At 37.1% G+C, this 63,778-nt stretch overlaps 1 long non-coding RNA gene and 2 pseudogenes across 1 annotated transcript in view; all 3 read right to left on the bottom strand.

The window, feature by feature from the left end:
* Window positions 1-3,252: 3,252 nt before the first annotated feature.
* Window positions 3,253-25,510, bottom strand: LOC121237013 (annotated as a pseudogene).
* Window positions 25,511-30,658: 5,148 nt separating this feature from the next.
* LOC121237273 lies at window positions 30,659-34,787 on the bottom strand (annotated as a pseudogene).
* A 15,677-nt stretch (window positions 34,788-50,464) lies between these two features.
* Window positions 50,465-63,778, bottom strand: part of LOC121248565 — an 18,240-nt gene continuing 4,926 nt past the window's right edge. The window contains exon 3 of the long non-coding RNA XR_005937479.1: window positions 50,465-50,600. This is a non-coding gene — a long non-coding RNA (uncharacterized LOC121248565). The remainder of the gene's footprint in view (window positions 50,601-63,778) is intronic.

Below are 63,778 nucleotides of genomic sequence, written 5' to 3'. Positions count from 1 at the left end.
AGTCCCTGCCGCCGCTGCATGTTTTTCGTTTGTTTTGTTGTTTGTTTATCGTCTGTTTTACATATAGGGTGCTTATATATATATTTATATATATATGTGTGTATATTTATAAGTAAAGTTTTAGCTTGGGCACTTACTAGTTTTAACCTAATATATATTAGGAAAGTTCACGGTTTGAGTTTCGGCTGAGAAGAAATTTTTGTGTGTTGAGTTTATATTTAATTAGGATTTTGTTTTAAGTTTTAATAAATATTATATTGTATTTTGATAATATTGTTAGTTAAAGTAAGTAAATCTATCTTTCATAAGAGGTGAGTTTTTCATGAATTATTTTAGGAAAAGTTTAGTAATCAATGTATTCTTTTTATTTATAAAATATTGTTGGTATTTTAGATATTTTGAATATTAATTTTTATTGAGTTCTATAAGTATCATAATACTTTTTCGATAAATTTTCTTCTCCAATACGATTTCGATTATGAATATTGTTGGTCTTAGAAAATGTTGGTATTTTAGGTATTATGAGAATTTTAGGTTTTGAGGTTCTTAAAATAGGTTCTTTTAGCATTTATAAGTTTTAATATCGAAATACGTGGTTGATTGGAAATTTATGGAAGTTACGTGATTATTTTATAGGTGACGATTATATTTGTTTGGTATTTTTGAGGAAAGTTCTGAAAAGCTAAGAAGTCCAGGTAAGCAGGGTTCCTATACTAGACTTTGCATTAAAATAAAATGAACTAAGGTCCTTCTTCGAAAATGTGCATGTTTGGTTATGAAAAGAAATCTAAAAACAACCTCAGATATTTGTTCTGCATTACTCATAAGATTCTGTTTAAGAAGAAAATATTTTCTGTCATGACTGGTGTAGACATAAGCTTATTTCTGATATTCTGTTTCTGAATTTTGAAAAAGAGAGCGAATATGAAATTTTGTGTATAAAGTATGTTTTGTGATCTGATTCTGTTCTGTTTTGTATTCTGTTATGATGTGGCATCTGAAAAACCTTTGGCATGACTTCTGACTTCGATTCTGACTCTGATATGATGATTCTGATTCTGTTTTGCTCTGATATGTGGCCCTGTCACAGGATATAATAGTGACCTCTGGCCTTGTCACGGGATATAATAGTGACCTCTGACCCTGTCACGGGAGATAATAGTGACCTCTAGCCTGCCACGGGATATAATAGTGGTTTTCTGTTCTGAGTGTAATCGCTTTGGTAACACGGTGATTTATATTCTGCTTGGCTTTCCGCAGGATGCACAACCTTACCACGGGGGTTAAACATGGTCTCTGTTCTGATATGATATGATAAGACGAAGTTGTTCAGTCATGTTGTGCCAAAGGAGTCTTTGAACATGAAAATTTGGTTTCTGAATATGAAATATTTGAGAAGTCGCTCTGATTTTCTGATAAAACGTATTTGTTTGAGATTTGCATATTGATACTGAAATGTTTTGTTTCTGCATTCCGAACTCTGTGAAAATGCTCATGTTTACACACTAGTGTATGTCCTCTGCTTACTGAGTTGTTGATAACTCACCCCTTATCTCCATTCATTTTTCAGATGATTTTTGAATAGACCTGCTAAGGATCAGGATTATGGAGTATCGGTGAGATGATTTTTAAGCATAGTGGATTACTCATAGAAGATTTTTTAGAAGTGGCGGATTTTATTAAGAGACTTTGTAGTATTCTGATGACGTTATATTTTTGAGTCTATAAATTTGTTGATTATCAGGTTATATGAGTTAACTCTCTGAATCCTCGGGGACGGGGCGTTACATGTTATGGAAATGATTATGAAACCTTAATGCTTTTTTCCTTATAATGTTTCCAATTATTTGAGGCTGACTTACGATCCTGAAAAGCCGTAGAAATTCCTATTGCATTTATCCAATCGACTGTATAACGGGTACCTTGTTTTTAGTATCTACTGAGCAGTCCTATCGATATGTTATCTGCGGTTAGGCTCTTAGAATTGAGGCTATAAAAAGAATTATAAATAATGTCTAAATGGTCAAGGTCATATTGTATTGGAAGTTAGGCCATTTTTTGAAGGAGCATAATCGTTTAGTTCAAATGCAATGTGATCTTAAATGTGGTGGATTGTATATTGTACTATCTGAGTGGAAGTCGATCCACTTGCTCCTGCTTGACGTCAATTGCTGTGATGACTTTTTTCTAATGTTGGTGGTAAACACATTTCCAAATAAATATCAAATAACAATATGTTTGAATGGATTAGAATCTGCTATGCAAAAGTATGTGCTAAGAGGGAGGAAAGGTCAACATGCGACCAAAGAGAAAAACAATTCTAAGATGCAAAAAGAAAATATTAAAATGGGAGGATTGGCTTGAAATTTTAGGATGTCTGATCTATGCTTTATTCCGAGCAGTGCCCATGAATGTTCCAGACAGCCGAGTAGCCCAACTCTTTACATTCGAGAAAAGACTTGCTAGTCAAGGGTACGTCCTCACTTAAGGAAAGTTCCGCCATATACCGATGGAAGGCCTGTTCGAATCCAGAATAGGATGTTGTTAATAGTACTTAAAATAGCAGATGCATAATAGGATGCTTTCAATATTATCTAAATAACTAAAAACACGTAGACTCCATAAATTAGAGGGAGGGACACTCCCTTTCCCCTAACCTAACTAAATCCCAAAAAAGTTATCTGTACATCATCTCAAAGCAAGAAGTTCAGAGGGACTTGTGGCAACATTTTCACTTTGCTCATAACTTACCTCAAATCACAATAAAAAATAGATAAAAATTGAAGCTGAAAATAAAAAATACCGAAGCTAACGATTCAGAGGAGAGCTTGAGATGAAAGGCAGAATTAGAAAAATCATATCACAAACTAAATCTCCTTTAGTATTTTCTCCATGAATCTCATTTACACGCAAAGAAAATGCAAGAAAGTCCCATTTTCATTCACCAAGTAAATTAAGACCATCTGTACATTAGAACATATTAGTCAGCATCTTAGATTAGATGAAATTCCTAGACCCAAAGTCATTAGTCTCACCCTTTTCAGTGCTTCAAGAAAGATATTGGAAAGGTCATGATCTTTTTTCTTTAGAACAGTGATCAGATGCTTAACAATTTCTGCCACACCCATTCCATGCATAACGAAATGAGATATAATTCAGGACCGAGATACTCCTGCATTAATAATTGACAGCTCGGGATCACACAGATATCGTACATGCTGAGAAAAATTGTCAACAGGCCCACTTGACAAATAAAAATTTCAAAAAGATGAAATTCAGTGTTTCCATAAAATTAACGATGTACTTTTGACCCATACATGAAATGCCATTGATTGTTCAAATCTCAGGAAAAATGCAAAAGACTCTCACCTACATTGTTTTTAGATCTATTCCTTATAAAAAAATAAAATGAAACCCATCCAAAAAGATCTATTTGAATGTATTGTATCAATAAACAATCCCACAAAAATATGTAAAAACGAGTGACAGCATAGCCTTTCAATCTTGATGTGATCTATCATAGTTATTCCAATCATAGCTACCATACTACTAGCAAAAAGAGGAAGCAAAAATGTTATGTCACCTGAAATGTTGAGCTGTTGTTCACAAAGTTTCCAGAACTTTTGAAGAATAGAAGCCTCAGGACAATATCCTAGTCTTTCCAGCTTCGTAGAAGAGTAATTTGTCTTTCTAAACAAAAACCATGCTTCGGGAATTATAGTACAAACCTTGGGCACAACATACATTTAATCAGACCAAAATTGGGGCTTGCCAAAAAATCCCTTATAATTTTTTTTTTTTTTTATATATATATATAGGTAAAAGTAAATTTTATTGAAATAAGGATAAATATTTTAACTGAGCTGTTGTTTGACATTGATAAAATCAAAGCAACAAAATGCTCACCCTGCAACCTAGCTGATTTCCATTTTTACCCACTTTCTCCCCTTCAGCGAAGGTGTTGAGAAAGTACTGAAGTTGCTCAAAAAAGATAGTGCGTTTAGATAGTAGAGAAGACAAAGATGCTTCAGAGACAGTTTCGCTATTTACAATAGAGTGCAGACACCACGCCAAATGCAAATACATGTTCAGAAGAAGAAAACTGACAACCTGAGCCAGCATGAGCAGCAAATGATTATATATAAATGTAATAAAGTGAGTAAGAGAAACAAATGTCTGATTCTTACGCAAGCTAAGACTTGACACACCTCATCTTCCATATTTCTAAACCTAGTGAGAACCATGACAATATCGTCATATAAGCTCTCAATAGGCACGACCCTTGACAATTGAATTTCATGCAACCTTTTCAAATTTACAAGAAGTGAATATTCATCGTCACCATCCTGCAGGGCTGAAACATTTCACATTTTACCCACCACAAATCAAGGAAAAAAAGAATGATTATTGCTGAAGCATACCACTGCTTCTTTGATTGCAGCTTTAAGACGTTTAGCAATAAGTTCATCCTCCAGTTCCTTTAATTTATTATGAGCAAAATCCTGCAGCTCCCCTTGACTCTCGGTGGAGCAAAAGCTAATAGCCCTCACACAAGATCTCAGTGCCTCCATCTCACCATGCTTAAGAAATGCCTCTTTCATAAACTGAAGGACATTTTTAAAATTCTGAAAGATAAAGCCTGTAAGCTTTTGCTTTGAATTTTAAGTTGTACAAATATCAAACAAACCGACAGGCACAAGAAATTCTGTGGGCCACCTGCTCCTGTCTCTTTAAGGAATAAAGCTCAAGATTCATTTGTAAAATAATCTCAACTAGTGATGGCATTTTTGCTTTGTCTGCAACGAATTTGCGTAAGAGCAATGGATAGTTCTTCATCATGGCAACAGTAATTTCTCGTCCGTTGTTTTCAAATATTTCCTGACAATTGGAATAGCAGTAATTCAGAACGGTGTCCTAATAATATAAGGTGTCCATGATAAACTGCATAAACTGAATTTCCAAAAAAAAAAAAAAACCAGTTTATTTAGTTCAATTTTTACTGACGTGGAACTTCACCCAGGAAGACCCAAATCCGCTTGCCATAATCGTGTATCAAAACCAATTTACTTTCTTAATAACACCTGATTATACAAAAAATGGATATTTTGATACAAAACATGCTGGATTCTACTATAGTGCACAAAACATATTTAGAGCTGGCAATATGAAAAGGGTATATAAAGGTATTTGAGCAAAACAGGGACAAAATGCATGAGGAATTACACACTTTTTGAGCTTTAGGGTAATATTGCTTCCGATTATCAGTAGCAGGGACAATCCTCTCTCCAACAGCCTTTTTGACAGATGCACAAAGAAGTCGAACCAAGTTTGTTGCATCCTCATCAGTAAGCTCAATCAATGGATTCTCATCCAAGAGAATGGAGATAATACACTTCCAATCCTGCAAGTGAAAAATCAACTACCATTATAAAGTGACCCAAAAAATTCAAGAGAAAGTTAATACTATTAGAACATTTCATTATAAATCTAATCTAATTTATTATTTACTGCACCACAACAGTATCTTCTCTAAGTTCCACTTCAGAAATTTATTGAATAGAAATGCCAACATAGAAAGTAACGCCCAGCTTAAAGGTGACCCAACCCCAACTGTCACAAGTTTAACACGCTGACCAAAACCATAACCCTCTGAGAATAAAAGTTGACCAACCCAAGTGGCTCTGCATCCCAGTTGGACAAGTTGGTTCAGCTATAACTTCCAGCAGATCCTACATACATTGTGATCCCTAATGCTTCAAATATAATGTACAAATTAAATTTGAAATTACTCAACCAGGTATACATGAAAAACCAATATAAAGTTGTTTGGAAAATAATATAAAGTTACAGCATAAAAGAGAATTTTGTTTACGAAAAAAACCAAAGCAGAAGAAAATATAAATGAAATCCATTAGAGCTACTTCAAATTTGGGACGTAAAACTGCATTAATTCAATGTCATCCTTGTTGCATGGTATGCTCAAAAAAAGAAGCTTGGTTCTAAACTTGCAATGAATTTTTAATGCAACTGAAGTTTGGGATCAAAGTACAGCCATGCCAAAATAGAAATATCAATGCCTACCCAACTGCATGTCAAGTAAAGTCAGCAAATCCTGACCCAGTCAGGTTCGCAAATCACACTCTCCTACCCAGCCCACCCATAGCCTACAATGTGAGTCATAAAAACATACCTTCATAGGCTTCATATACTCCCAAACATCATCAATGACGTAAATGCTTAAAATTGGATCTGTTGAAAATTCTCTCAGAATTTGCAGCATTCTGCCAAGATGGACCTCTGAAGAACTGCTATCATCGCCTAGAATGAAAATAGTAGTCATCATAATGATAGTTGATAGAATCATAGCATACACATGAAACTAGAGAATCAAGGAAGACTAAAACCTTTTAAATCAGACTGGGAAGTACTAAACTTTTGAGCAATCAGATGATCATAAACTAATGCTCCTATGGCATGCCTGATTTCTGGTGGATCATCAATCAGTAAATCATTTTTTTTTATAAGTAAAATAAGAATTTATTAAAAACACCAACTGTCAATTACAAAGATAGAAAAGCCCTAATTATGTAGGGACATTAGAAACTAAAAAGTCATGAAGGTCCATGCCATTAAAATCCACAGCAATGGCCCAAGAACAAAGAGTCCTAAAAAATAACAGTTTTAGCTCCGCCATGGATTTCTCTTTGTCTTCAAAAGTCCTCCCATTGCGCTCCTGCCATAAACACCACATAATACAGATAGGGATCATCTTCCAAACCGCTCTAATCTGTCTCACACCTCTAATTGAGGTCCAGTAAGCCAATACATCCAACACATTTTCCGGCATAACCCATGCTAAGTCCATTCTTTTAAACACCTTATCCCACAGATTCCTGGCTATCTCACAGTGTAGAAGTAAATGATTCACCGACTCACCCCTGCTTTTACACATACAACATCAATCGGCAATGATTATCCTCATTTTTCTCAGATTATCCGTGATGAGAATCTTGCCCAAAGACGCTGTCCACACAAAAAAAGAAGCTTTGGGAGGAGCCTTATGACGCCAAAGCCTTCTCCATAGAAACTGTATCTCAGGAACTTTTGAGAGAACCTTATAGAAGGAAGGAACAGTGAACATGCCCTTCCCTGCAGGACTCCACCTCAAATCATCTTCATGCTGGATATTTGGATGGCAAGAGTACAAGAGACTATAAAAATCTACAAAACTCCCCATCTCCCAATTCTGTGCTGCTCGGTGGAAATTGATGTTCCAGTTAATGCTCCTACCTGAGACTTCCATAACCTCCGCTACTGTGACACCCTTGGCCCTTGCAATCAAGAAAAGAGTAGGAAACAGATCTTGTAGAACACTGTTACTACACCAAGCATCCTTCCAAAATCTGATCTTGAAATCTGTCCCCAATTGCAATCTAGTGTGTCGATGGAAATCCTCTCATCCTCTTCTAATATGTTTCCATAGCCCCATTCTAGAGGCCCCTCTAACTTCTCTGGTACACTATCCCTCTCCTAAATCACCATATTTGTTCTCTATCACAGTCTTCCATAAAGCATCTAGTTCTTTGGTATATCGCCACAACCATTTGCCAAGTAATGCCCGATTGAACAACCTCAAGTTTCTAATACCCAAACCACCATTAGAGATAGGACGGCACACCATCTGCCACTTGACTAAATAGAATTTAAACTCATCTCCTAGACCCCCCCCACAGAAAGTCTCTCTGTAGCTTCTCAAGTCGACCTGCCACACTTGTCGTAAAAGGGAATAATGATAGAAAGTAGGTGGGTAGGTTAGAAAGTGTACTTTTGATTAACGTGGTCCAGCCTCCTTTCCACAAGTACATTCTCTTCCACCCTGCCCTTCTCTCTACTTTTTAAATTACTGTATCCCAAATCGAGCGTGTCCTCAATGCTATACCCGGTGGTAATCCCAGATAAGTCATAGGAAGAGACGCTATCTTACAACCCAGTGTGCTAGCCAACTCCCTTATATTTTGAACTTCTCCAATCGGCATCATCTCGGATTTATCATAATTCACTTTTAAACCAGACACAGCTTCAAAACAAAGCAACAGTGCCTTCACAGCCCTCAACTGGCCTTGATCAGCCTCGCACATAATAAGCGTATAGTCTACAAACAGCAAATGAGAAATAGTAGTAATACCCCTACTTGGCAAACCAATCTGGAAGCCACTAACAAATCCATTAGTCACTAAAGCCGAGATCATCCTACTTAGTGCCTCCATGACAATAACGAAAAGTAAAGGAGATAACAGATCCCCTTGTCTCAAACCACGAGAGCTCAGGAAGAAACCCTCTAGACTGCCATTGATCAAAACAGAGAAACGTACCGTGGAAATACACCAACTGATCCATAACCTCCACCTTTCTCCAAACCCACACCTACCCAGTAAATATAGAAGGAAATCCCAATTAACATGATCATATGCCTTTTCCATATCTAGCTTACACATAATCCCTGGGTTGCCAGCCTTCATTCTACTATCCAAACATTCATTGGCAATAAGAGCCACATCAAGGATCTGTCTACCCTTAACAAAAGCATTTTGAGGCTTAGTAACGATCTTCCCCAATACCCCACTTAATCAATTGGCAAGCACTTTTGCAATGATCTTATACACACCATTCACTAAACTGATGGGCCAAAAATCTGAAATCTCAATGGCCCCTACCTTTTTAGGGATTAATGCAAGAAAAGTAGTGTTGAGACTTTTTTCAAATTTTCCTACCAAGAAAAACTCCTAAAACACCTTCAAGAGATCTTCTTTAATAACCTCCCAACATTCTTGGAAAAAATCCATAGCGAAACTATCCGGACCAGGGGCCTTATCTTTTGCCATCTTCCTTACTACATCATAGACCTCTTCCTCTTCGAAAGCCCTCTCCATCCTAGCAACATCTCCTGGCTCAATAGTGTCAAAAACCAATCCATCCAAAGTAGGCCTCCACCACTTGCTCAGAGAGAAGCTTTTCAAAGAACTCAATCACATGGTCTTGAATAACCTCTTCTTCTCTGCATTCAATCCCCTCAATTTTCAGCACTTCAATGTTATTATTTCTTCTATACGAGTTTGCAATTCTATGGAAAAATTTCGTGCTCCGATCCCCTTTCTTTAACCAAAGAGCTCTTGATTTTTTGCGCCAGGACATTTCTCCCTGCAATATTATCCTCTCAAGATCTGCGACCAGCAAAGACTTCTGTTCTTGCTCCTCCTCAGTAAGTGCCCTCCCTACTTGCAGTCTTTCTAAATCCTGTATTTCCATCCACTTAGTATTTTTGTTCTCCTCTACATTACCGAAAGACTGTTTATTCCACTCCTTTAAGTCTCTTTTTAAGACTTTCAGTTTATTCGCAAAAATGAAACTGGGTGTACCTTCGAAGTGATATGAAGTCCATCATTGTTTAACTCTTTCCACAAAACCTTCTGACTTCAACCACATATTCTCGAACTTAAAATACCTTCTACCGCTACGAAGACCTCCACAATCAAGCAAAATAGGCCAATGATCCGAGGTTAGGCGTCCCAAACGTTTTTGCCTTACATCTGGAAAATGGCTCTCCCACTCGGGGGAAATTAAGAAACGATCCAAACAGGACCAAGTTTGATTATTTGACCATGTAGCTGGACCCCCAGCAAGCGGAAGGTCTATCAAGTTCAAGTCGAAGATACACTCTGAAAACTCCAAACTTGCTGGCCTCAATCTTTTACCTCCGATGATTTCACTCTAGAAACGAACCACATTAAAATCCCCCCCAATACACCAAGGGAGCTCCCACCAGCTATATACCCCTGCAAGCTCATCCTGCAATAATCTTCTATCGGCGTCTAGGTTAGGCCCATACACACCTGCAAATGCCCACAAGAAACCATCTGACACACATTTAAAAGAACATGCTACAATATGTCTCCCTATATAATCCTCCACTTTCTCCACCACCCACCTATCCCACATCACCACAACTCCTCCCGATGCCCCTGAAGAGGCCAAGTATACCCAGTCTACATAAAAATTACTCCATAAACTCCGAACAGTCTTTCTACTGATCATCTTCAGCTTCGTCTCTTGTAGACATACTATGTCTGCTTTCCACTCACGAAGTAGATTCCGAATCCGAAGACGCTTCGCTACATCGTTTAGATCCCGGACATTCCAAGATTCAAGTTAGTAAATCATAGAGAGGACCGAAGTCATCATCTGGTATAAGTTGATGTCTGCAACAGATAGCAGCCAATTCTCAGTGCATAAGTTTTGCATAAACAGTCACCAAGGGGAAAAAATGATTTATTGTTTATTGTTAACATTGAATTTTTCAAAAGGTTGATCGACAACTATCACCATAGTAGTTGTTTTACAAGTCCTATGGCACAAACAGCCACATAAACATCAATATCATCAGCAAGCTCAATCATCCGATTAGAAAATCTTTCAGTGAATAGACTAAGAGTCGGCACATTATCATTCGCCTCATAAAGATTTTGCAATGCAGGGACAGAAGCTTTTCTCACCCCAGCATTCTTCAGATTAAAGCAGATAAAAATGAGCAAAATAAGATTTCTCTAGCATACCAGGAGAATCAAATATTATATTGAAATTAATTTACCACTTTTAACTTACTTTATCATTCAGTGTCCAACCTAGATACTTTAAGTACAAATCTTGCAAGAACAGTGAAGGGTATGACAAAATCCATGCCCCAAGTGACTGTATGCATGATGTTCGAATGTTTGGGTCAATGTCTCTGTAACGATGGACAAATAACCTTGAAAAAGAAAGACAAACAAGTTAGGAAGACTTTAATAATACCTGCATTACTGCAGATAAATACATTTCATTGATTCCGATCCTACCCAGTGAATATTTTGCGCATCATCTCCTCTAACACTGTTATGTTTTCATGAGTCATTGAGAACCTTTTATTTAGAGACTCCACACGAGGCCCCTCAGTCCGTTTCTTCTTTTCAGCATCCAACTGTCTGCGAGTAGTTTCACGTGGTGAACCAAGCATTTTAGCCCCAGTTATGAAGGATGTGACAAGTTGGAGACCCATCAAAGAAGCAACTTGACGGTAGACTCTTGGAGGAGTGCTGCATGGAAATAAAAGCCAGGGAAACACTAGAATAAGCTACTTGAAAATTTTAGCATTTAAAATAAAACCATAAAATCACTGCGAACTTACCAAGATAGTGCGATTATATAGTCCATGCTCTTGTCAAACAAAACCTGATCAAATAATGGCTCATGTTGACTCTCACGAATCAAATTGTCTCAGAATAATTCAAGATTGTCTTTACAGTTCTTATACTCCTTCCTTTTCGAATTTTGATAATCTTCAACTTCTCCCTAAGATTCCAGAGCAGTCAAGCTAAAACTATGGGCAAAAGATCTTGATGCATGAATCTTAATCACTTGATTATCACATCGGATTCTAGTAAAAAAAATCTTCGAAGATATAAATAAATGAAAGCGTATAAAAAGGAAACAAGAAATAGCAATAATACGGTAAGGTTAGGATACCCTTCTAGCAAGATTGACAAGAGCAACCACAACATTATCGACATTTGTCTCATCCAAGTACTCTCCCTTGTTATAGTACTTAGCTCCACATGCCTGAAAAAGTACAAATTTTACGAGTTACAAGACCAAAATATGTTAGTCAAGTCAATAAGGTTTAATGCTCTAATTAATTAGAGACATGTCCTAATTAATTAGAAAATTCCAACGCACTTCTCTGTTTTAAATTTCTCTGAAAATATTATTTTAGACTCTGAGTCATATAGCATTTACAAATTCTATCACTTCAATATTTCTCTTCTTGATCGCTTAAAGAAAGCTTCCAGATACCTCAAACAGCATCATCAGGAGTTCAATTGTAACGCCTCGTTCCCGCACAGGTCGGAGAGTTACTTCCTATCACTTACTCTCACATTTCAATAATATAATTATAGACTCCAAATTCTCAATATCATAAATAAATTTCGATTCAAACTAATTTCCTCAATATAACCAATTTTCCAAAATGTCAAGTCATCATAACACAATAAACTTTCTTAATAAAAATCATCAATACTCAACGGAAACTTTTTATACTTAATCCACTACTCTTAAATCATCTCACCCAAAGCTTCAAAATCTTGATCCCCAGCTGAAATCTCCAAAATCATCTGAAAAATATTGTGGAGATAAGGGGTGAGTTATCAACAACTCAGCAAGCAGAGAGCATATACTAGCATGTAAACATGAGCAGTTATAAAGTTCGGTATGCAGAACAAAACATTTACTTTTGGAATGCAGAAACAACATATTTATTTTCAGAACGCATAAACAAAACTTGGTACAAAATATCAGAGCGAGATTTTCAGAAAAACAAACTTGTTCCCAAAAAAGAAAATCCTTTGGCATATCCAAACTGAAACATTATATTCATATCATCTCATAGCATCACATCGGGACAAATACCATGTTTAACCCTCGTGGTAGGGTTCTAAACCACCATTATACCCGTGGCTGGGCCGTATACCATGTTTCACCCCCGTGGTAGGGTTATAAACCACCATTATACCCGTGACTAGGCTGTATCTATGTTTCACCCCCGTGGCTGGGCCGTATACCATGTTTTACTCCCCTGGTAGGGTTAGAAACCACCATTATACCCGTGGCTGGGCCTTAACAGAAACAGAGCGGAACATCATCGGAATCAAATCACATTCAGATACAGAATCAGAACTTCATGCCAAGGTTTTCATATGACACATCATATCAAAACAAAATTCTAAATAGCTTCAGATCATTTCACATGTTCGAAATAAACAAAATCCAAAACATCTTCATTATTCATAGCAAAAACTTTTAGATTTTCATATTCGCTCTTCTTGCATAATTCAGAAACAGAATGCATAAAATTAGCTCATGTCTACACCAGTCATGACAAAAGAATACTTTCTCTTATATAGAATTTATGTACATGCAAAACAAATATCTGAGGTCGTTTTCAGATTTCTTTTCAAAAACAAACATGTACATTTTCAAAGTCAACCTCATTTCATTTCTTTTATGTAAATCTAGTATATGAACCCCGCTTACTTGGACTTCTTAGCTTTTTCGGAATTTTTCTCAAAATGTAGAACAATAATTAATCGTCACTTGTAAATAATCACGTAATTCTCGTAAATTTCCAATTAATCTCATATTTCGGTATTTAATCCTAGGCTTCTAAAATAACCTATTTACTCCTTCAATAACTAACAAATCCTCATAACCTTAAAATATTCTCATTCTCTAAATTTCTTTGATAATACTCAACATTTAAGGTAAGTACTAGTCAAATTTTTTTTAAAATAATAATAAACAAATAGCTTTAATCATAATTTAAATGTTTAAAATAAAATTACACAGTTACTAAAATAATTTGCTACCAATATTACAATTTGAAAATCCTATGTATTTTCTGTAAAAATTTCTTATACTACCCTCATAAACAATGTAAAAACAGATTTAATATAAACAAAAATTTCAAATTGAAACCATCTAATAATAAGGGCAAAACTGTAATTCCATATCTAAATAATATGCAAAAATGTTTACGTAGACTTAAAACGTTTCATGGGATTCAGTGCAACAGTCGGCGAGGACAGGGGCGCGAGGTACTCACCAAGATGGGAGGAGCTGCCTGCGACGGTGCAGGGCGCGATGAGAGTTGGTGAACTCGGCGACTATGCACTGGACGAGAGAGAGAGAGAGAGATGTAAAAAGATAAGCGCACACAGCGAGAGAGAAACAAAAATAAAATGGAGAAGCAGTGCAAGCGTTCGGCAAAAGCTCACCGTGAGCGACAAGGCGAAACTGAGGCGGCTCGAGGCTGACGGCAAGGTGACAATTGGCAGATTCTGTGGCTAGCCCGATAATTTTCCCGTCGTACGGTGGTGACCAACCGGATTTGTGGTGATGCTCTGTTTTCGAGAGGAGAAACAGGGGCTCTCTTATTTTTTGGTGATGGCTAGCGGTGGTTCCGTGTGGGTTCACCGCGGCTTATGGAGGTATAGACCAGGTTCATCGGGAAGGCGGCTGCGATGGCTTCATGAGGCATGCAACGCGGTGCACGTTACACGGAGTAGGAAGGCAGAGGCTTCCTGTTAGGTTGGCATGGTGTTTTCCGAATGGGTGAGGACAGGCTGCGGTGATGCTGGGACGACGTGGGTCGTGGCTTGTGGAGGTTGGTTTAGTGCGGCAGCTGGGTGAGCCGCGACTGGTTGGGACGAGACCGAGCTAGGGGGTGGTGCACTGTTTGCAAAGAGGTGGAATTGCTGGGCTACGGTTTCGCGAGGGAGGGCAGCGGCGTGAGCTTTCTTCATATATATATATATATATAAATAGGTGATTGATCATGAAAAGAAAACCCTAGAGATAAACCATAAAGGACGGGGTGCATGAGAGACGTGCACGCGGAAACTGAGTCGTGCATGTGTATGCATTTGTGGACGAGAGGAAGACCCAGGGGAAAAAGAAAATGGACGAAAAGAATAAAACGTGCGGAAGTTAACGTGTGAAAAAAATAATAAAATAAAATAGAATAAACTAAAACAAAATAAATAAATAAATAAATAATTGAGCTTAATTGGGTCCGGGTGTTACATCAACCATTGCAGGTTTTGGATCCTTTTCATATTGCTCAACCCAAAGCTTTACCACTTGAGGAATAAGTTTGCCATTACCTTTGATGACCTCTGCATAAAAAACCGCCAAAATCAACTCAACTTGTCAATATGCATAACCTGGGTCCCAAACAAGAAAAGATTACTGCTCACTAAACATATAATGGACACTAATAGAATAATCAGCAACTTAAATAAATTCTAGAAAGAATATGATAGCAATACATACGAGAGGTGAATCTATGGAGACAACTGTAATGCCCCGGTCCCGCACGGGTCGGAGAGTTACTTTCTAACACTTAAACTCACATTTCAACAATATAAAAATAGACTCCAAATTTCCAATATCATATAGAAAATTCGATTCAATCTAATTTTCTTAATATAACCAATTTTCTAAAATGCCAAGTCATCATAACATAATTTCTTAATAAAAATCAACAATACTCATAAAAAACTTCATAGGCTTAAACCACTATACTTAAATCATCTCACCCAATACCTCATAATCTTGATCATCAGCTGAACCATCAAAATATCTGAAAAATATTGTCGAGATAAGGGGTGAGTTATTAACAACTCAGTAAGCAGAGAGCATATACTAGCATGTAAACATGAGCATTTATAAAGTTCGGTATGCAGAACAAGACATTTACTTTCAGAATGTAGAAACAACATATTTTCTTTCAGAATGTATAAACAAAAATTGTTACAAAATATCAAAGCGAAATTTTCAGAAAAACAAACTTGTTTCCAGAAAGAAAATCTTTTGACATATCCAAACTGAAACATTATATTCATACCATTTCATAGCATCACATCGGGACAAATACAATGTTTAACCCCCGTGGTAGGGTTATAACTACCATTATACCCGTGACTGGGCTGTATTCCATGTTTCACCCTCATGGTAGGGTTATAAACCACCATTATACCCGTGGCAGGACAATATATCATGTTTCACTCCCATGGTAGGGTTATAAACCACCATTATACCCGTGGCTGAGTCGTATACCATGTTTCACCTCCGTGGTAGGGTTATAAATCACCATTATACTCGTGGCTAGAAACAGAACGAAACATCATTTGAATCAGATCACATTCAGATACAGAATCAGAACTTCATGCCAAAGTTTTCAGATGACACATCATATCAAAACAAAATACTGAATAGCTTCAGATCATTACACATGTTCGAAATAAACAGAATCCAAAACATCTTTATCTATTCATAGCAAAAACTTTTAGATTTTCATATTCGCTCTTTTTGCATGATCAGAAACAGAATGCACAAAATTAGCTCATGTCTACACCAGTCATGACAAAAAATACTTTCTCTTATATAGAATTTATGCATAAGCAAAATAAATATTTGAGGCCGTTTTCAGAGTTCTTTTAAAAAAACAAACATGCTTATTTTCAAAGTCAACCTCATTTCATTTCTTTTATGCAAAACTAGTATATGAATCCCGCTTACCTGGACTTTTTAACTTTTTAGAAATTCTCCACAACAGTACTGAACAATTGTCAATCAACAGCTATAAAAATTCATGTAATTTCAATAAATCTTCTTTGAACAGATAATTTCATATTAGACCTAAAGTACCTATTTTAATTCCTCCAAAACCTAAAATTTCTCGAAATTCTAAAACACCACCACTTCCTAAATTCCTCAATATCCACATAACTATTAAACCAGAATTTCTAAAATTGCATAATAATATTAATGATAAATACAATTATGCCATAAAATACATTTCTAGTTTAAAGACTCATTAAAACAAAACTGATTAAAGTAGGAGAGCAAATATTTCATTTAATAAAAATAGACTAATTAGTTTCTCTTTAAAGAGTTCATAATAAAAAATCTTGCACTACTATGTACTTCAAAAAAATATATATTAATACTAGTAATATATTTCAAATATTTATTTAATCTGTATTTAAAAATAAAACTCACACAAAGGGAGTTTAACATATAAAAACTAAAACATGATAAACTTATAATTACTCTGTTAAAAGCATCAGTGTACTGATTTACTACTATAAATCCATACGTCTACGTCCAATGAAAAATATAACATGCACGTAATGTAAAACTCATGATTTCAAACCGAAGATACATACTCAACTCATTAAAATATAAATCCATTAACCTAAACATCGGAAATTATATATCTGGAAACATGACAAAAATGGTAATGGTACATCTCATCTATTAGGTTAATCGAGACACAAAAATATTTAATTTTTAAGTAACTACCACAAAACAGAGGACCAAGTGCAGCAGCAGTACTTACCCAAGGAAAACTAAGAGGCAGAGGTACCATGGGGGAAAGAGGTCGCGGCGGAGTTGGGTTGCAGTGGAAGGTGGCTATCCCGACAGCCGGCACTGAGAGAAAGAGAGCGAGATGAGCGAGAGACAAGAACGGTGAGAGAGAGAGAGAGAGAGAAACCAGAGAGATGAAACACGGTGAGAAGGATACCGTGCGAGATACTCACCGAGGCAGCAAGAGACTGCGACAAGATGGTTGGTGCAAAGTCGTGGGAAAACGTCTCATGGCTGAGCCACGCTGAACGGGTGGCAAGTAGCTAGCAACTTGCATTGCTGGTGGCGGAGGTGCAGAGCACAAAACTTGCTCTGTTTTCTAGCTTAAAAACAGAGGCTTCCGAGTTATGGGTGTTGTAACTCCTTGATGTGTAAGACATGCAGCGGTGGAGTTTTCTTTCGGTGGTTTTCGGCTGTTTGCGCAGCGGTGGTGCAAGATGGCAGCAGTGAGGAGGATGTTAAGGTGGTTTACAGTGGAAAAGAGGGTTACGAGAGGTGGAGTGGAACACGACCCTGTGGTGGGGCTGGGTGCCATTGGTGGTGTTAGGAGGTGTAGTGGCCTGCTGCAGATCCGAGCACTGGAGGCGGGCTGAAGACTGTAGGTGGCCGTGCGTGGTCCAGGGGAAAGAAACTGGAAGGCCTGGGAGGATACTGCCGAGCATGGTTGGGTCCCTTGGAGGGCTCGTTGGTGGTTGTTGCTGGTGTGGATTTACGGAGGTAAGGGGTGGACGCACAGTGCATGGGTTTCTCTCGATCTCTATATATGTGTGTAGTGATCGACCTGTGGTTTGGGTTGGCATGGAGGGGGGAGGTTGCAGTACAAAACAACATGATCTGCCAGTGGGGAGGTCGTGCGACGTGGGTGGTTGTGAAACTGAAACCCAAGGTTTGATGAGGGACGGAAAAAAAAATACTTGCATGGTTTTTTTTTTTTTTAAAAAAAGAAGGCAACAGGTTACGAAATTTAATGCGAACGAAACTCTAAAATGTAAGCCTAGTGGTTGAAAATGGATACGATCGTGGGCTTGAATTTTAGGGCTTGGGTATTACAACAACTCTGAAAGTTGAAGCCCACATCAGTTAAAACAAGACGAGGTAGGATCGTTATGGTATATAGTTTTGATACAACGCAATAAATAGTTTAATGCATGGAGAACAATCAGAGTAAAGTTGTTCTACCATCACGATAGGTTTCAAATGTGCAATGATCAACAAAGAGAAGCCTCTGGGGATTTTATGATTTGCATGTACCGAAATCGTTTTAGCACAATTAATAACATTATAATCCTGTAGAATCATGCTTCTAATTAGAAGTTCTTCCCTGTACTTGTCATAAACTATAAGGACCACGGTGGTGCCACTTGGCCCAAGGGTCATTGGCGTACTTATCGTAAACTTACTACATCTAAAGAGAATCTTGTGTTGCCAGGCACAGGCATGTGGGTCCAAGTCCTAAGAGCGGTCACTTCATGCAAAAATAAAGCCTGAAAGGTAAGATTGAACCAAAACCCCCTACCCAGATAACCCGCTTAACTGGGACTCAATAACTGATGACCCTAATAACGAAGAACCACAGTACTTGCGGAAAATACATCCAAGCTACTCCTCTTCAATGATCTTCTGCAGTCATGGACGCATCCCTTCGTGAACCAACACAGCCGCAATAGCGCTATAATTGGTAAAAAAACCATTGGCAGGATAAGTTATTTTCAACATAGCAGTAATGAAGACCAGTGCTAGCATAGCAATTCAACTTATTTCCCACTGACGGTCACACGTAGTCGTAAGAAGTAAATTTAATTGTACACTGGAAGAGTAGGGAAAAAAACGTACACTGGAAGCTCCCATTGAAGAGCGGCCAAAAAAAAAAATTGTAATAACTGAAGATATTGATTCTATATAAACGTTTGCAATCTACCGATAAAAAAAAAAAATATAAACGTTTGCAACCCTAACGGCACATCTTTTGAAGCATTATCCATGTATCAAAGCTATGAGTATAAAAATTTCTGTATACTCTCAAAATTGTAAATTATGTCCAAGTATTACATGTAAGAGTATTGGTATTGGATTAGTCAAATGTCTTTTCATCTTTAAATTTAACAAATATCATCCATATTTACTCCACATTGAATTAGCTAAATTATTTTCATCCAAACTATAAGCTACAGTAAATCCATTCTTCTTTTTAAATATAAAAAGAACTATAGCAAGTCTAAAAGTATTTTTTTAGATTATTATATTATAGATATGAGATTTTTATTCATATGAGATTTTACAATCTATATACATATGAGATTATTATATTATAGATTGTTAGATTGTGAAAATAAAAATGAATATGATTTGTTGGAGGTTATTGAAGATTATGAAAATAAAATAAAAATTAATTAAACAATATAAATAATAAAAAATAATAATATTTTATTATTATAGAGTGTGTGATGACTAATCTAATGTAGACTTCAAGTTTTGAATGATTAGCTAAAGGTGAAAAAGCTACATATTAGTCAAAATTTGAAAAATAGGATGGTCAATCCAATGCTAATGCTTTAAGGGACAAAGAAAGAGAATAAAGGGGACTGATATGCAGAGAGGATTACGCATGGAAGTTCCTGAATGAAGCAAATCACACTCTGTAATTGTGTGAAGGAGGATGTACAGTACTGCTGCTATATACACGGATTTCCTAATAGAATGAGATTCTTCCTAATGGACTAATACAGCTCATCTAGAAGGAATTACAAAGAATAAAAATAATGACAGTAAAATGAAAAAATACAAGTGAAATAAACAATAAATTAAACAAATACAAGTGATTTATCCTTTATCCAAATGGACTAAGGCATCTGGGCGACTTGCAGAAGCTGGAGTGGCAGCTTGACCATGGGCTTTGCTATCTTGAGGCTGGGCTTGTGTAGATGGATTTTGGGCTTCACGTTCATTGTCTAATAGCCCCCCGCAAGATGGAGAGTAGAGATTTACTACTCCCATCTTGGAGAGGTGCAGCAGTAGTAGATGGGCAGGCAATGCTTTGGTGAAGATGTCTGCCAATTGAGATTGTGAGGGAATATGAGAGGTGATGATACTACCTTCTTGAATTTTATCTCGGACAAGGTGGCAATCCAACTCGATGTGCTTGGTTCTTTCGTGAAACACTGGATTGGCGGCAATGTGTAAGGCCGCTTGATTGTCACAATAGAGCATGGCACCTTGTGGATGTGGAACCTGCAAGTCAGTAAGTAAGAATCTGATCCTAGTGAGTTCAAAGCATGTGGATGCCATGGAATGATACTCAGCTTCAGCAGAGGAGCGAGAGACCACTGTTTGTTTCTTGGACTTCCAAGAAACAAGGCATTTTCCAAGAACAATACAATAACCTGTGACGGAGCGACGTGTGTCGGGGCATGATGCCCAATCTGAATCACAATAGGCACTTAGCTGTAACTGAGATGTGGAGGGCAGTAAAATTCCCTGACCAGGTGCTGTCTTGAGATATCTAAGAAGCTTGTGAGTTGTGGCCATATGTAAAGATGTGGGGTGGTCCATAAAAGTGCTTAAAAGCTGGACAGTGTAGCTGATATCGGGTCTTGTGATTGTGAGATACAATAGTCATCCAACTAGTCTTCTATTAGGGCTGGGATCTGAAAGGGGCTGCCCCGTAGCCTTACTCAACTTGAAATTTTGTTCAAAGGGCAGCTTAAGAGGCTTGCATCCAAGGGAACCAGAATCTGAAAGTATGTCTAATGCATACTTTCTTTGACATTAATGTATTCTTTTAGAGGATCTTGCAACCTCTAAACCAAGAAAATAACGCAAACAACCAAGGTTTTTTTTTTATCTTGAAATGAGTGTGCAAAAAAATTTTGAGAGAAGAAATTGACTGTGAACAGTTACTAGCCACAATAATGTCGTCAACATACACTAATAAAGCAGTGAAAGAAGTGCCATCTGCTTTAGTGAAGAGACTATAGTCAGCTCGAGATTGCTTGAACCCAAAAGCAATGAGAGAAGAAGAAAACTTGGAGTGCCATTGTCTTGAAGCTTGTTTAAGGCCATAGAGGCTCTTAACTTATTTGCACACTTGGTGAGGTTCTCCTTCAGTGTAACCTAGGGGTTTTCTCATGTAAATTTTCTCGTCTAAATCATCAAGTAGAAAGGCGATATGTACATCAAATTGATGTAAGGACCAGCCTTGTATTGCTGCCACAAATAAGAGGACCCAAACAGTTACTAATTTAGCAACCGGAGAGAAGATTTCTGTGTAGTCTATGCCTTCTTGTTGCGTAAACCCTTTAGCAACAAGTCTAGCTTTTAGCCTCTCAATGGACCCATTAGAGTTGAATTTTATTTTGTAGACATATTTGCAATCAATGAATTGTTTTCTAGGAGGTAAATAAGTGAGAAACCAAGTGTGGTTTTGTTCTAAGGCATTTAATTCAGTTGCCATAGCTTGGCACCAACCAGGATGTTTCATGGCTTACTTATAGGTGGCTGGTTCAGATGTAGTGGAAATAGATGCTGAAAAAGCACTAAAAGATGGAGTAAATTTCTGATAAGATAGATAGTGAGCAAGAGGATGAGAGGTACCCGTGAGTTTGGTGCAAGACTTGGACAAAGATTGAGCTGATTTGTGAAGGGAGGCATGCTTGTAGTGAAATTCTTGCAAATATTGAGGTGCTCTCCTGAGTCTAGTGGATCGGCGAGGTGGTGGGGTAGGAGGAGAACCATAAATTGGAGGAATAGGTGAGGGGGGTTCTGGTTGGGAGGGTAAATCAGATTGGGAAGTGGGTGAGAGGGGGGGCATCTGAATGTGCATGTAAGGGATGGTCAAGAAAAGGAGTGGAAGCTGGAAAATCTAGAGTTTGGTAAAGATTTAGTAAAGACCGGATTTGGAGGATTAGTGAAGGAAGAAGAGAGTGAGGGAATTGAATGAAAGGGAAAGATTGATTCATGAAACGCAACGTCCCTAGAAATGAAGGTAGTTCTTGTTTCAAGATCAGGGAGTTTGTATCCCTTAATACCAAAGGGATACCCAAGAAAAATACATATGCGACCACGAGGATCAAACTTTTTCCTACCTTAAGAGAGGGTAGAAGCAAAGCATAGTGAGCAAAAAATTTTCAGATGAGCATAAGTTGGTTTAGAATTGAATAAAAGCTCATATGGTGTTTTATTTTGAACAAGTGGGGTTGGGGCCCTATTTATTAAATAGGTGGCTGTTAAAACACAGTCATTCCAATATTCAATTGGAAGACCAGCTTGAAATTTTAAAGCTCGAACCACGTTTAACAAGTGTTGATGTTGTCTTTCTACAATCCCATTTTGTTAGGGGGGTGGCAACACAACTTTTCTGATGAATGATGCCCTTGTTGTTGAAATATTCAGTCATTTAAATTCCCTCCCATTGTCACTTCTTAAAATTTTGATTTTAAGATTGAATTGAGTCTTAATAAGATTGTAGAAAGATTCTATGCATTTTCTAGTTTCAGATTTACTATGAAGAAGGTAAAACCATGTACTTCTAGTAAAGTCATCCATTATTGTCAAAAAATATTTGGACCCATCATATGTAGTTGTTGAGCAAGGGCCCCATAAATCGTAATGTATTATTTCAAAAGGAGAAGATGTCACATGTTGACTAGTAGAAAATGGTAGTCGATGTAACTTAGCCATTAGACAAATGTAACAAGGCTTAGTATTAATGGAAGAGATATGGTTCTTTACAATAGGATCATTGATCAAACTAAGATAAGGAAAAGATAGATGACCTAGGCGACAATGCCAAAGGTCAGTGACACCAACATTGTTCAAAACAGCTGAAACAGTGAGAGGAGGTGTTGAAAACTGTGAAAGTGTTGTGGCTAGACTTGAAGGAGAAATTTCAGTTTGTAGCAAGTGGTAAAGGCCATCCCTCACTTCACCCTTCCCAATCGTTTTCCAAGAGAGAAGGTCCTGAATAAAGCACAAATTAGAAAAGAAAATGAGACAGCGAGTGAAGTAGCAAGTTTCTTAGCTGAGAGGAGATTAAAGGTGAAGGATGGAACACATAAAACATCGGTGAGGCAAATGGAAGCTGTGAGCTGAACAGTACCGATGTGTGAGACAGGTACTTCAGTTCCGTTTGGTAGTTTTACAGTGTGAGAGATAAGTGAGGTGGTAGAAGTGAACAAGGAGGGGCAATAGACCATGTGGTCTATTGAGCCCGTGTCTATGATCCAAGGAAATGTGCTGGATTGTAATGGATGATGTGTGTGTGTGGATAATGAAGGAGATATACCAGCAAAGTTGGAATGAGGTGAAGGCAACTTGGACTGAATCTGATTAGCGGAGTGCTGAGCAGCAATGGAAAACTCCCTTGGCTGAAGCAAGGCCATTAGTTGCTGAAATTGTGCCTTAGTTAACCTATTTTGTCATCACTGGTCTCCTCAAGTTGTGATAGATAAGAAATGGAGGATTGGGCAGCTAAAACCGTGGGGTTAGAAGTTTTGTTGAAAAATTTGTGACCTGGGGGATAACCGTGCAATTTGTAGCATTTATCTACTACATGTCCAGATAAATGGAAATGAGTACAAAGAGGGCCCTCGACATTACTAGCCTTAAAACATGTATCAAAGGTATGACTAGTAATCTTGCAGTGAGTGCAAAATGGTCTGTCTCTCTTTTGGTGAGAGCGTGTTTGTGGTGAAAATTTCTGAGGGGAAAAGGGTTTCTTGATGGCAAGAGCCATTGAGTCAGGGGATGGGGCGTGATGGGTAAGCTTATGTTGGCGCTCTTGTTGTTGGATCAATGAAAAAACCTTAGTGACAGGAGGTATGGGATCTAACAACATTATCTGGTCTCCTACATTAGAGTAAGTATCATTCAAACCCATCAAAAACTGAAAAACACGGTCACGTTGATAATGATCCAAGAGAGTAGACATGGTACCACAGTTGCACACGGGAATGGGGTCATAAATTGAGAGTTCATCCCATAAAGTTTTGAGCTTACCATAATAAATACTTACAAAGTCGTGTTCTTGGAGGAGATTGGCAAGGTTGTGCTTGAGTTGAAAGATACGTGGTCCATTATGGTGGGAGAAACGGTCTTGGAGGTCGAGCCATATGTCCCGTGCATCATCAACGAAGACCACGCTAGATTTGATAGAGGCACTGATGGAGTTTTGAAGCCAAGAAGCCACCATGTCGTTGCAGCGCTCCCAAGGTTCAAGCAAGGGGTCATTTGGGTCAGATGGGCGTGGGATATCACCCGTGACAAAGCCTACTTTGTTTTTGGCCCGTAGAGCGGGCGCATAGCGCACGACCAGGTGAGGTAGTTATCAGCGGTGAGTGGGTCAGTGACGAGAAGCACGGCTGGGTTATTGCCATTGTCTAGGCGGAAGGGATTGCCGGGGTCACTCAAGTTCAAGAAACGAGTCATGGGTGTGGCACGGAAGGTGTTTGTATTTAGGTTTGTGTGGATTTCGGAGGTAGAATCAGAGGAGGCTTCAGTTGGGTCTTCCATGGAAATATTCTCTCAGGCTACTGATACCATGTAAGGAACAAAGAAGGAGAATAAATGGGACTGATATGCAGAGAGGATTACGCATGGAAGTTCCTGAATGAAGCAAATCGTGCTCTGTAATTGTGATTCTTCCTAATGGACTAATACAGCTCATCTAGAAGGAATTACAAAGAATAAAAATAATAATAGTAAAATGAAAAAATACAAGTGATTTATCCTTTATCCAAATGGACTAAGGCATCTGGGCGACTTGCAGAAGCTGGAGTGGCAACTTGACCATGGGCTTTGCTATCTTGAAGCTGGCTTGTGTAGATGGATTTTGGGCTTCACGTTCATTGTCTAATATTACCAATTAAGCTCTGGTCGGTGGCTTTGAAAGCCAAGGCCGAAGTTCCATCGGAGGCATGATTACGCTTAGTCTTAGGAGGAGCGTCCTCAAAATCATCTTCGGGAGAACTCTCTCTGTCCACCTGGTCACTTGCTTCGCTGGCCTGGTCACGGTTCTCGGCACCAGTACCATTTGCTTTATTGGGTCGGTTCTCAGTAGTTTGAGCCTGAGCCCTAGTCCTTTTCTGCTTACTTGAAAAACAATTAGATCAAATTGCATAATGAGAGAGAGAGAGAGAGAGAAATTTAAATGAAACTCACGAAGCAGCGAGTAGAGGTTTCGGATGGTGGAGCAGGGTCCTCCTCCATGACTTTTTCAAGTGTTTTTGGCCAGAAGATTAACCCTAGAAATCTACACACACGCATGCACGCACGAAGAGGTTGGGGTTGAGGGACGAGGGTGAAATTTAGCAGAAAGAGACAGAGAGGAATGGGGAAATCTCCCGCCAAAGGAAAAGCTAGGGATCCATGGCCAGATTTTAACTAAAGAAATGCTTCTCCTCTCCGTTGTTGGGTCGCAATTCAATATTCGTAATTTTAATATTCATTTTAACGACTTTCCTTTTTTTTTTCATTTCACTCCTCTCTCTCTCTCTCTCTCTCTCTCTCTCTCAGAGTGAGTAGAATTATTAATATATTTTTTCTAAAATAATTATTATTAAAATATTATTTTTTTAATATTATTTTTATTTTAAATTTTAAAAAAAATTAAATTATTTATTTTATTTTATGTAAAAATTTAGAAAAATTGTAATAATTAAATGAAACGAGATATAAGAGTGTGCAATCGAGCCCCATTTTTTCTAATCCGGTCCAAAAACCAGAAATACGAGCGCTTTTAGTTACAAAACGACGTCGTTTTCGCTAAAGGAAACGAAGCCATTTTATTTGCTGATTCTGTGATTCAAACTATTCTCTAAACTCTGATTGAAGTAGAGTTTATGTTTATAATGGCTGGTTATGTTTTCTTTATTTTATGTTTTCTAGACCTCGAGCTCTTACATATATTTTATGTTTTCTTTATTGTTTGAGCCTTGTATAATGGCTGGTCATGTGTTTCTCTTGGTTATTGTGAAGTCTTCCTCTGCATGCAAATACTACTTGGAAATATGAAAGCAAAAATGCTGGATACAAGCGGCATGCGTAACTGCTGCGCAAACGGTGCTTAGGTGGAAAATGAAACGGTTCGTTTTGGGCTTGGATGAAACGGCTCATTTTGGCTCCCAGACTCCCCTCCCGTCTTCCCCATTCTCTCTCCCTCCTTTGTCCAACATCTCCCCAAACTCCTTTTACTTCTCGTTTCTGGCATCTTGTTGGTGTTCCCCCTGTCCCAAAACAAAAGCTCTGAAAGTTGGCGTCAAAGTCAGAGGTACCCTCCAAGTTATTCTTCCCAAAATTCATCTCAGGGGAGCAACGATCTGGTGCCATCTCTAGCCCAACAAACAAATTAAGAATGAAAATTTCTCGAAATTTTTTCAAATACAAGTAAAGTTTACCATTTCCAATTCCAAACCTTTTTTTTTTTTTTAGGAAAGCCCATAAACAAAGTCCTCTTTAAGTTGCAAAACCATGACAAAAAGATCACTTTTTTCAAAGGTCCAGAAAGAACCCAGATTTTCATTTCAGAAATTAAGCTCCAGAAGAGGTATTATAAGGCATGTTTAAGGATTTAAAAAAGATCCATTTGATTGAATTTTTAACAAAAAGTGGATAAAGAAAAAAGGTTTCCAATGCTAACTAGGGCAAGTTTCATTCTTAAGCTCTGATGTAGTGCTCCTTTTTCAACCCCAAGACTGCATAGATGTCATTGCTTTGTCTTCTTCATTTTTCATTCTCCAAGAAGCCACCACACAAACACAGAGAGCTTAAAAGCACAGGCAACACGACACAAAACAAATAAAACAAAACCAAGACACTTTTTTTTTCTTGTCGACGAATTCACACAACCTACTAGCCTAGATATCAGACAAAAGCATGACCTTCTCTATATGTATCTTATAAAACCGGGACTACATCTTTGTGGGTTGGAACACGAGAACCTTGCATTTGATTTCCATGGCAAAGAAGGGGGTGGAGAGAAAGAGAAAAGAAAATTAGGAAGAGAACATCCCCCCCCCCCCAAAAAAAAAAAAACGCTGAGAGTCTGCTGAGAGTTAGAAATGGGAAAACTGAAGACGCTAAAATGAAGATGAAGGAACGAACCGTTTTGAGAAAACCCACGCAAGACGTTGAGATTGAAGACGCTCTTTTTTTTTTTAATGTACGTGGTATGGCTGACTGCCCACCGTTTGTGCGGCCCGACTAACCCTTGAAGAACTGATATGAGAGGGAGGTGGACTATCTTGCTACCAAAGGCAGACAAGACGTGAAGAGTTTGTAGAGGAAGCTTGATTCAGTACATATGTAATATGTAGTATTATGCATTGTATTAGTCTAATTAGTTGTGATGTATTATTATTTATTTTGTATAAAAAATAATAATAAGCATAAAGGCATATAAAAAAAAAGCCTTTTAAATTTGTTAAAAAGAATTAAACATGATATCCGATTTTTTTTTTTTTTTTTGAAAAAATTACTATAAAAATATTTTTAAAATGTCTTGAAAAAAAACAAAAGGTACCCGGATATCCAGATTTATATCCAAAAAAGGTAGAAAAACCCGGATATCTCGTTACAACCTGGATATCCGGGTTCACATCCGGTTACCGTCTGGATTATTTTCAGATTTATCCCGACAAGCAGATAACCACCCGGTTTTTAAAATTCGGATACGGATCCAGTTATGACCAGATATCTGGATCCGTATCCGGTTCTACACCCATAATGAGATGAGATGAATTAAGAAAAGTTGTGAAAATAAATGAAGCCGCTAAAAATTATAAAACAATTTGTACATATTTTTGCATCATTTTGCGGTTTAAGATATTTTAAATTGATTTGACCTCTAAATACTAAAATAATCTCTCCATTCAACTCCATCAAATTTATAATGAGATAACTAATAATAAAATGACATTAGACAATATATACAGTTAGCATGATAAAAATAATTAAGAATGCATTAAAAGAACATGTCACATTAATCTAAAATACAAAATAAGTTTTAGAAAATAAAACTAATTCATGTTTTAAAAGAATGCATAACAAAAATAAAAGACATGTCACGTCATCTTAATCATGTTTATCCGTACCCTCATTGGTTAATGGATGGTGCCATTCATTGCGATGAATAAGCTTTAGTATGATACATGACCTAGCTTGGAGCAATGGTATTGGCCTATGTCAGTTTCTAGTCAAATTTTTGGTTAATTTTTATTAAAGTGATTTGTATTGAAGTAGTCAAAATTCAACTCTACTTTTGAATTATAATAGAATCATTTATTTCTCCAAATTTAATCCGTTACTATTCATCTTCAAAACAATATTTTACTTCAAAAATATTTCCAAAACCAATTTGGCTAAAAGAAAGGTTGGAAAAAATTATATATGTGATTGTTGCGTGTAAGAATAGTTCACAAAATGTGTTTGTTGGATAATTAGGTTAAGGAAAAAAAAGTTAGGAAATAATAATTTTAAGTAAAAATTAAATTATTAATTAATATATGGAGTGTATTTGTAAAATATAAAAAAATTAAAAATTATTATTAAAATATATAATATTATATTATTATTTTAACTTTGGAATGGATAGTCTAATGTAGATTAATTTCTTCAATGACTTTGACTTTAGCCAAAACCTCAACTTTTAGTCAAAATTTAGACATAAAGCCCTAGACGGAGTGACTGTCAGCTGTTCTCAAAATGGAGCCTGATTTAACACCAAATAATATATTTTCTTTCTAAATATAAGGACATAAATCAGTGTAAATTAAGGGTGACAATATGTCACAAGACTCATGAATCTAACATGAACATGATACAAAATTAATACGTTTCGATTTGATATAAATGTGTTCAAGTCAAAATGGATTGACTCGTTAAGACACGATTAATAAGCGAGTCAATAATATGTTAATCAGCATAACTTGAAATCAACCTGCAATATCTCATTTAAATTTTATTTTAAAATTACAAATTTATTATTATTGAATTGTAATATTAGTATTTCTCAATATGCTTATTGTAAGAGATTTTTTCCTCCTGTCTCAGCGGGCATGAGAAGGGCAACTAAGGAAATAAGAAGCAAAGACGCAGCCCAGAACAATTAGACTCTTCGGTCTGGTCCACAGGTAGACTCACTTGGATGAAATCTCCATGAGAGAGCGTACTGCAAGGGGATGGGGACTCGCCGACCTGGCTCGAACAGTGTCCAACCCTTGAGTGCCTATCCGCATAATGGACAAAAAGTATGAGGGGACTCTCAAACCTCTGACATGGAAGACATCGACAGACCACTAAGGATGCTAGCGAGGTGAGGCAAATTGGGGAATCATGTTGTATTAATGGCACCACTACCTGATCTACACGCCACATTAATGATGTCGTCGCAGAGCCACGATACATTAAAGGATTTTAACAAAAGGAACAGTATGAAAGACACAGACTCCATGGGGGCAGACACGATCTATTCCTCCCAGACTCCTTGTATAAATAGCAACTCTCAGGTTCGAGAAACTCTCTCTGATCTCTACACTCTCACTTATTTACAAACTTCCAAGAGACTTTACTGACTTTGACATCGAAGACTCCCAGACCTCAAGGCCACCCTCTCCCAGTTGCCTTCTTCTCTATTTTCGCAAGCCCAGTTCTGAAGACCTGAGTTGCTGGAACCTGGTCCAAGGGCGTATAAAATACGACGTTAACACTTATGTTTTCATTGTTGGGATTGTAATTTTGGACCTATGCTCATATTTGTTATTTGTTGGATTTGTAATATTGGTTTTATTAAAAGTTAATATTAGAAAAATATTAATATTTTTTGTTATTAGATAATCTTATTATTTTTTAGATATTGTGGTTACTAATAAATATATATTTTAACTTTTATGTGAAATATACTAATCATGTCAAATGAGTAATGCAGATTCATTCAACTCATTTACATAAAACGGATTGAAACATGCCGTGTCGTTTTAACCACGTTTTAACCAATTTTTAATTAATTATTAAATGTATCAAAATAGGTCGCGTCGTGATCCCCGTTATTTAAGTGAATCGTGCTAGAATTTAGAAGTCTGACCCATTGAACTTAACTAATCATATTCAGACTGATCCATATAGGCAAATGTACATGACTTGACACGACCACGTACACGACTCTAAACCCAGCAAAGGCATAGGATAAATAGCAATACTCTCAACTGATGGACAAGGATAATAAATAACGAATCTCACCTCTTTCGTATCTTTGACCACCAAGATTTGGACCCGTGACCTCTCGACCCACAAACCAAAACCTCAAGGTGAAACATCAAATATTCAGAAGGATGAAAGGAACCCCAAACAGTGCAGTACTTCTGGCTGCTCGATTGCAATCACACACCTATAGGTGTCATCAAGTAACCATGTAGAACAGAAGTTAAGCCATAGAATTCATACTATAATTTCACATCTAAACATAAGATAATACATAGTTTACTTGCAGTCGGTCGTAATACCCAACACATCCAACCATAAATCTCAGCTCCTTCCACCAAACATAAATATCCGGAGGATCCAGTGCAATCATAATTCTGATACAACCTTGAACTGCCAATGCATGGATCCATTTTATAACTAAGACAGTGCACGAACATCTTTGGGCATTAATAAATGTCCATAAACATCCTAAATGAAAATGTGTGTCAGATCTCAAAGGAGACACAACTAACATTAAGAACTGGCCAAGGACTCGATTAGGAGCTGGTAACCTTCTGGAACAGCTGTCTGTCTCTGCACACACTCAGCCAGTGCGGGAACATCAGAACTGAGATCCAAAAATCAGGCCAGTAAAAGCAGTAAATGAAAATCTGATATGCGCTTCACAAAAGGGAGACTCTTTGTGCGGTCCAGATGATTCTTCAGCGCCCTCATGGTCACAGGGGTATTCCCGTTCTCAACAGGAAATGTTGATGTGAGTGGACCCTGCTTTGCAACAAAAGTGCACATTATTTCCAGAGTATAACCCTTGAAATAGAGAAGCAAGTGAACAGGGATCTTATACTAAAAAAAGAAAAAAAATGTTAAGGGCCTTGGAATTTATGTATAGCATGTTCTGCACATAATCTAGATCAGCTAACAAATATATAGTTGGATATGATTGTGTTATAATAGCAATAAGGTCCACCTAGTAAATGGCTCTCATCCACATGTACCTGTATGCCGTACATGTTCAGGTCAGCGAGTAGTTCAAAGTGTATATGGCATGATGATGGAATCTTCAAACCTCTATAAATACCTCATTGCTGAGTTCCTAGAATGATCAACATTGCAGTGAAAGCAAGAACACGCTAAAGTATCCTTTTTTTTCTTAGTAGAAAACCACGAACGTCCTAAAACATCCTACCATTGTACACCTTATTAAATATAAATGGAATTATGAACAACCAACAGAAATAATCCAGCACCAAGCTTGAGAACAAATGACGACTTAGACTTTTCAAATAAAAGGCCAAAATGAAACCAAAAGTTAAGAAAACAAATATGATTCTATTTGTGGCCAAAATTAGCAAAGATTTAAGAAAAGGCGTTTAGGTAATGATGGATGCCCAACTCCACTCATTCTATTGAGGCAATATGCAATCTGAGGTAGACAACATGCACAAGGGGGATGTGAGCAACTGAGCATCATACGTCCAAAAAAGGAACATTTTAATACTTGATGCCCAATGCTTGATGCCATAAGCGTTGAGAGCATTAAGCGTTGAGAGCATTTTAATACTTTAAAGTTTAAACCATTGGATGTCAGAGGGTTCATCTTGCCAGGGTCACAAATCATAAGGCCAGACCTATCAGTAAAATAATGACAGTACTGTTTCTTCAAAAATAGATATCTATAAAATACAAGCATTTTTTCACTTCACCTTTAATAAATAGACCGAACAACAGAACAAAGTTACTGAAGCATAAATCAGAAGAAAGACGAAGCTTCTGAAAATTCACCAAGTAGCATAGACAAGAAACTATAAGCAAAAAGGTTAACTGAATCTAATGTTTGACAAGGACCAGGTCAGAGTTTTAAAAGTCATAATGCTTTGTCAAAGTTGTAGCTGAAAAAACACAACAAAGCACACGCCCGCACGTGCATGCGCACACGCCCGCACGTGCGTGCATGCGCATGTGTGTGTATTTGAGAAGTAAGATAAGTTTTATTAATAAGGCAAGAAGCACAATCCAAGTACACAGGAAGAATACATCAGATACACCTAACTAGAGATTATGATGAACGAACACGTTAGAAGTTCCTAACACGTTGGTGAAAAAACTTGGAGAGTGGAGAATGACAGAGTTTAAAGACGAGCATCGGAGTGGATGACTAAAGGGTTTTTCTTCTGTAAAACAATAAAGATAAAACCCAGATTGGAAGAGGGGGGGGGGGGGGGGGGGGGGGGGGGGGGGGGGGGGGGGGGGGGGGGGGGGGGGAGGGTGCAGAAACTAAATTCCATTCTTGTTTCAAGAGCTCGAGAGTGGAGATCATAGATAGCCAAAAACCCAGATTATGAATAACAAACGTAGTTGTAGGCATGCTTGTTGCATGGAGGTTCTTTAAGTTGCAAAGCACATGCTATATTCACTAACAAAGGCCTAACCTAGTCTAGTAATAAGAGGTACTACAAGCCATATAATTGGCCATGGGTCAGCAATCTATCAAGTCCTCGCTATCAAAGACATCGTGTGTGAGAATCTTTCTGGCAACAGTCTTTATTCTAAATCTGAGTATGCAAGTGCACTGTCAAAAAATGGGAGCTGAAAATAAGTAGTTTCGAAATGACAAGTTTTCGCCATACTTTATTTGATTGTTTGTTTTCTCGAAAAGGGAGAGTAGAAAAAGTAACTAATCTACAAATTTTTTGTTGACAGTCAACTAATCCATAAAAAATTGCAACTAATGATCCATAACCCATACGTATCACAAAGATATATTAACCTGTAAATACATCATCAACAACAATACATTTACCCTAAGTAAGGACTATAACCTAGCTTATAGCCCCGATTACACCTTAGTGAAAATGAGGGCAACCTTAATCATTTAGTTCTTCATTCCTCAACCTCAAATTTTCTTCCGTTAAATTTTTCGTCCTTTCATTTTTGGGTAAGTGGTAAAGTTTTTTTTTACAAGTACTCCCCATGCCTCTCTTCAAAACTAAAGCGAAGTGTTTAACTTTATCATGATGCCGTAACCTCAACAAGCAACCTATCTGCCCTATCAAAGCCCTGATCGTGGTAAAGCTTACAATTGGTATACTTTCTATAAATAGCTAAAAAAAGATTTAAAAACAAATCAGTTTTTTTTTTAATTATTTTTTTTATCACATGAGACTGATAAAAACAAAACAAATCAGATGTAAAAACAAAACTTTTTTATCCTAAATAGCATCCCAATACTTATTTTGATACGTTACATGAGACTGTTAATAGTTAATGAGGGAGAAGCCCCAGTAATCTGGAAATTCATGGGAAAGTAGAAAGAGAAGACTCAACACTGTTATGAAACACTGTCCAACAATAACAATTCAATATAAACAAAGCAAACCCAATAACATGAACTGAGCACCCCTACTACGCAAGTAAAAGACAGAGCAATATAGTCATACCTGGTGATCGAAGATCTTAACCACCACCAAGAAAAAATCATATTGTAAACCTCCCTTGTATCCTTCACTCCAGCCACTACATCCTTTTTCATCTTCGACAGCTTGGGATCGGCGTCCTGGGCGTTCTCGGTCTCGAACCACCCTTCCTTGAACAACCTAATACACGTATCACTCATCTGAAACGCCTCGAAATGCACATCAACCGCACCTTCCTCATTCACCTCGAGCTTCATCACGGCCGTGACCCACTCCTTCAGCCCACTCTCGGCGTGAAACTCCGCCGCCTGAAGCACCTCTCTGTTCGACAAAGTGTAGTCCTTCTTGTCCTGACTGATCGTCTGCGTGAATATGAACCCGAAATTCGTCATTCCCAGCCCAACCGCAATCGCTTCCACAAACTTTTCCTCATCTGGGTTTCTCAGAATCGCCAAATTCTCCTCGGTACCTAGCTGTGGCGGCTCGTAGATGAAATCCACTTCAACTTTCCCTTCATCCGAGACAGTACCGTGCATGAACCAGGCACGTTTGACGGCGAAAGCCAGCGTCTCGTTGACGTAGTGCTGGAACCCGTTGGCACAGTCGCGGTCGAAGGAGACGAGCTCGCAATGCGGGTTCTCCTGGCGCGTGACCCGCATCTGCTTCGCGATGAGGTCGTCCATGGTCATCTTGCGGCCGAAGGAACCGGCGGGGTGGAAGGTTGGGACGGAAACAGTGCGCTCCCCATCGTAGGTAAGGAAAACAATGGAGCCGTGGGAGAGATTGAGCGCAGAGAGGGGTAGAAGGGTTGGACATGTCGGTGAATTTGAGAAGATCGGCGGGGGTTTTGGCCAAGAGGAGATTCTGATTGGTTGAGAGGGTCTGGTTTTGGACGGGGATTTGAAGCTGGGATTGGATTAGGGTTTTGAGTTGGGAGACTGTAATTTGTGGGCTGTCGATAGAAACTCGCTCCAAGCCGTCGCGGCTTCGGACTCTGAGCATCATATTTGAAGAACTGAACTGAGAAGAATTCAGAAACAGGAACAAAAACAACAGAATTGCTTGAAATCGCAGGCTTTCACGGTAGTTTTAGGTTGGAGTTCGATTATAAAGGATGGATGGTTCAGTTGGGGAGTGGAATACAATTATGGGATCTGCTTTCTTGAGGAAGGGGAAAGAGGAACAGAATACAGGGTTTGGTGGGCAGAATCATATGGAAACTATCCATGGGAGGAGTTTGATTAGGATCATATCGTTACTATCGTGTCTGAAACCATCTCTTATTGGACTGGGCTCTTCTCTCACAGAAAAGGCCCATTTAAAGTCTACATGTAACCAACCCACGTACGCATCAAACAAAATCAACCACGGACATTAGTATTGACCTAACCATTATTTAACTAAAATTTGATTAAGACCTAATTTGAGAAGTGAAATGAGATGAGATAAGATGAAAATTATGTAAATAATGATAAAATAGTTTGTAAATAATAGTGAGATAGTTTGAGTTGAGTATTTTTAGATTTTAGAAAATGAGAGAGAAAAAGTTGAATAAAAAATATTATAAAATTAAAATATTGTAAAAATATAGTTTTATAATATTATTTTTGTTTGGAGATTTGAAAATGTTGGAATTATTTTTTATTTTTTATTTGAAAGTTTGAAAAAGTTGTAATGATTAGTTTGAAAAAGTTGTAATAATTAGTTTGAAAATTTTGTATTTAAATTATGTTTGAGAATAAGATGAGATGAGATGAAATGAGATAGATCAGAATTTTGTATCTCATCTAAGACTCCAAACAAGCCCTAAAAAATTCTCTTTTTCTAATTTAGCTAGCCACTTTTAATAACATCAAATAACAAATTATCTAAATCTATTACTATTATATTAAAATATTGATTTTAGTATTTTCATTTATTTTAATTCTAATAATAATTAAAATATTTATTTGTTATTAAAAAAGTAAATATTAATTTTTTAACGTTTATATTATTCTAACGAATATAATTTTCTAACAATATTTTTTTTACAACAATCATATTCTTCTAACGAATATATTTTTTCAATAATCATATATTTTCAACGGTTATATTCTTTAATGAATATATTTTTTTAACAACTATTTTTATCGATAGTTGTATTCTTTCACTATAAAATTAAACACTTCCACAATAATTTTATTCACTTCAATTAATTGTTATCTGTGACACCTTTTTTTTTTTTTTTCATTTTCTCATGTATCGTTTGCTTTTTCGCAATGATGAAATCCAATGGCAAGAAGTATACTTGTAAAGAGCAGAAAAACCAGCAGAAAAGCGAGGAGATTTTTTCACGCATCAGGCTTTGTAGAATGCTAGACGTCACTACATGGCGCTTGAATACAATGTTTTGAATACCGTATCGGATGGCGTACCGATCAAGGTATTGAAATGAAATATTTTGATACTGATACCGTTTCATATACCGTTTCGGAATAGTCGATATATAAATAAATTATATATATAAATATATATAACAATTATATTCTAAAATAATAGTTTATATATTAATAAATTATATATAAATACATACATATATATAAATTATAAATAGTCTAGTCTAAATTGGGGGTCAAAAAATGAACTTGTAATTTGAAAAAATAGAAAAAAAAAATGAAGGCCGAAATTTAGACCGAAACGGCCAGTACGGCCTGTATTTAAGCCGGTATGAAATACAGGTAGTATCTGTACCGGCCTAATGGCCGGTACGATAAATATCAACCGTACCGGCCAGTACGAAACGATTTTTAAAACTTTGCTTGAATAACCAGCAGATTTTTTTATCCATTAGGCTTTCCATTTTTTTACTCATTTTTGTGCCAGTTCCACTGGCTAGATTTGGCCAGCTGAATTCACTCAAGCTAGTTTTATTGAGTTTTAGGTGTATTTTGAGTTAGTTAGCTAAATTTTGGCTAAATTTTACATATAACTAACTCACTATAAGTGTTCTAAGGGTGTGTGTGGATGTTGAAGTGAGTTGAGTTGTGATGATAAAATATTATTAGAATATTATTTTTTAATATTATTATTATTTTGAAATTTGAAAAAGTTGAATTGTTTATTATATTTTGTATTGAGATTTAAAAAAGTTGTAATGATGAGTTGAGATGAGTTGAAGTGAGTTTGGTAACCAAACGCACCCTAAGAGCACTAGTAATAGTCTCAATAAATTTTGACTAAAATTTGATTATAAAATTCACTTTTAGAAATTTAACTAGACACTTTTTAACACTACTAAATAATAGATTTAACAAATTTATCACTATTCTATTAAAATATTGATTTTGAGCTTTTTATTTATTTTTAATTCTAATTGTAATTTAAATATTTATTCATTATTAACAAATTACACATTAATTTTTTAACGTTCATATTATTCCAACAGATAAAATTTTCTAACAGTCTTTTTTTTATAACGATTATATTTTTTCAATTGATATATGGTCGTATTAAAGTTTTTAGGAACAACATGCTCTTGAAAAAAATCAACCAACTCTAACCAGAGCTTCATACTAAAAGTAATAAGAAACTGAATAGAAGAATAAGATACTGGAAAAACACCAACCCACGGGCACAAACCAACCAGAGCTTCATACGACAAGTAATAGCATGCGGGATGCGAATTTTTTTTGCCAAAATATTATTTTGGTTAGCAGCTGGGCTCAATAAAGTGAAAATATTAAAAGTTAAAATTACTATAGTTTTGTTGAGTCCACTACAGCCCATTTTTGTGTAATTTAGTTAAATTTTGACTAAGAAACTCACTTTTTCAAATTTAGTTAACCACTTTTTAACAACAATAAATAACAAACTCTCTAAATTTATCACTATTATATTAAAATATTGATTTTAAAATTTTTATTTATGTTAATTCTGATGATAATTGAAATATTTATTTGTTATTAATTTTCTAATGTTCAACGGATATAATTTTTTAACGGTCTTTTTTTACAACAATTATATTCTTCAAATGGTCATATTTTTCCAACGGTCATATTTTTCAATGAATATATTTTTTAAACAGCTAGTATTTCTCCACTATAAAATATAACATTTTCTTAATAATTTTATTCACTTTAACTCAAGTTTTTTTGTAAAATCATTTTTTTTTATTTTCTCTCAACGGATCATTCGTTTTTTAATAAAATGACACTTATCAATTTAAATTCTAACAAAGAAAAATGAAAGTGGCATTTAGATGCAGTTTTGAAGACGAGAATTTAACTCAAGTTTTTTTGTAAAATCATTTTTTTTTATTTTCTCTCAACGGATCATTCGTTTTTTAATAAAATGACACTTATCAATTTAAATTCTAACAAAGAAAAATGAAAGTGGCATTTAGATGCAGTTTTGAAGACGAGAAATGTAATCAGCTAGCACTTTCATTTATCATAATCAATCTTTTTCTTGAGTAATATGTTGGCTTTTAAACTTATAAATGATTAAAATATTTGATGATAAGTAAAAAATAATGTGAACCATTACTATTGTTCAATGTATCGGTTTGGTTATCTAAATTTAAATGAAAATGTGTTATACTAACTTGAATCAATGCATGCCTCTTGGAGATATGAGTCTTAACCGTTTGCCAACCAAATAAATGGTTGTGTCCTTTGGTGAATTAGAAACATTTTCAATGTATTCCCTAATATTTGAGAAGTTATGACTTCTCAAAAGTGTTCCTTTATTTTAGTTGTGACTTTTCACAAATACTATTTCATTTATAAGTTGTGACTTTTTATAAATAGTATTTCATTTATATGTTGTAACTTTTCACAAGTACAATTTCATTTAAATAAGTTGTCACTTTTCACAAGCGTCATTTAATTCCAGTTTTAACTTTTCACAACTATCCTTTCATTATCTATAAATAGAGAATCTTACCCACAAATTTATTCACTCCAAATTCTCTATAAGAATTAGAGAAACACTTTCTCATTCTTTTTGTCTTTCTTTCTTTGGGCTTTAGCTATTTTATATTGGATTCGAGGATCTCCTTTTGTGTGCACCGGTAAGGAGATTAATGGGAATCGACATTGTTGTATCTTGAGAGTACGTAGACTATCAAGAAACCTAGTGTAGGTTTAAATTTGGAGGCGGCGGAATCTACTCTAAAAAAAGCGTCCATCACAACGTACCTCAAAATTGGATTCTCTCTTTGTAATTTGTTCTTATTATTTTACATATTCTCTAATTTACAAAGCGTTTCAAAATATTTTCCGAGTAATGCCATACACCACACTCTCATCCTATTTTGATTATACTAAGTTGTATGTGACACATTCATCACCATTAGATGATAAAGAAGCATGTAATAAATGATCATTTATTAGATGATTATCACCATTGAATAATAATTTATTAGATGATTATTTATCATCTAATGGTGATAAATATGCCACATTTTACATAATGAGATGAAAGTAGAATAGTAGTGTGGTATATAGCATTACTCATCTCCCAAACCCCTAATCAAACCAAAGAGAGCGATGGCTTGGCCCCTCGGGGGTTTTTTTCTAGCATGACACAAAAAACTGTAATAATCTTTATGGAAAATCGTAAAATAAAAATGTAAATACAATTACCTATTAAAAAAATAAAACTGTAAATACAATTGCATTGAAGCCTAGAAGGTAATGCTAAAAAGAACAGAAAATCGAGAAAATGTTATCATCGAATAGAAGAGTTCTTCATAATTGCAATAACGGCTTCAAAAACCAAACCAAAAACATCGGGACAGTCAAGAGTCAAGAGAGTAAAAACAAAAGCAGCATAGAAAGATGAAACCAATCCATGAACGAGGAGTAGAACTTCTCACCAGAAAGCATTGACCTGAAAATACTATCTCGATAAAAACAATCCAAGTCCAGGATTCTTACTAAAAGGAGAAAGTCCCACAGAGCAAAATATGAGAGAAATCTAAAGAAAAATGTAAGGAATAACTATACACCAAAAGCAGCACCGATTCAGACATGCAAGGAGGAGTGATATATATGGATAGGTAAGGATATATACAAACCCAAAAATAAAAAATAAAAAATAAAAAACGAGTTCGGCGATGGCAGGGCTTACCGGAAGGCGTTCAGCGGTGATGATGGCAGACGTCGACTGTGATAGAAGAAAGGTGATGTCTTGAGTTCGGCTATGTTCCACCCTGGGAGACTTCGTGCTACGCAGAAGAAAGGATGTGCTTTTAGTTAATTTCAGTTTCACCAGCAGACGTTTTGTAGAGAATGAGGATTCGCGTGCGATGATTATGCCTAGCGCGAAGAATATTTTATGGCCAAAAAATAATTTGATCAGCAATTTGGGTTGGCTAGATTTAACTAGCCAAGTACTTGATAGATAAAATTACTGTAGATTTAGCTAGTTTGATGTAAATGTATTTTAAGCAAATGTATTAAATTTAGCTAAATTTTGATTATGCCTAACTCACTGCTAGTGCTCTAAGGTACTAAAGTTTGCAAATCTCTTGTAATTTTTTAAAAAAATTATATTTATCAAAACAAAAATTGAGAAGGTTTCACTTTTGTTTAGAAGATTTCCACGAACTTGCACGTGAACTTTGTTAAGGATGAAGATCCCCTGCCTTAATATAAGGCTTTTCCATTTATAGATTTCATTGGCCCGTGATTAGTGTAGTCTAATTCTTTCCATTTATTTACTTGATTCCTTTCATTCATTTGTAATCAATCTCTATATGTAATTTCCATACATAGTTGTGTAAATACAATTATCTAATTCAATAGACTCACCAACGCAAAGTTTGGTGGTCTTTCAAATATTCTCATGGTATTAGAAGACCTTACGGATTAACCATCATCGATCCTCTTTTTCAATGGCTGCTAAGTCCACTCTTCTGCCCTTCAACACCCTCATTCACATGGTTACAATAAAACTTTCCTCTTCCAACTATCTTCTGTGGAAGAGCCAGTTGCTTCCTCTCTTAGAAAGCCAAGAATTAATTGGTTATGTGGACGACACCCTTAAGCCTCCACGTCGTTTTGCCTCTGCAGATTCTCAGACACCAAACGTCAAACATGTAGCGTGGAAGAACACAGACCAACAGCTTCTAAGCCTTCTCATGTCCTCTCTCACCTAGGAGGCTATGGCTGAAATGGTAGGGTCTACACCTCTCATGACGTCTGGGTTGCCTTGGAGAACACTTTCAGCCACTGTTCCAAGGCCCGTGAACTCAAACTTAAGGATGATTTACAGTTGATGAAGCGTGGCACCAGGTCTATCTCTGAGTATGCCTGCGCCTTCAAAGCCCTTTTTGATCAACTTCACGCAATTGGTCGACCCGTCAATGGCACCGACAAGGTGCATTGGTTCCTTCTAGGACTTGGCTCGGAATTTTCGAGCTTCTCTACGGCACAAATGGCACTTACTTCCCTCCCCTATTTTGTCGACTTGGTGCCCAAGCCAGAGGGTTTTGAACTCTTCCAAAAATCACTGGAACCTGCTGCTCCCACTCCAGCGACATTTATTGCCACTAATCGCACCTCTGCGAAACCAATTCACAAGCACTCTTCTTCTCACAATCAACACAGCCGCGGTGGTGGCCATGGTAGAGGCCAAGGGCGTTCCTCCTCTGGCAGGAGACCACCACGTTGCCAAATCTGTCGCGAGGGAGGGCATTTCTCAAACCGTTGCCGGCAACGTTACGACTGCCATGGTCAAAACTCCAAAGCTCAGTTAGCCAAAGCCTTCACTTCCTCATACTCGATCTCAAGGAATGACGCCGCGAACTGGTACTTAGACACAGGGGCTTCGGCCCACATGACTCCAGCCCATTCCACCTTGGACTAGTTCACTTCATATACAGGTAAGGATTGTGTTATTGTCGGGAATGGTGTGTCCCTTTCCATCACACACACTGGTAAAACTTCATCTTGCCCTGATTTTCAATTATTAGATGTTTTGGTCATCCCTCGCATTACTAAAAATCTTTTGTCTATTAGTAAATTAACGACTGATTTCCCATTATCCCTTACATTTACTAATAATTTTTTCACCGTTCAGAATTATCAAACGGGAAAGGTAGTGGCAATCAGTAAACGTGATGGCAGCTTATATGTGCTAGAACGCGGAAATTCTGCTTTTCTTTTTGTCCTAAAAAAAAGCTCTTTCTGCTTCGTATGATCTATGGCATGCCCGCATAAGACATGTGAATCATTCTATAATTTCTTTTTTGAATAAAAAAGGACAACTCTATCTTATCTCTTTATTGCCATCGCCTGTGTTATGTGGAACATGTCAACTTGCAAAAAATCATCATTTGCTTTATTCGCGCAATGAATGTCGTACGTCTAAAGTATTAGACCTAATTCATTGCGACATATGGGGCCCCACACCTGTCAAGTCAAAGTTGGGTTTTACCTATTATGTTTTATTTATTGATGATTTTTCTCGCTTCACTTGACTTTATCCATTGAAATTGAAATTTGACTTCTATAATACTTTAATTCAATTTCAAAAATTTGTGGAAAATCAATACTCTGCACGTATCAAAATTTTTCAAAGTGATGGTGGTGCAGAATTCACTAGCAATTGCTTTCAAGCGCACCTTCGTAAATCTGGCATTCATCATCAACTCTCATCCCATACACACCTGCACAAAATGGTCGTGCCGAAAGGAAACATTGCCAGGTGACTGAAATGGGCATCGCCCTTCTTTTCCATTCTCATATGCCTACTCGTTTTTGGGTTGACACTTTTAGCATTGCGGCTTACATCATTAACCGTTTGCCCATACCGCTTCTCGGAGGTATGTCCCCCTTTGAGCTCCTTTATGGTTCCTCTCCCAATTATGAAAATTTTCATCCCTTTGGTTGTCATGTTTATCCATGTTTACATGATTATATGTCTAACAAATTTTCTCTGCGCAGTATTCCTTGCATCATCATGGGTTACAGTTCCTCTTACAAAGGATTTCGTTGTCTTGACCCCACCACCTCCAGACTTTATATTACCCACCATGCCCAATTTGATGAAAACCACTTTCCCTCTCGTCATACCTCTCAGGCTCAACCCATCTCATCCCTTCAAATTTCCAATTTCCTCGAACCTAGTCTTCCCCATAAAGAGCTACCCGTGTCTTCCCCTGCACCACTTTCTCGGCAAATTTTCCAATCCGGATGCACCTCATGTATTATTTGTACTGATCCTATGGATGAGTCTTTGCAAGTCACTCATTCGCATGCAGGTCCATCTTTGCCACTTTCTGTAGAGGACCCTTCACTGGCTCCTCATGAGCGCACTACTAAGTTCCCTATCATTGCTCGAACTCCCATTGCGGCTGCTCCATTGGGCTCTCATCCTATGCTTACATGAGCCAAAGCTGGTATTTTCAAGACTCGCCACCCAACACATCTCAGTTTTGTGGGTTCCTCTGGACTTCTTACTGCTTTCCTTACATCCATTGAACCCAAATGATTCAAATCTGCTGCTAAGAATCCTGCTTGGGTTGCTACTATGGATGAAGAAAGTCACGCCTTGCCAAAAAAGTGCACTTGGATTTTGGTTCCTCGACCTTCAAACACCAACATTGTGAGCTCTAAATGGGTGTTTCGAACCAAATATGTACCTGATGGTTCCATTGAGCGTCTCAAAGCCTGTCTTGTTGCCAAGGGCTACACACAGGTACCTAGTCTTGACTACACTGACACTTTTAGCCCTGTCATCAAGGCTACTACTGTTCGTGTTGGACTTTCTCTTGCTGTGACCAACAAATGGCCCCTTCGTCAACTTTGATGTCAAAAATGCATTTCTCGATGGCCATCTCACTGAAGATGTTTATATGGAGCAGCCCCCAGGGTACATTGATCCTCGCTTTCCTAATCATGTTTGTCAGCTGAAGAAAGCTCTATATGGTCTCAAGCAAGCTCCTCGCGCCTGATTTCAGCGCTTCAGTTCCTTTCTCATTCAACTTGGTTTTTATTGCAGTCGCGCAGACACATCACTTTTTGTCTTCCACAAGCAGAATGACATGATATATTTGCTTCTCTATGTTGATGACATCATTCTCATAGGCAACAACTCCTCTCTTCTTGACAGCTTTACTCGCAAGCTCAATTCTGACTTTGCTACTAAGGATTTGGGCTGTCTCAACTACTTCCTTGGTCTTGAAGCTACATCCACTACCGATGGTCTCTTTATCAGTCAGCTCAAATATGCACAGGATATTCTCACACGAGCTCAGTTACTTGACAGCAAACCGGTCCACACTCCCATGGTTGTTTCTCAACACCCGTCTACTAATGGTCCTCTGTTCTCGGACCCTACACTTTACAGATCTCTTGTGGGTGCTCTCCAATATCTGACAATTACATTTCCTGATATTACTCATGTTGTCAATTTAGTTAGTCAATTCCTACACTCTTCGACTGAAGATCACTTTCAAGCTGTTAAATGCATTCTTCGCTATGTTAAGGGCACACTACACTTTGGAATTACTTTTCATCCATCTGCTACTCCTGGTGCTTTAGTTGCCTACTCGGATGCAGATTAGGCCGGATGCCCTAATACTCGTCGCTCTACGTCGGGCTATTCCATTTATCTTGATGACAATTTGGTCTCTTGGAGTGCCAAGAAACAACCCACTGTCTCTCGCTCCAGTTATGAATCTGAGTACCGTGCCTTGGCCCTCACTGCTGTTGAAATTCTTTGGCTCACACACCTCCTTCGTGATCTCAAAGTTTTCCTTCCATAGCAGCCTCTTTTACTATGTGACAATAAAAGTGCAATCTTCCTGAGCTCCAATCCAGTTTCTCACATGTGAGCAAAGCATGTTGAGTTAGACTATCACTTTCTTCATGAACTTGTTGTTGTCAGCAAACTTTGCACTCAGTACGTGCCCTCTCATCTGCAAGTTGCGTACACCTTCACCAAAAGTGTGGCGAGGCCTCTCTTGAATTTTTTTGATCTAAGCTTCACATCTGATCCAATCCAATGCTCAGCTTGCGGGGGGAGGGGGGGGGGTTAAGGATGAAGATCCCCTGCCTTAATATAAGGCTTTCCCATTTATAGATTTCATTGACCCGTGATTAGTGTAGTCTAATTTTTTCCATTTATTTACTTGATTCCTTTCATTCATTTGTAATCAATCTCTATTTGTAATTTCCATACCTAGATGTGTAAATACAATTATATAATGCAATAGACTCACCAACGCAAAGTGGTGGTTTTTCAAATATTCTCAAACTTTACAAATAATTTTTCACAAAATTTAGGTTTATTTCTCTTAGGTTTGAATTTTGCAATTTAAAGTATGAAAGACAGATACATAAATTAGATCTTAAAATATTATTTTGTGTATTTAATAATGTTTTATATTTATAATCATTTTAGGGCACATTTTAATTTTTAAGTATCTATCTCTTACTTTAACCCCAAGATTAGGATAAAAATATAAAAGATCTTAATGTTGGGAAGATTTTGGATAATAAATGATATATGTGCAAACGCTTTGTAAATTCAGTACAAGAAATGAGGCATTTTCCAGTGCTTAAAATTGTCTCAAAAACCCCCTCAAATCGTTGCAATTGATTATTTCTGGTGATTTTTCAATCGCTACATGTTCGCCGCAATAAACGCGCCACTTTTGATCAATTTTAGCAAAATGCAAAAATTGTTGAAAATACTAACTATTTACGGTGATTTTTTTTTGTCACAATTGTTCCAAAAATCAAGGGAAATGACCTTTTTGTTTACCATTAAATCGTTGAAAAAAGTCAATTGTGGCGATATATCCTCACGAAAAGTATTAAAATCGTTGAAAATAGTCCTTTTTCCAGCGATTTTCAATTATCATCGCAACTATGTATTTCCAGCTAGGTAATTGTCGCCGTAAATGTGATACACACAAGCAGAGTCCCCCTTTTGTTCTTAGAACTCAGTAACTTCGAAGACAGACTCGGTCAAGAAATTACAAGAATCGGAGATAAAATCATCAAGAATAACAACAACAACAAATAGATCAACAAGAAACAATAAAGAAGTAAAGAATAAGAAATACAAACAGAGATTACGTGGTTCGGCCCTAATGGCCTACATCCACGGCAGGAACAGCCTCAGAGATCATTCTTTATTGAGCAATCTTCAAAAGCCAATGTATGTACACAAGATCAAGCTAATACTGAGCCAAATACAAGCCTCAACACAGCTTTCCTTTCTCCCTCAGTAAACCCTAGCTTCTCTCTCTCCCTCTGTGCAAAGGCTCTCATCTTTCTTTCTCAAAACGGCAAAAGAAACCAATTGCTCAAATGTAAAAACAGTCCGTAACCCTAACACGGGAAAACATGTATATATATATATATATATAAGAGATGGCTGCACGTGTCTTTGATCCAGCGGTTATTATTCGCAGAAGGCCAAAGGGTGCTCACGTGAGTAGCACATGTATTTCCTCTGCCTATCAGATAAGTGCCACTGCATATCACCAAATGTCCCAACCTTTAATAAGCTGCATATACAAATGTTAGTGTAATAAAACAGAGATGGTAAAATAGTTGACACAATATTCACAATTCTCCACCTTGACAATATTATACCCATCACTTCTATCCTACTCTCATCTTGGTTGTTCCTGCAATGTCCCTCTATTAGGGATCCTTAACAGTCTGCATGTTAATTAAGTTCAGACAGTGTCTGAACTTTGCCACTGGTAGGGATTTAGTCATCATGTCTGAGGGATTTTCCTCAGTTGGGATCTTCTCCACTTCAACTTCCTTAGACTCAATTACATCCCTTACAAAATGAAGCCTAATATCTATATGCTTAGTCCTTTCATGATATACTTGATTTTTAGCCAAATATATAGAACTCTGGTTATCACAATGTACAGTAATATTTCCTTTAAATATGCCTAATTCATGTGATATACCATTTAGCCACATGACTTCCTTTATAGCCTCTGTCAAAGCTATGTACTCAGCCTCAGTGGTTGACAAGGCCACAACAGATTGCAAGTTTGATTTTCAACTAATGGCCCCCCCATATGCAGTAAAAACATATCCTGTTAAGGATTTCCTGGTATCCACATTACCAGCATAATCAGCATCTACAAAACCCTCTAACTCACAACCCTTTTTAACATTTGATCCATATTTCAGGCCCAGATTAGTAGTTCCAGAAATATACCTTAATAACCATTTAGTTGCTTGCCAGTGTGCCTTACCAGGATTGCTCATAAACCTACTAACAACACTGATAGCATATGTAAGATCTGGTCTTGTACAGACCATTGCATACATCACACTTCCCACCATGCTAGCATAGGGAATTTGTTGCATAAATTCTATTTCTGATTCTGATTCTGATTCTGGGGTCTGACTAGTGGACAACTTGCAATGCTGACCCAAAGGTGTGCTTGCAGGTTTAACTTGGTCCATACCAAATCTTTTTAGAATTTTAGAGAAATAGTTTTTTTGAGATAGGTACAGACATCCCTCTGACCTATCTCTTATAATATCCATTCCTAAAATTCTACTAGCAGGTCCTAGTTCCTTCATGTCAAATTCAGATTTCAACATGCACTTAGTCTGTTTGATTAAAACAGGGTCTTTACAAGCCACTAACATATCATCTACATACAGTAACAGATATAATAGTGTTCCATTAACATCTTTATAGTAAACACAGCTGTCATAACAGCTTCTTTTAAAATCATTTTCAAGCATGTAACTATCAAATCTTTTATACCATTGTCTAGGAGATTGTTTTAGACCATATAAAGATTTTTTAAGTAAACAAACTTGATTAGTGTTAATGTCTTTTATAAACCCCTCAGGGGGTTGCATGTAAATAACCTCTTCTAATTCTCCATGTAAAAAAGCAATTTTTACATACAGCTGTTCTAAGTGCAAATCATGATATGCAATGTATGACAAAAGTAATCTAATGGAACTATGCTTAACCACAGGAGAGAATATCTCATTAAAATCTATTCCCTCTCTTTGAGTGAAACCTTTAGCCACTAGCCTTGTCTTGAACCTAGTACCTTCTACCCCTGGTATACCTTCCTTTCTTTTAAAGATCCACTTAGATCCCACTAGCCTAACCCCATTAGGTTTGGTAACTAGTTCCCAGGTTTTGTTTTTATTAAGAGACTCCATTTCATCATGCATAGCAAGTATCCACTTAGTGGCATCCTTGCTAGAAATAGCCTCTTTATAGGTTCTTGGTTCTTGATAAACAACCTCATCCACAACAGTCAAAGCAAAGGCTGTAAGTTCAGCTTGACCATACCTTAGAGGTGGTTTTATAACCCTTTTCTTTCTGTCTCTTACCAAAATGTAAGAGTCAGACCCTGGTTTTTCTAAGTCCTCTGAAATAGGGTCCTCAGAGTTACTGATTTGCCCAGTATTAGGTTCTGTTGAGGTGTTTGCTCTCTCCACCTCAACATGTACATTTCCTCCAGTGACACTAGGTATTTGATCTATCTCTTCCTTATGAACTCGAGCCATTTGGGATTCATTAAAGATCACATCCCTGCTGATGATACATTTATGTCTACCAGGTTCATCTAACCATAGTTTATACCCCTTAACACCCTCAGGGTATCCTACAAAAATACACTTAAGAGCTCTAGGATCTAACTTATCTGTTTTTGAGTGTGCATAAGCTGTACATCCAAAAATTCTGAGATAATCATAACTAGGTGGTTTTCCAGTCCACATTTCTTGTGGTGTTTTAAAACCTATGGCAGAAGATGGACACCTATTAATTAAGTGGACTGCTGTTGCAGCAGCTTCAGCCCAGAAAGTTTTAGGTAACCCAACATTAGATAACATACATCTCACTCTCTCTAGAATAGTCCTGTTCATCCTTTCTGCAAGACCATTCTATTGGGGAGTTTCCCAAACAGTTTTGTGTCTTAGGATCCCTTCCTTTTGACAGAAATTATTGAACTCTGTTGATAGAAACTCTAACCCATTATCAGTTCTTAGGATTTTTAGTTTCCTGTCTACCTGATTCTCAACTAAGGATTTCCAGTCCATAAAGGTTTTAAAAGTGTCACTCTTGTGTTTGAGAATGTAAATCCATACCTTCCTAGAGTAGTCATCAATGATGGAGAGGAAATAATTCCCTCCACCATGAGATGCTACTCTAGAAGGTCCCCAAAGATCATAATGTACATAATCAAGGGTCTGAGTAGTCATATGAGTTGCCCTTTTAAAACTAACCCTTTTAGCCTTTCCATAGACACAGTCTTTACAGAAAGGTAAATTTTCCAAACCAGCATCAGTCAACAAGCCTTGTTTGTGTAATTCTAAAAGTCCTCTTTGACTAAGATGCCCTAATCTCCTGTGCCAAAGCACAGATTTATTCTCAATGACACTTTGTACAGGGGATGCTTCCCCACAATGGTTTTTCCAACTAAAGTATAAAGGTCATTTTTAATTTCCCCTTTCATAATTGTGGGTGAACCTTTAGTAATTTTAAGGACCCTGCTTCAGACCTAAAAGAGTAACCTGAATTGTCAAGTGTGCCAAGAGAAATCAAATTTCTCTTTAAGTCAGGTATAAATCTGACTTCCCTCAAAAGTCTCTCCAATCCATCATGTAATTTTAGTCTTATACACCCAATTCCCATGATTTTACAGGATTTATTATTCCCTAAAATTACATGTCCACCATCTAAAACAGTAAAGGTTTCAAACCAGTCCCTATTGGGACACATGTGAAAAGAGCAGCCAGAATCTAAAATCCACTCTTTTTCAGACCCTGCCTCAGATACATTCAGTACCTCAGCACTTTCATACCCATCTAACAGCACTGCTACATCCCCCCATCTTCTTTGTTTTTGTTTCCTACATGAGTTTTTCTATCAGGACAATCTCTCTTGAAATGTCCTTCTTTGTGACATAGAAAACACTTTAATTGTTTCCCTTTAGACTTAGACCTTCCTTTCTTAAAGTCTAATTTATTTTTCTTGCCTCTCTTTTCTGGTCTTCCCCTAACAGACAAGCCCTCACCATGTTCTCGTTTGGTATCTTCTTGATTTTGTAATTCCCTAGCATGAAGCACAGACTGCACTTCATCTAGAGATAAGGTGTCTCTACCATACATCATGGTTTCCTTAAGGTTATGGTATGATGAGTCCAAAGAACTCAGCAAGAGGATTGCTTGATCCTCATCCTCCACCTTAATATCTATATTAGATAGGTCTAATATAATTTTATTAAAAGTATCCAAATGTTCCCCTGTTGGGGTTCCAGGAGTCATTTTAAGAGTATATAACCTAGTTTTCTTGCAAAGTCTGTTAGCTAGGGATTTTGTCATATATAGGTGTTCTAGTTTTAACCAGATACCAGCGGCAGATTCCTCACTTGCTACTTCCCTAAACACTTTATCTCCTAAAGACAAAATAAGTACACTGTGGGCCTTTTGGAGAATGTCCTTCTGGACTTCTCCCTTTCCTTCCACTTTCGAGGAAGAGCCCTTTTTTCCAAAGGTGAGAGCATCCTGTAAGCCCTGTTGGACTAACAGAGTTCTCATCTTTATTCTCCATAATCCAAAGTCATTAAGCCCTGTAAATTTCTCAACATCAAACTTCGTGGTCCCCATTTAACCTAAGCTCTTGATACCAATTGTGATACACACAAGCAGAGTCCCCCTTTTGTTCTTAGAACTCAGTAACTTCGAAGAAAGACTCGGTCAAGAAATTACAAGAATCGGAGATAAAATCATCAAGAATAACAACAACAATAAATAGATCAACAAGAAATAATAAAGAAGTAAAGAATAAGAAATACAAATAGAGATTACGTGGTTCGGCCCTAATGGCGGAACAGCCTCAGAGATCATTCTTTATTGAGCAATCTTCAAAAGCCAATGTATGTACACAAGATCAAGCTAATACTGAGCCAAATACAAGCCTCAACACAGCTTTCCTTTCTCCCTCAGTAAACCCTAGCTTCTCTCTCTCCCTCTGTACAAAGGCTCTCATCTTTTTTTCTCAAAACGGCAAAAGAAACCAATTGCTCAAATGTAAAAACAGTCCGTAACCCTAACACGGGAAAACATGTATATATATATATAAGAGATGGCTGCACGTGTCTTTGATCCAGCGGTTATTATTCGCAGAAGGCCAAAGGGTGCTCACGTGAGTAGCACATGTATTTCCTCTGCCTATCAGATAAGTGCCACTGCATATCACCAAATGTCCCAACCTTTAATAAGCTGCATATACAAATGTTAGTGTAATAAAACAGAGATGGTAAAATAGTTGACACAATATTCACAGTAAAAGTATATTTGTGGCGACTTACAAATTAGTTTATGCAATGAAAAAATTATTTTTGGCGAACTGTACTTGTCGGAAATGTTGTTTTAGAAAATTAAAAAAAAATGCACAAAACAGAATACATAAAAAATATAATACACATCCAAATTATATTCACTATGAAATTTCTGGATGGCCACACAAAGCTTAAGCTAATTGCAATTTAACATTTATATCAAACAATAATGTGAACTACTAAATAAAAAAAACACCTAAACAATAAAGAGAGTGAAATGGATAATAAAAAGTACCTTGATTTAATATCCATAGCACTACTTTGTCGTTGCAAGCATGCAATGTGGATATAGTAATACCCTCAATTAGAGACAGACAACTTCATACAACTCCACGGAAAAAAGTAACATTCTTACAACATTCTTGGAAGTTGTAAATGTTACCTTTAGAGAAAAGCACTGAGATCAAGCAACAACAACTTTAACTCAAAATCTAGATACCAAAGCTTTGGCTAGCATTTGCTGGTTAAGTTAAAAAAGAATTTAACTCAGAATTTTTAGTTATTATTAGTTATTATAATCATTTTTATTAAAATCACTGCAATTTTCTAACTAAGTTCATGAAACTAAAACTTGCTCTGTTCTACCCCTTAGTAAACAAAGCACCTTAGGAGATAATATGAAACAAAACCAGAAGTTGGAACAAAACTAGAAGTTGGCTGGCCAGGCCAGGCCAAGGACTATACTCACTAAGGACCATAAAGATAGTGCACAAAACCAGAAATTATGTTTGCAGCCATATACTAATGCCTTATTCAACTAAGTGAACATAATGAGGCTACCAATTTCACCAAGTCAAGCTGATTTTAAGAAGCAAATTGACCAATAGCCACAAGATCAGCATGTCAACCAAAATGTTGGTGACTTGGCTTCGATGTGGCTATTGTGACTTCTGATAGCCAAAATAGGGATTTAAAGAATGCACGATCTAGTATTTGATGGATATATTTCGCTTATTTAAAAACTTTTGTTGGTTCAGATGGTCCAACTGACAAAGTCGGGCTCACCCAGCCTGTGGCGGTTGACTTCAAATTTAAGATGAAACAATCACATGGAAGTCACTGACTTTGCAGTTCAAACTCAATAGTAATGCACCAATTTTCAGAAGAAGAATGATAATATATATTAACGCAGGTGCATCAGTATTGAAACAGATTCATGTCTGCTTCTTTGTAGGGTATCATGAAGTTGGAAATAGATATTGAATATCTTCAAATGACCACAAATTGTCTGAGTGCTGAATTGAGAGTGGTGTTAAAAAATACACAATAGTTTATTATGAAAGCCACAATGCCTGCATGTTGCAAAAAACTCCAATATTATAAAAAATCCAAGTTTAAGCTATGTAAAAAGGAACAATAAAAATTAACTTCAAACTTCCAACCCAAGTCATAGATTAGTGTATCTAGTTTAGTACACTAGTATTTAAGCAAAGTAGCATGTAGAAGGAATGAACTTGAATTGCTTTTCAGTAATTCTTCCAAGTTGTTTATGAAGTTGTCAATTCTCCCTTGCAAATAGACAGGGTTGTACTCAGAAGATTGAACAATGAAACAAAACCCAAAAACATGGTATATATGTCACTCGTGGGCTACATTGAACAATATACCCAAGCTGCTCATTTGTCATATATTCAAGTATAGTTAAAGAATTTTAAGAATGTATACAAAAACCAATATAAATCCATAAAGAAACTCATTTCCATTTGTTTAAAATTGTCTTCCCATAACAGGTAAGTCCATAGAATGGAAAAGGGAGGCATGTCAATCATATACATCATTCACACTAGCAGCACCTTAACACATTGTTGTATACTAGTATATACCATGACCCAATCAAAGAGATTCTTTAGACGAGTAGAGATATCTATGGACAAACACAACCATCAGGAACAAAAAAATGTTGGCCTTTTTTTTGCAAGTGATAAAATTCGTATTCATAAAGGAAATAGGCAAAGTCTGTGTACACAAAAAAAAAATATAGACCTTCAATGCCCCAAAAAAAAAAAAAAAAAAAAACCAAAAAGGAAGAGGATAAAAAGTAGCAATATTTTGGCTACTGCCCGCTGTTCAGCTCAGTTTTTGGATCTAGAATTCAAAAACCAAATACATAAAACTTCATCCCTCAAAACCAGAAAAGAAAAAAAATACTCCTACTTTCAACATCAAATAAAATCACCTCAGTTGATTGAAAAGTGGTTCTTCCACAATTTCATCAAAAGGTCTATCAAAGCTTTCAATTTGATCGAGTCCATCCCAACATCATGCTCAATTTGAAAATAAAGCAGCAAGGCAAAACCAAACCGAGAAGAAAGAGAGGTCACAAAGAAGTTAGAGGAGATAAAAACAAATTTGTTTTGCATCTAAGCCCCTTCTGCCCAGAAAGAAATGGGAAAAGGGGAAAAAATTATATCAATGAATTTTTTTTTTTGCACAAGTTGATGCATTGGTTTATGCCAACATAAATCAACTGAATCACCGTCACCTCCAACACTTGGCTGAAATCCCCTTTTGCTAGGGTCATCGAATGCATCTCATGTTCAATGAGAAGTGAGATATATAAGGTAATCGTTACAAACAAGATACTTTACAACAGATTAATTGAGCCAAATATCTCCATTTATTGAACTAATTATTATGTCATTCAATGTGTTTATAGCACAGATTAATCATTTTTTTAGCTACACACAAATAAGACACATGCACACACCACAGATTTCCACAAACAAATTATTAACTCATAGTGTTTTCAACTTTGTTAAATCCTTTAGTGGTGGGAACAGGCCAAGAGAGCCATTCAAGTCACTACTCCTCCTGCATATCAAACCCAAAAAAAAATCCATAAGCAAACAAAACCCTAGAGCTTCCAGTATAACACCAACATCATTCACACAAAAATTGAAGCAAAATCCTAACATCATGTTCATAACCCAGATCCATTAAAGTAGCAATCCAGTTCTAATTACCTCCATAAAAAACACCTCACAACTCTAAGCCACCAACACAGACAACAAAGACACACAATAATCTTCTTTATTACGCACTCTTGCAGCACAAAATAGAGAGAGAGAGAGAGAGAGAGAGAGAGAGAGACAGTGGAGGAGAGATGACCTACCGACGAGGACAAAGAGCATGGTGGTTGTGGTGGCGGAGCAGGACTGAGAAGGCGTAGAGATGAGAGAGAGACTAGGAGGTGCTCGGCGCCATGGAGTGGGTCTTGAGAGATGTAGCAGAGAGAGAAACAGAGAGAGGGAGGGCCTCGAGCTGTTGGGCTAGGCGTGGAGGAGAATGGGACTTCGACGGAGGATTGTCGATGGTGTCGAGGTGTGAGTGCTGGAGAACGGCGCCCCTAGCGGCAGTGATTTTCAGTGAAATCCGAGACAGAGAGAGGTGATGCCAGAATATTCGATGAAATGGAAATGTCCGACATGGGGCTGGGGAGAAGGAGGGGGTGGCCGTCAAGGTGAGGTGGCGGTGGTGTGGTGGGGTCGTTGGCAATTTACAACGGATATCAAAATTGTTGGAAATACTCATTTCTAGCGATTAAATATTCACCAGAAATAGTCTTCTACAATTTTTCATAAATTTTGTAAAAAGTCTATTTGTGGCATTTTTTATTCGCTGTTAATAAGCTTTATATCGCCATAAAAAGACCTATTTGCGGCAATTTTTGTATTCGTCGCAAATAAAATGCGCTACAGTCATAAATTTTATGCGCATTTTATTTGCGACGAATACGAAGCACCGTAAAAGGTATTTAAGTCGCCACAAATAAGTGAATAGTAAATTCAGGATCAGCATTTCCAATATATTACGTTGGATTTCAGCAGTGAAACAAAAATCGCCGCAAATAGTGCTTATATGCTACGATTTTTTTTGTGCCTATTTTTTTTGCAAAGATCTTAAAATCACTGGAAAAAGCCTGATTTCTTGTAGTGACTAGAGAATATGTAAAATAACAATAACAAATTAGAAAGAGAGAACCCAGTATTAAGGCACGCTGTGATGAAAACTTTCCTTAGAGTAAATTCCGCCACCTCCATATTTAAATGTGCACTAGACTTCTTGATAGTTTACTTCCAAGATACAACAACGTCGGTACCCGTTAATCTCCTTGTTAGTGCACACAAAAGGAGATCCTCGATCCCAATATAAAATAGCCAAAGTCAAAAGAATTAAAGACAAAAGGAGGATGAAGTGTTTCTCTAATTTTTGTAGAGAATGTGGTTCCTTATTTATAGAGAATGAAATGACACTTGTGAAAAGTCACAACTTAAATAAATAAAAGGTTATTTGTGAAAAGTCACAACTAAAATGAATGACCACTTGTGAGAAGTCACAACTTCTCAAATATTAGATAATACATTGAAAATGTTTCTAATTCACTAAAGGACACAACCTTTTGTGAAGTTGGCAAGTGGTTAAGGCTCCTATCCCCAATATGTATGCATTGGTTCAAGTCACAATGTCACTTTTTAATTTAAATGTTGACAACCCAACCGATACATTGAACAATGTCGACAATGATACATTATGTTTTTACTTAAAATTAAATATTTTAATTATTTTTACGTCTAAAAACCAACATTTAATTCATAAATTTATATTATTTCATCATACATGCTTTTTAAATATCCTACTTTTTAAAACTTTTTCAGATTAATTTGATACTTTAAATTCATTTTTTTCTACATCAGCATTATTCGTTAATAAATTAATAAAAAATATATATCACTTAAGTTAAGAAGATGTGGTATCACTGCCTTTAATTATTTTGAAAACAATGATTGGATTTAAGTATCATAAGAATTTAGAATATAATAATAATTGAAATGAGAAATAGATGAGAATGACAGAAATTCTGAATGATTTGGATATAAAGAATAGTCCATATTTTTAAGAAAATCACAAAATCATGAGATAGGATAAAGTTTTTGATAATTAAAAAATTCAAATATTCGGATAAAAGGATAATAATTTGAGTTTTAATTGATTTTGTATCTAACATGTAAAAGTTCAAAGTTTTTTCTTTAAGTCTTTGTGTTTAAGTGATGTTTAAAAAACATTATGAGAAATTTTGAAATGAGATGACATAAGATGATTATAATTTTACTCGTTTGTTTTCATAACTCTTCTTAATTCATCTCATCTAATCATTACAACTTTTTCAAATTCTCACACAAAATAAAATAAATAATTCAACTTTCAACTTCTATTTCAACTCATCTCATCTCATATGTGAAAACAAACAAAACCTTCAATCTCTAATGCCCACTACGGCCGCAAGAAGTAATTGATGATGGGCTAACGCTAATTATACCCATTTGAGAGTACTTGTGTAAAGGGCGTGTCCTATCACTGGTCGTGATTGTTAACCTACAAAATGCTAAGTGGGCAACGTGGTGCGCATGTGACACCTTCGATGCTTAAGTCAGTAATGAGTGAGAGATAATAATTCAAGAATACTAGGATCAGATCGATTGAAGGTTACCTATAGCCCCTATATATAGGTATGGAGAATATTTGATGAATATTATAAATTGATGAACTTTGCACAATGCTTAGACATTAGAAGACTAATCTCTAATGTATCATAATTATCTAATCACCACGTAATCCATATCCATCACATGAGGTTTACCCCTCCCTAATAAATAGGGCGGCTAGGGTCTTCATTAAGTTACACGACTCATTTGAGTCCTTCATGGGCGATGGGCCTTGGGCTCCCAGTTTGGGCCATATCAATATTAATTCTCATTGCATATAATTTTTTCTCGATTTTCTTTATGACTTTATTTATAATTGCTGTCATGACATACTAATAACTATTAAATAAATTTTTCTCGATTTTCTTTATGACTTTATCTTTATTGCTGTCATGAAAGCGTCCTTATATACGCATTCATTATCTTGGAAAGATATTGATAATTAACTTGTCGCTCAATTAGTATGCCCTTTTCTTGCATGCATGCATTAACAAGATCAGCGAGAATGAAGTCGTAGATTCTAACCAGGGAGATGCCCGGATTTAAAGCGTTGATTCCGCTTATGATCATGATCATAACATGGATGGATATAGCCAAATACTTCGACTAATGGCTTACTTTTTCAAATTTAGAAACATTGAGATCAAACTGATTTTACAAGTACAGAAATGAAGACAATTAATACCTCCAACTTATTTTAAGTTCCCAATATTAATGGAACATTGACAGTTAGTGCAAATTATGAACAATTAAAACGTGCATGCAAGTGCTCCACGTTCTTAGTACTGCATCATGACATCCGAGACTATAATTTAATTACCAAAACCCAAAGCAGCAGCAGCTTAAAGACCAATTCACTTTCCCACATTGCTTCCTAATCTCACCGGCGGTGCCTGTGAGGACCTTGATCGCTCCCATCCTCTTCATCGACTGTGCAAATTCTGTGAAGAAATCTGTTTGGCTAACCAACTCCTTGACAGTGTTTCGGGCTTGCTTGCTGGTCAGAAGCGCCGCGTCGGATTGGAACAGACCCTTATTCTGCAGAAGGATTGCGTAGTAGCTGCTGCCAAATTTCTGGGAGCTACCTTGGTCCATTTCCACTGTTGTTATTGCGTCTGTGGGGCTCGGGCATTTTTTCTTTAAGAACTCGGCGTAGGTTGGGTTCAAAGACGGATCTTGATCGCCTCTTCTAGTGAAGTTGTAGAGCCTGTTGGTGAAACCAATGCAGTGACCAATTCCAATGGTGTGACCACCTGTGTACATTTATTTAAACATGCTTTGCGTTAATTAATGAAACTGTAAGAAAGCACAGCGGAAAAATACCTCAAGCTCAGCTTATAAAATTGCTCCACAAATTTCTCCAGATTGATGAATCTCCAACGTTTCCTCTTAGTGGTGAAGTGTACAACATAGTATAAAACTAGAGTAACACTTAACAAATTCACAGCCTAAATATCTTATCAAGAGAGAACAAAAAAGAGTAAGAGTTTTTGTGTATTTCAGATGGTTCCAAAAACCAATTACACACGGCTGGCCTTAAAGGCCAGCCTTCAATTGCCATATTAATGGCAGTAACGCATGGCTACTGCAGTTAAGGAGGGGGTCAGCCCCACGTGGGTGCCCCTCCATCTAACATCTCCCACTCGCACAAAGTGGTCATGACCCTAGGTCTGCATCTCTCTAATGTTCTCAATCTTGTTCATACAAGTAAATAGGCCATGCGACCACCAAGCACATCTGTTGAAAGGTGGGAGTACATACACCAAATCTCTCCTAGAGAAGACCAGCATAGTAATATCCCTAAAGTGTCTGCTCATGTCCTAGACTCATTCGATCGCATCAAAATCAAGCATTTTCGAACCCTCTTGAGTTAAAAAACTTAGAACAATGCTTGACTACCTCCAAATCATTTCAATGTGTTCACAACCTTTAGCCACTACCAAGATGTGGCGTCTTTGTTTGATGTCAGCAAATACTATCGAAGATACGATATCGAAGAGTCTTCCCTTTGCACTCATATCACTCAATTTTGATCGAATTGCTTTCTCAGCAATGCTTCTTTAGACCGTATCAATCATGGCCATAGACAACATGCCAAAGTAGCAGAAATCACAACCTCCATCTCGTGACATAGTCAAAAGTAAAGGACATTTAAAAAATGAGACTCACACAGTGAGAAAGAGGGAAACATTTTACTCACTTACTCATATAGTCGTATAAACACATATAGTATGAAACACATGCTATGGTAGATTTCTCTTTCTTAAAGAGCATATATCTATATCAACACCGTACAGATCTTAGTCTAGGCACTTTTTAAGCGTCTAACCTGAGGTCCTCTATTTGCATGCCTCCAAGGCGTCAAAAAGGAACTCGCATCTGGCTAACTACAGGCTACATGGATGGTGGGTAACCCATGCATAGTCCTCTCAATGGACCTCATCTTAGCTCCCACTAAGGCGACATATGTTTGTGTGAGTGAGCCGATCTAAGCCTGTTGACATATCTTGTGTGTATTAAAAAAACAATACGATAAAGACAAGAACTGAATCATATTGCATTAATATCCTAAAGGAAATGTTACATCTCAATGTCATTTGAAACACAAATTACATTTACAGTCTGCGCAGTCCTAGATTCCTAACACGATCCTCAAAGACATCTCTTGCTATAGGCATCGTTAAGGGATCAACAACCATGTGACTCGTAGAAAGGTGTTTCAGAACCACTTCCTTTTGCGCTACCATGTCTCTGATGTAGTGGTATCTGATATCTATGCGTTTGGTTCTTCCATGATACTTTGAGTCCTTAGCATATGCGAGAGCTGCCATGCTATTGTAGAATATCATCACCGGATCTGAAGTATCCGTCCCAATGTCTAAATGCTTGAGGAATCTCCATAACCAAACAACTTCTTGAACTGCTGCAGAACAAGCTATGTATTTTGCCTCCATGGTGGATAAAGCTATACAAGGTTGTTTCTTGCTGCTCTATGTAATGGCGCATTTGTTGAGCAGAAAGACATACCCAATGGTTGATTTACGCTCATCTAGGTCACTGCCCCAATCGGCATCACTGTAACCTCTTAGCTGCAAATCTGAACCCTGATAGCACAACACATAGTTTACAGTTTCCTTGAGATATCGCATAATCCTCTTGACTGCTTTCCAGTGAGCCAGTCTGGGGTTAGATTGGAATCTACTCACTAAGGCAACTGCATAGCGTATATGTCAGGCCGAGTACACATCATTGCATACATCAGACTACCCACAACATTAGCATAAGGGACACGGGCCATCTTTTCCTTTTCTCTTTGAGTCTTAGGACATAACTCTTTAGACAAGTTCTCGCTTCTTGCAACAAGGGTGTCAATGGGTTTACATCCATTCATTAGGAAGCGCTCGAGGACTTTCTTTATGTAAGTCTGTTGGGACAAACGCAAAAGTCTCTTTGAGCGATCTCTGTAGATTTTAACTCCCAGAATGTATTCTGCCTCACCCATATCATTTATCTCAAAATTGAAGGATAACCACTCTTTTGTGGCGACTATCAACCCTTTATCATTTCCAGCTAGTAGTATGTCGTCAACATACAATGACAAGACAATAAAACTCTTTTTACATCTTTTGACATAGACACAATGATCATCTGTGTTCATCGTAAACCCATTCGAGAGAATGGCTCGATGGAATCTGAGGTACCATTGTCTAGATGGTTGCTTTAAGCCATATATAGATCGTTTGAGCTTGCACACTTTGCGCTCTTGACCTTTGACCACAAAACCCGTTGGTTGATCCATATAGATCTCCTTATCTAGTTCTCCATTGAGAAATATTGACTTAATATCCATCTGGTAGAGTTTCAAATCCATGTTTGCTGCTATAGCTAGAATCAGGTGAATTGAGGCAAATCTCACCACTATTGAAAATGTTTCTTCATAGTCTATACCCTCCTATTGGGTATATCCTTTCTCTACCAAGCGAGCTTTGTAATTATCTATTGATCCATCCGACTTGCATTTGACCTTAAGAACCCATTTGTTCCCAATAGTCTTACACCCTGTCGGTAGATCAACCAAATCTCAGACCTAATTAGTCTTCATAGACTCAATCTCATCATTAAGAGCTTTCATCCACTCATCTTTAGTAGAAGATGAGAGAGCCTCATGAATTGTCCTAGGCTCGTCATCATAATGCGGAGTTACCATAAAAGCTTCTCTTTCAATCTCAAAATGACGACAGAGAATACTTTCACTTGTGCTTCTACGCAGCTGAGGTTGTTTGATTGATTGACAAGTGGTGTGCTCCCACTCAAATTCAAATCCTTTTTATAATTTGTAGGAACTTGAAGAATTTCTTCCTCATTCTCAACTAAATTCCTTGTAGCACTTTCCTCTTGTTCTACAATCTCATGAAGTTCTAAACTCCTATCAACCTCACCTCTACTTGGAAACTATTATAAAACGTGGTTGAGCCGTATTCACTATTATCACCCATGGTTGGGTCGTATCCACTATTATCACCCGTGGTTGGGCCATATCCACTATTATCATCCATGGTTAGGCCGTAACGAAAACCAAACAGAACATCATAATCAGACTTAATCAAAATACAGAATCAGAATCTTATACCAAGGTTTTCAAATGCCACAACATATCCAAATAGAGTACTGAACAAATTCAGATCTTTTCACATATTCAAAAACAGTCTCATAACATTTTCGCATCACATGCACAAATTTTGTAAATTTCATATTCGCTCTTTTTCAATAGTTCAGAAACAGGATGCACAAAATCAGCTCATGTCTACACCAGTCATGAGAGAAAATATTTTCTCTTATACACCTTTCATGCATATGCAGAACACATATTTGAGGTTGTTTTCAGACTTCTTTTCAAAACAACATGCGTATTTTTAAAATCAACCTCGTTTCATTTTCTTTTTATGGAAAGTCTAGTATAGGAACCTCGCTTACCTAGATTTCTTAGTTTTTCAAAATTTTTATCAACAATGCCGAACAAATATTAATCGTCACATATAAAATAATCACGTAATTCCCGTAAATTTCAATCGAACACATATTTCAATATTTCCGCCTAAGATGCTAAAATAACCTATTTTAATTCCTCATACACCTAAATTATCAATCCCTAAAAATATCATCACTTCCCAATTTCCTCAATATCCAACTTAATCTCACTAAAGTATTAAATTCTAACTCACTTACTATTGTAATCAAACTATAAAAATTTAATACTAGATAATATAATTATACCAAAATATTTTAAATTAAACAACATCTTTTATTTATTAAACTAGATCATATCAAAATTAAATTGTTTAAAGATAAAATTACATCATTATCGTTTACTTTTGAAAGAAATCTTTACTTAATAAAATTTTAAATTACTTAAATGATTTCTATAAACATAAATAAAAATAAAGTCCACTAATACATATTAAAAGTTTAAAACACACTAACACAGCTTGTAACTCAAAGGGTAATAATGTAATTTCACCTTAAAATATTTTATGCATGACCAACTTTACGGTAAGCTTCTGTAAAACTTTGTTATTTGAAAACATGTTCATGTTACGTGAAACAATAGTTTGCGAGGCAGAGGCTCACTGAGAGGAATGGAGCTGCGATGGAGTTGGGTGTGGGGTATGTTGTGAACTTACCGAGAGCGAGTATTGGCTTGGGGTGGCTGAGATGCCTGATCGGTACTTTTTGTGCAGGTGGCGAAATCTGGGTGGGGCTGGTGCCGTGGGGTGGTTGAGCTGTTGCTCACGGTGGGGGAAACATACTTCCTCTATTTTGGTGTGGTACAAATAGAGCACCGTTTGTAGTATTTTATGGTAGCTGGACGACAGGGGTGACCAGCATTTGCGGAGTGACTACGAGGGTGCGTTACGATGAGCGTTGGTTGTGCATGGAGGAGATGGATAAAACCGTTCCTTTATGGTGCGCACGGGTTGAGTTGCAGCGTCTTCACGGAGGAGGACAATGGGTCTAACGGCTTGATGTCGAGTGTTTAGGGGGGTGAAGTGTGTCAGAAGGAGTTAGGGTGGTGGTGGTTGGCGACACACTAGGAGGGCTGTGGTGCAACGTTGGACAAGGGATGACGTGGATGTGTATTCTCTCGGTCTGCAGCGGCTTCCCTGTGGTGGTGGGGTTTGACAGCGGCATGAGGCTTCTTGGTTGGAGATTGGCTTGCTGAAACTTATTGGGGAGGTGCGGCAAGGTAGGTTTGGGAAGTAGCTTACGGCAGTATAAGGCTTGGTCGTGTGTATCTCCAGAAAAGAACGTATTTGTTCATGTATATATAAGCTAAGTGGTAGGAAAAAAAACCCTAGCAAAGGAGAGATGTACATGCATGGGAGTTATAACTATAAATAGAAAACTGCAACCCTAGAGAAAAATAAAGGAAGAGAAAAAGAAATGCAAATGTGAATACACATCTATTATTTGCGCGCACTCTTGCAGTGAAAGTCGTGGGGATAGAGACATGCATGCCATGGACGCAAATAAAAACCCTAGGGAAGAAAAAAGAAAGAAAACATGCATGGCATGGGACTGAAAATGGCTTCTCAAGAGTTTGGGCTTTTTGGGCTCATTTCAGGATACATGGGCCCACTTATTGATAATTAATAAATGGGCACTGTCTCACATTCTAAACTAGCCTTCGTTTCACAATTTGTCGGGTCGAAAATCCAAAAATAAATCCCACTTGATCCATAAAAAATATTAACTGAATTTAACCTGGTTATCAAGCCCAATAAAAATCCATATTCCATCAATACATATTTTGGGCCCATAACCTATTCCCAAAAATTACTTGTTAAAATCCAAGTGGGCTTTTCTTCCATATAAAAAAATTCAGACATGAATTTCGTGCTGGGCCTGGGTGTTACACTGCATGAGTGTGTTTTTGCTCCCTATTTCCCTATGCAAGAAGCTAAATTATTTATTTGCTAACTTCTAGTTGGGCCACCAAGACTCTTAACACAAAATCCATTGGAAAAGTTGGCACTTATTGAGCTGTGGCAAAATGGAAGGAGGCATGGGGTTCAGGGATTTGCATTGTTTCAATCTAGCTTTATTGGCAAAACAAGCATGGAGACTGCTATAGTCTTATACATCCTTACCAAGCAAGATCATTCAGGCCAAATATTTCTGAAACTCCTCATTTTTACATGCCCAATTGGGCTCTAGACCTTCTTATTTTGGGAGAAGTGTATATCACTCTCTTTCCTTGCTTAAGGAAGGCATTATTTGGAAGTTTGGAAGGTGGGTGATGGACATCAAATTAGTGTTTGGTATGA

The sequence above is a fragment of the Juglans microcarpa x Juglans regia genome, chromosome 1D, assembly GCF_004785595.1.
Source record: "Juglans microcarpa x Juglans regia isolate MS1-56 chromosome 1D, Jm3101_v1.0, whole genome shotgun sequence".
Classification (NCBI taxonomy): Eukaryota; Viridiplantae; Streptophyta; class Magnoliopsida; order Fagales; family Juglandaceae; genus Juglans; species Juglans microcarpa x Juglans regia.
This window is presented reverse-complemented; position numbering and strand designations above follow the sequence as displayed.